This window comes from Apodemus sylvaticus, chromosome 21, assembly GCF_947179515.1.
Source record: "Apodemus sylvaticus chromosome 21, mApoSyl1.1, whole genome shotgun sequence".
NCBI lineage: Eukaryota > Metazoa > Chordata > Mammalia > Rodentia > Muridae > Apodemus > Apodemus sylvaticus.
In genome coordinates, this window is record NC_067492.1 from 34,036,510 (window position 1) to 34,108,598 (window position 72,089).

Here is a 72,089-nt window from a genome sequence, read left to right on the forward strand (position 1 = left end):
TCTTCCTATCCTATTTGTAACCCTTTGGTCTTCTTCAATTGCCTTATTGGTTTAGCTAAGACTTCAAGTACTATTATATTGAATAGTTGTGGAAAGAGTGGATAACCTTGTCTTTTTCCTATTTTAGTGGAATTGCTTTGAGTGTCTCTCCATTTGACTTAATGTTGGCTATTAGCATGCTGTAAACTGTAAATCTTTATTATGTTGAGGTGTGTCCCTTTGTCCCTTATCTCTCTAGGACTTTTATCATGAAGAGGTGTTGATTTTTATCAAAGGCCTTTTCTGCATCTAATGACATAATCAAGTAGTTTTTGTCTTTCAGTTTATTTACATGGTAGATTACACTGACTGATTTTCATACATTGAACCATCCCTGCAGCTCTGAGATGAAATTGACTTGATCTTGGTAGACGATCATTTTGATGTGTTCTTAGATTCAGTTTGCTAGTACTTTAGTGAGAATTGTTACATCTGTGTTCATAAGGGAAATAGGTCTATAATTCTCTGTCTTTATTGGGCCTTTATTTGCATTGTATATCCAGGGTAACTGTGGCCTTGGAAAATTAATAGAGCAATGTTCCTTCTGTTTCTATTTTGTGAAGTAATTTGAGGAGTATTAGCATTAAATCATCTTTGAAAATCAGATAGAAATCTGTGCTAAAGTTTATCAGTTCCTGGGCTTTGGGGGTAGGGGTTGGGAGAATTTTAATGGCTGCTTCTATTTCCTTAGGGGGTCACAGGTCTCTTTAAATTGCTTATCTGATCTTGATTTAACTTTACTAAATGGTATCTATCAAGAAAATTATCCATTTCTTTTAGATTCCCCAATATGGTCGAATACAGTTTTTAAAGTACACCCTTACAAAGCTCTGAATTCCCCTCCTGTCTGTTGTTATCATTATTTTCATTTCTAGTTTTGTTAATTTGGATCTGCTATCTCTGCCTTTTAGTTAATTTGTATAAGGATTTGTCAGTCTTACTGATTTCTTGAAGAACTAACTCTTTGTTTCATTGATTCTTTGTACTGTGTTTTTGATTTGCTTTATTATTAATATTATTTTATTTCTATTATTTCTATTACTTCTATTTTATTAATTTTAATGCTGAGTTTGATCTAGTCTCTTGGGTATGATTTCTTCTTTTTCCTCTAGAGCTCAGGTGTGTTGTTAAGTTTCTAGTAAGAGAACTCTCCACCTTTTAATGTGGGCACTTAATGCTATGAGCTTGCCTCTTAGAACAGCTTTTGTTGTGTGGCATAAGTCTGGGTATGCTGTGTATCCATTTTCATTAGACTCTAGAAAGCCCTTAATTTCTTTAATTTTTCTTTCCCCATTTTCATTCAATTGAGAGTTGTTCAGTTTCCATGAGTTTGTAAGCTTTCTGTGTTTCTGTTGTTGTTGAAGGCTAGCTTTAATCCATGGGTAGTCAGGTGAGATGTTATCTCAATTTTCTTCTATCTTCTGATATATTCTTTATGTCACAGTATTTTGTCAATTTTGGAGAAGGTTCTATGAGGTACTGAAAAAAAAGTGTGTGTGTGTGTGTGTGTGTGTGTGTGTAGGGGGAACACTTAGATGAAATGTTCTGTAAATATTTGATAGGTCCACTTGGTTTATAATGTCCATTATCTCTAGCATTTTGTGTTTAGTTTTTGTCTGGATAATTTGTATATTGTCAAGAATGAGGTATTAAAGTCTCCCACTATCAGTATGTGAAGGTCAATATGTGAATTCAAAGTACTATAGTGTCTCTTTTATGAACTCGGGTGCTCTTCTTTTGGATTCAAAGGTCTCAACAATTGCAATGCCTTCTTGATGGATTTTTCCTATGAGTATGTAGTGTCCTTCCTTGTCTCTTCTGACTAGTTTTGGTTTGAAGAGTATTTTATCAATTCAATATCTGACAAAATTTTAGTAAATGGCCACACCAGCATCCTTCTTAGATCCATTTGTTTTCTATCCTTTTACCCCGAAATGATGTTTGTCCTTAATGCTATGGTAGTTTTTTGGATACAGCAGAAGAACCCTGATTTCATTTCTATTCTGTTCATTTATGTCTTTTAATTGGAGCATTGAGACCATATCAAAAGAGGTATTTGTAATTCCTGTTATTTTGTTCTTCTTGTTGTTGTTGAGATGGTAGTGGTGGTGGTGGTGGTGGTGGTGGTGGTGGTGTGTGTGTATGTGTGTGTGTGTGTGTGTGTGTGTTTCCCTGTTTTTTTATTCACTGGCATCTATAGCACCAAGGAATTTGTGAAGCCATAGATTCATAGCACTACCTAGAATATGTATACCAGTGTGGAAAGTTCAGGATCCTGTATTTTCCACAAAATTTGGAAATAATTTTGATGTAATTAAAATAGGAAAAGCAGAGGTTAGGTACATGTCTTAGTCAGGGTTTCTATTCCTGCACAAACATCATGACCAAGAAGCAAGTTGGGGAGGAAAGGGTTTATTGAGCTTACACTTCCACATTGCAGTTCATCACTAAAGGAAGTCAGGACTGGAACTCAAGCAGGTCAGGAAGCAGGAGCTGATGCAGAGGCCACGGAGGGATGTTTCTTATTGGCTTGCTTCAAGATCTCCATGCCAAGATCCAGGTCAGAAACTTATATCTCTGAGCCTCCAGATTAGGATCATAGGTGAGCCTTCCAATTCTAGATTGTAGTTCATTCCAGATATAGTCAAGTTGACAACCAGGAAGAGCCACTACAGTACTCTAATGTTACTCAAATAGTGAAACCAGATGGTGGGTGTTCTGAGACATCAAGGAGCCCACCTTACACTGCCATTATCCTTCCCAGGATTTAGATAGAACAACTGTTATTTACAGTTCTCAAAGTAGAAGTTCTTCCTGTACCTTCTCTCAAGTACTTCTCACTAGAATTTAGTGTCCACCTATTAGTCAGAGAAGAGTTACCTACAATTATCCCCACACCAAGAAGAAAAAAGCTGATGTCAGAGTAAGTTTATATATTGAACGTGTGTGTGTGTGTGTGTGTGTGTGTGTGTGTGTAAACATAAAAGGTCTCGATTCCAAACTTCATCTTAAATTTAGTTACAACCAATTTGGATTAAGACAATAAATATTGCCACTGAGTAAAAGCAAAGAGGCTCAAAGTTTGTGGCATTCAATGTCTAGTCTAGGAGAAAATATCACTATTTTGGTTGAACCCTTTCAAAAATTTCTACCTAACTAATACAATTCTTAGTGGAATTTCTACATTTTTCATCTAAGAAAGCTAGAAGTTATATGCTTATCAATCTGTAAAATTGGTTTTTATTTTCATTAGACTTATTATTTTATTTTATTTTATATATATGTTTGGGCTGCACATATGTAGGTAAAACACATTTGTGCAGAGGTCAGAAGAAAGCATATCTGTAACTAGAGTCATAGATCATTGTGAACCACCATGTGCATGCTGGGAATTGAACAACTGAACTTTATGCAAGAGCAACAAGTTCTCTTAAGCACCAAAGTACCTCCCCAAGCTCAGTAGAATTATAACCCAAATGCTATGCTCCTTACGTATTTTATATGTGAGAAATAAATGTATTCTAGAAGTCACTAGGCATTACTTATAAATGCTTCAATGTGAGGAAAGGATCTGACGGTGACAGGCAAAACACAGTCAACAATGTGCTCAAGTGGCCCAACCAGAAAATAGAAAAAAATGGTGAGTCTAGGAGAAATTAGTACAAGGAATTGTTTGGGTGAGTAATGAAGGGGCTGAAACCCGATAGGAGATGGTAAACCAAGCTAGATATCAACAACAGTAGGAACCTGCCTGGAAATAAAGGATCAGAGAGCCAAAGTCCCCAGATTGAAACTGTAGATACAGCATCACAATCAACAGAAATTTAACCACAAAACTAATGTACCTGGTAGCAAAGACAAGTCCCAAATCAAAGAGAAAGGAAGCACAATCATTTAGCTCCTCCCTCTTTCTAGCTTCTAGCTCTGCACCCACACCTCCATTTGTAAATCATGTCCAGAAGCCAGAATCAAAAAGAATCATGAGAAACTGAAGAGTGCACAGTAGGGAAGACCAGGCCATAAAATCAATCTATAACAAGCAGAAAAACGGCCAGTACACTGCAACTCAGAAACAAGGTACCAAGAACCCAACACACAGCTCCTCTCCTCAACTTCGCTACCAGACAGCCCTTTTTACACATCTCTGTCTCCTTCAATGAATTCTTTGGTGACTACAATTTAGAGATTTCTGCTTCAAAGGAAACATTTAAGAGAAATCTACATAACCATCTCAACTCTATATCCCACATCTCTGGGTAATACAGAAAATTAAGGACATCTTCTGTACAGCCAATTAATTATTTAAAATTTGTAAAGAGACTGGAGTTCCAACTGCTCTTCCAGAGGACCTGGGGTCAATCCCCAGTGCCTACAGGGTGGTGTATAATCAGTGACTCCAATCCCTGGGGATACAGTGTCCCCTTTTGGCTTCTGGGGACACTGCACACACATGGTGCATAAACATATATGCAGGCAAAACAATCATTCCAATAATAATAATAATAAAAAAATAATAATATAAGCTACAATTTTAATTTTAAAAATAAAATCAAATTTGTGAAGGCCAGACACAAACCTCATTCTGCAAACTTTGCCTCTTTTCGTTTTATTGCCAAATTTAAAAAAAAAAAAAAAGAATTTCTCTTGTTGGCTAGCAAGATCAAGTATTTGAACTGTCACCAGGATAAGGAAACACCAAAAGCCTGAGTCCTTGCAAATAATAAGCTGTCCAACACAGAGGGTAGTCAAGCCCAGGGAAGCCTTCAGTGGCACCACAAATCAGATAACTGAGAAAATCCTCAAACGAGCTCTTATTTCTCCTACGTTGTATCTGTCTATTTTCAAAGATCATTTGTGAACTGAGCCAATGTTGGAAAATAAACTTTGTTCTAAAGAAGGCTGTAGTGACCCTGTAGCATGAAAAAGGAAAAAAAAGAAGTACAAAACACCAAACATGGTTCTGGAAGGAACACACGTGGCTTCTGTGTTTCTATCCTTGTAAATAAGGATTGGGGAAAATGTCAAAAGGACCACAAGGGACACAGGAAGACACAGACAAAAGTGGGCACATTGTGATGGCAGAGACGGGCATGAATCCCTCCCACCATTCTGAAGTGTGTTTTTCTGTGGTATGGAACATCACAGAAGAGTAAAGGGAACCACTCTCTCCAGATGTTTCTGCAAACACCAGTGTGTAAGGGCACTCAGTTAGGAAACAATTTTCAGAATGCAGATTCTGGAGAAAGAAGAGACTGAGCAGTTAGTGGAACTATGCTCTTACTAGTGGGATTTGTTTGTGTTTTTTGTTTTATTCAATTGCATTCACATTTGGAATTCATATTTGATCTAAACAAGGAACTATGCAGTGTCTGTGATTTAAAAGCATGTGTATATTTGCAATGTGATGACCTGTATGCATGTGTATATATGTACATGTATATATTTGATTTCAATATCATTGTGATAGATATTTGAGTCACAAATAAAAGTCTTCATTTCTTTTCTAAAAGCATTTTAATGTATTTGTTATTGTTGTGCACATGTGCATGTGAATACAGTGAGTATGTCATGGTACAGAATGTGGAAGTCAGAAAGTAACTTCCATTCTATCCTTCCACCTTTATGTGGGTTCTGGTGCTCAAACTCAGGTTGCAGGATGGTGTGGCAAGCACCTTTTCCTGATGAGCCATCTTACAGGGCCAATTTTTATTAAGGAATTATGTCTTCTCAAAATTGAAAAATATGCAGGCTGTTCTATGGATTTTTTAGCCCACTTCATTTCTGTTTTTCCCCCCTCACTTCTAATTCTCTACTTGCTTACCTGAAAGCTTAGAGCATTGTCTGACACAATAGGATTAAACAAAAAGCAAAGGGGCTCCTCCACAGACTTCCCTGTGTTCTCTCACCTTAACTTTTAATTAAAATGCTGTCGGTTGGGGATAAGCAGAAAATACAAAGACAATTATATACATGAAACAAAAAAAAAAACATATTTCACCAAAGATTAAGTTATTAGTCTTTCTTGGCTCTCTGATTATTTGAGATAAAATCACATGTGAGCCTCAGTGAGGTGCCAGCCCCCAGTTCTACAGAGAGAAGGAGAATAGCCTTATGAGTCAACAAAACCAGAGTAAGGAAAGGTGTCGATCTGCCCATACTGAAGCCACAGATGCCTGCATGTCACCCTCAGGGATGTCAATGGCCCCGTTCATCACAGCTCCTCTCAAGGTGCATGGAACATATAAGAGTTCTTGGGAGAACAAAAGCCCTGATTTTCACCAATAAGTCAAAAAAGAAATTGACTTTACAGAATGAGTCTGCTGGTCATAGTCAAGCTACAACTTGAGTTGACAAGTTCACATGGATCAAGAGTAAATGATACTGTCCACTGCGCAGTCCCTGCTGCTTATAAAAGAATGTTAGCACTCTTTGGAATGTTTTTAAAATAACTGGTCTTAGACATAACTGTTAAGAGGGTTTCACTCTTTCCCCAATGTGCATGACAGATTATACTTTCTATTAGTCCTAACAAGACTCTGCAAATGAGTAACAGATTCTAATTGGATGGAAAGATTTCCACCAACTAAACTATTGGTCTGTATGACCTTGACTCCCTGGTTTGATTGATTTATAGTGTTATATCAGATACATAGGATTGAAGAGGTTGAAGCAATAAAGAAGCAGTAATTGATCATTTCAAACACCTCATGTATGAGAATATTTTAATTATATAGCCTTTTCTTCATCTATATGAGGGTGATGTCAATCACTCATGTGAACTCAGGGTCATGCTGACTTATCTAAGTCTCAACAATTGAATAAAATGGGTTTGAAAGAATATGCAAGCATACATACACCATAGCACTCAAACATACACCATAGCACTCGAACATACACACACACAAACACACACACACACACACACATGTGCTCGAAACCTTATTTACCCACCAGTGATGATCCACAAGTTTTCTTAGAAGACAGCATCACTTTCATTAGATCTTTTCATCTACACGCATCAAATTCCAATAATCATTTCAAAAATTATATGATTTTGAGTTCTTGATTAAATATAGGCTTGGTCTAAAGAGCACTTAATTCCTATGATTCTCAGTTGCAAGAAAAATGGACCTGCCCAGTATGGCCCCAAAATGAGTTTATTAGAATATTTTTTGGATTGTTGGGACACAACAAAGCGTGAAAACATGCACAACTGGACAGGAAGAACTGTAATGATCATGGTAATATTGGTTAAATGGTAAACAAAAAGGCAAAGGCAACAGAATAGAGAGATTAGAACATGGCTACCATGCATGGACCAGAAGACCACAGGAATTCCACAGGAGGAAAAGCAGTGAGTATGGTCATTCTCATATGAAAATAATTGCATATTGACTCACATTTCATACAAAAGGCAGTATTAACTTGAAGAAGTTGCAGGCATAAGTGTGAAATATGAAGTGATAAAACTTCTAGAGTAAAATGGAATATGGAGAATTAATAACTCTTTGAATAGGCAAAAATGTTTGAAGTAAAGAAGAAAAAATGAAATTCCTCTAAGTTCAGTAAACTGAACCTCATTAAAGAAACCGCCGGTGAGGCTGGCTCATCAAATCAAAAACATTTAGAACTATTAGGTTCTCTTAAAGAGTTATTCATTTATTTTATATATATATGAGTGCTCTGTTTTCATGCACACCAGAAGAGGAAATCAGATTCTATTACATATGGTTGTAAGTCACCATGTGATTACTAGGAATTAAATTCAGAACTTCTGGAAGAGAAGCAATGCTCTTAACTGCTGGGCCATCTCTCCAGCCTCTGAACAATTAGAATTTTGGTGTTTTCAACTTTCCTGGATGTTATGGTTTAGATTTCAGATGTTCTCCCAAAAGGTCTGAGATTAAAGGCATGATGCCCTGGATAGCAGTCATTAGAAGTGGTACATTTGAGAATCTGCTAGATTGTAAGAGCTCCAACCTCATGCATGCATCACTCCATGTACAGATTTGTAGCTTCTTATTTTTTTTTTTTTTTTGGTTTTTTGGTTTTTGTTTTTTTTTCAATGCCTAATGGGAGGTGGAAAAAATTGGGGGAGCCAATTAGTTGGAGAAAGTAGGTCACTGGGGAACTGACCTTGAAAGATGTTTCCCCTCATCACTTCTTCTGGGTCCCTTCTTCCTGGCTACCATGAAACAATCAGCTTTCCTCCACCATGCACAATGCACAATGAAGTTCTGTCTTACAACAGGCCTGAAATAAATAGAGCTAGACAGCCATGACGGAAACCTCCAAAACTATGAACTAAGATAATTTCCTCTGGTGAGTGGGAATTTATCACGGTGGCGAAAGACTGCCTAACACAATAGTGGAAAGCTGCTGTGCTTACAGAGTAAAGAATTTCCAAAATGTAGCACGTGACCATGGATGCCAAACACCCCACAAGAACAAGTAAGAATCTATACCAGTCTCCCTGCATCTTCTTGCTCCTATTTGAGATTTGCAAGTGCCTTGGGGGAGAGCTCTGTCTAACTCCTTTGTTCACAATCATTAGTCATTAGGGAAATGCAAATCAAAACAACCCTGAGATTTCACCTTACACCAGTCAGAATGGCTAAGATTAAAAATTCAGGAGGCAGCAGGTGTTGGTGAGGATGTGGAGAAAGAGGAACACTCCTCCACTGCTGGTGGGGTTGCAAATTGATACAACCACTCTGGAAATCAGTCTGGCGGTTCCTCTGAAAACTGGGCACGTCACTTCCAGAAGATCCAGCTATACCACTCCTGGGCATATACCCAAAAGATTCCCCAGCATGTAATAAGGATACATGCTCCACTATGTTCATAGCAGCCCTATTTATAATTGCCAGGAGCTGGAAAGAACCCAGGTATCCCTCAACAGAAGAGTGGATGCAAAAAATGTGGTATATACACAATGGAGTACTATTCAGCCATTAGAAACAATGAATTCATGAAATTCTTAGGCAAATGGATGGAGCTAGAGAACATCATACTAAGTGAGGTAACCCAGACTCAAAAGATGAATCATGGTATGCACTCACTAATAAGTGGATATTAACCTAGAAAACTGGAATACCCAAAACATAATCCACACATCAAATGAGGCACAAGAAGAACGGAGGGGTGGCCCCTTGTTCTGGAAAGACTCAGTGAAGCAGTATAGGGCAAAACCAGAACGGGGAAGTGGGAAGGAGTGGGTGGGAGGACAGGGGGAGAGAAGGGGACTTATGGGACTTTCAGGGAGTGGGGGGGGGGCTAGAAAAGGGGAAACCATTGGAAATGTAAATAAAAAAATATATCAAAGAAAAAAAAAGAAAAAAAATAAGGCAGGCGGTGTCTGCCAGATCCTCTCTCTGGTACTACACTGGTTCATCCGGGTGCCCCAGCACTTGCTCAGCTGTAGGAAAAGTATTACGGGTTAGCTTGCGGTGGACTGGAAAGAAAGGGTCTCTTCGTTTGTTTTATTTGTTCATTTGTTTTGCTCACTGACCAACGAGAATAGGAAACTACGAAAATAGGAAACTGACTTGCTCATACAGCTAACCCAGGGAACATTTTCCAAGGTCAAATCCAAGACGTTTAGCTCTGGACTGTATTCTCAATCCTATCTGCTGGGTTTTAGTGCCTTCATTCAGCTATAAACACAATGACAATTCCAGTGCAGGGTGACATCAGCTTAGTACAATTGTTTGTTCATCCACATAGCACTGGGTGATTTTTTTTTTAAAGCAGACATTTTCTGTCCTAGTTTTTGATGTACTCAGTGTCATACAAAGTTGTACCAGGGAGAGGAAGAGCAGAAAGGATAGAGAGTGAGCCTACCCTTGAGGAACTTTTGGTGAAATTAGAAATTTGAAATAAATTAACTTAATTCAGTATTTTTTTTAATTACCAGTTATCACATGACAAAAATGTGAGGTGTAAGGCCACACACACATTCAGAGAGCCCAAAAATGATGGAGAAATTAATTAGCCTGGGAGGGTTCCATTCAAGAGGTAGAATGAAGATTATTCCTTGCAGAGTAGGTCAAATAAGGATTGGCAGATGGCAACATTCAGAGCCTGCTGTTCTTCGGTCCAGTAAGCTCTCCTAATTGCATGCAGCAGGAATCAATTCTAAATTACACATTCAGAACTTCTTGGAAGGATAGAATACACATCACAGAATCATCAGGAAGAACACAGCTGAGAAAAAGGACAGGATCTAACAGAAGCCCCATTATCAGCCAAGATCATTTGACAAAGGTACCTTGGGCTAGAGAGGTGGTTCAGGGGGTAAGAATACTGGCTGCTTTTTGAGACATCCCAACAACCGTGTGGTAAATTAAAACCATCTAGAAGGGGATGACCTAGTAAAACCTTCACCAGTGACCTGTAACCAGAATAGTCATCAGGCAGCTATGTCACCACGGGTGACTCAATATCTCTACTTACAGTTAGTTATTCAAGTTATTCAACCTCTAAGTTATTCAACACTGTTAGAAAAGCTTCCTCATAAAATGTAGAACACGTAGTTGTCTACAAGCAGAAGGACACTACACCATTGTTTTCAAGATTGATATCAACTAACTCCAATAGATTAAAGATTTAAATATAAGACCAAAAAAGCGAAACTACTGTAGTAAAACAAATGAAAGGGTGCCCAGTGACTTGAATCTTTGCAATGGTTTTGTTTGGGAGCATTTGTTTTGTTTTGGAGGGATGCTCTTTGGTTGTGTACAAAAGGGCCTAAGCAACAAAAATAGATATATGAGATTATATCAAATATAAAATCTGCACATCCAAAGAAATGATCAAACAAGAGATGACCTACATGACAGGAGAAAACAGTCCTGTCAAATAAAGGCTTAATATACAAAATAAATCTTTAAAAAACTCAAACAACACCAGGCAATTGTGGCGCACGCCTTCAATCCGAGCACTTGGGAGGCAGAGGCAGGTGGATTTCTGAGTTCGAGGCCAGCCTGGTCTACAGAGTGAGTTCCAGTACAGCCAGGGCTATACAGAGAAAAACCCTGTCTCGAAAACAAAACAAAACAAAACAAAACAAAACAAAACAAAACAAAAAAATCCTCGAACAAAACTCAATAGCAAATCTGACTTTTTTTTTTAAGGTACACAAATAGGCAACAGGTTCTGGTAAAAATGTCTAAAATCATTAATTATTAAAGAAATGAAAATCAAAATGACTAGGATACATTGCCTTGAGCCAGTGAAAGTGGCAATTGTCATAAAACACAAAGGATAATGAATGCACGTGAAATGGAGAGAGAATAGAATGTTTGCATGCCATTGATGGAAGTGAAAGAAGACAGTGCTGAGGTTTCTTCAGATCATGTTCATGTTCCAGCATTTCCACTGCTAAATGGATGCTAAGTGTATGCCTAAGAAATGAACAGAAACAAGCCCAGGCTTCACTTCCCAGCTTATTTATTACAGCATTATTCACTGTCATAATAGCAAGACCTGGTACCAACCAATGGATAAAGAAGATTCGGCATAGGCACGCGATGGGATATTACTAAAACATTTGTACAAAAGCGAAATCTAGCCATGTCAATATGGATGAGCCCAGGGAAAACAATACATTGAGTGAGACAGTTAGATAAGCCAAGTGTAGAAAGACAAATCTCACACGATCTCACTTAAGGATATATGGAATCTTGACAGCTTGAACTCATGGAAAGAGAGAACAGAATGGTGTCCAGAGAGAAAGTAGGTATGCTGAAGAGATGTCAGTCAAAGAAAACAACATTTCAGGCGACCAGGAGTTGTGACCAAGAGAAGCAATATTTTGTCAATTTAAAAAAAAATAAGTATAGACAGAATAAGAAAAATGAGAAAAGAAAGAAAAAGAAGGGAGAAGAGGAGGAGGGAGAGGAAGGGAAGAAGGTGAAGACAGAGATGTAGAACAATGAACACAACACAATATCAAGGCTCACCACTCCCTCAATAAGAGACTGCATGCGTGATGTTTAGTTATTAGGAAAGAGAATGATAAATCCTTGCAGAGTCCTTTCCCACACACCCTTGATTTCCCAGAAGCAGGCCTACACTATGTACAAGAACTTGCTCCAAATGGAATATTATAATTCTGAGTGGCTCCGGTTTTTTAATTCAACCCATGAAACCAAAATGCCTCAAACAAGTATTCATCTTATTGTTTGCTAAGAATAATGTTTAGTTAAACAATCCCTTTTAAAGGCTACCTACAGAGTGAAAGTTCTCTTATTTGATCTCAGTAGTGGATGTGCTCTGTATAGATCATGATTCACACATATTTGAATGCTGGAGAAGCAAGGAGAATCCCATATCTGGGCTCACCTGATAGCACTCTCATCTTTTCCAAGGACTCCCTCCCTTTAAGGACTGCCTCCATGGAATCTATGCACATGAAGTGAGAGAAAACCTTGAGGTCTTAAGAAGGCAGTTCCTCACCCTTAGCCATCAGAGAAATGCAAGTGAAGATGAATTATGCTGGAGAGGATATGGAGTAAGATGAACACTCATACATTGCTGATGGTGGTGAAAATACACACAACCACTATGAAATCAGTCAGTAGTCCCTCAGAAAAATGGGAATCTATTATCTCAAGATCCGACTAGTCTTGGGCATATTCCCAAGGGATGCTTCGTCACAGAGACTCATGCTCAACTATGTTTATTGATGGACTATCGATGGATATGTACATGTACATATACATATACATATACACACATATATATATACACACATAAACATATATGTGTGTCTGTGTATATATATACAGTATTTTATGTTACCTCTTTAAGCCTCTACTTATCAGCAAGACTGGGACAAACACAAAAACAACAGCCGATTTTGGAAACTGAAAGCAAGGGATCGTGGTGATGACAGTTAGGTTCCATGGCTCCGCCCCCATCTGAGCTCTCTAAACATTCAGGACACTGTTCTGTTCTTTGCTTTCCTCTCCTCTGAGAATCCCAAGCTCGACGCACACTCTTAAATGAATCTCTGCTGGCTCTGAGACTCAGATCCACTCTGTAAAAGATAAATTGAAGTTTCTTCCTGAAGGAACGCTGGAAGCTGCCGAGGGAGAAGAAAGGACACGGAGACGTCACTCATCCGCCCCTCCCTCCTGCACCTGTGGCTGAGAAGAATGTTTTCTTTAATACAATTTGATATTTGAAAAAGAAATGACAAAATGAGCTCCCTTCTGTCATACGCATTGTGCCATTGGAGTGCGAATTGGATCTAAGACATTTTGATTTATACCAACTGGGAGACTTTGCCCATGGTGGGAACAGTCTCCTTTATTCCTAGGAAAGCCCAGTTATACACATGCACAATCCCCCTTGAGGGACTGCTAACCGCATTAGAATTAAGGCTTGAACACATAAGTCTAGCTTTATACACTATGCTATAGTATTTCAGAATTCCTGAATGTTAGTGATGAGAAACAATTTCATTATTGCCTTCAGCAGTCCAAGTTCCCCTAGACTTTTTAGGGGCCTCAGCACAGGACTCACTAAGCAACACAAATTTTATTTGGCAGGATTTTTTTTCCTTTTTTGACGGGGATGCAAGGGTGGGAGGGTGAACCTGGGAGAGATGGAAAGCAAGTGTGAAGGGATGCATTGTACAAAATTCCCAAATAATTAATTAAAAGATTACATTGTGGGGGGTGGGAAGAAGTTTATTAGGAAACCTTATTTTCTCCTTCCTCTCTTTTGTTGAGAGAGATATACAGGAGGAAACTCCACAGATACTTTAAAATGGGATCATAATCTGACAAGGGAAAACCTCAGGCACCAGGGTTTAGCTTATGGCTTTCACATAAATGGAGTTTCTGGTGAGATTCCTAGAGAACTGCAGGTCCATGGCCGTGAAGGGAGAAAAAAATCTCAAGCCACAATTAATTAGGCTGGGATTCTCACTCAGTGCTAGCAACATCCCCAACTGGATCCCTGAGTGAGGGGGTCCTCTCTCTCTCCCTCTCTCTCTCTCTCTCTCTCCCTCTCTCTCTCTCTCTCTCTCTCTCTCTCTCTCTCTCTTCTCATGTCCCCCAAGTTTTCCCTGCCTTTCTATTCTGCCTCAACACCACCCTAATCAAAGTCAAAGCCTCCAGCATCTTTTATTTGACCTGTGGTAATACATCTGGATGTTTCCTTGTCTCTAGTCTCCTTCAATCTATTCTTCAAAAGATAAAGAGGAGTGTTTATGAGTGTGCGTGTATGCGTGTGTGTGTGTGTGTGTGTAGGTGTGTGTATAGAAACACTTATATACATATATTTGGGTTTGTGTGTGCTAGATCAGGCAACTCCTGTGCTCAAAAATACCCAGCTGTTCCCACCATATTAACAATGATATCTACAATCTTTAATCAGGTTTAAACTGCAGGCCTGGCCCATCCTCCTAATTGCATCTTCTATACTTTCCCCCTGACTTACACCTCCCACACACACGCTGCTTTTGTCCTTTGCACACTCTAGGAACACACCTGTCTGGGGGGATTCCGTTTGCGGGACCTCATGCTCTCGCGGGACCTCATGCTCTCGCGGAGCCTTTCCCTAGACCACGTGATCCAGTCCCTGCTTTCCTTCTGAGCTCCCTTTCACAGCCTCAGATACCGTCACCAGCATCCTACAATAAACAACACCCTAACTCCTTTCTCCTTTCTGGACCTTTCTGGACCTCAGAAAACCATATTCCTTTCTGTCAAGTGCTTTGATCTCTGTGACCTTGTGATTTGTCTATAGATGATCAATACCTGTCTTTCCATTACAACTGGGCCATGAGAACTGAGACCAGCCTACTCCCCATACTCATCTCTATTATAAATGTCTCCCCCACAGCAGGTGTTGGAGAGGGTGTGGAGAAAGAGGAACACTCCTCCACTGCTGGTGGGGTTGCAAATTGGTACAACCACTCTGGAAATCAGTCTGGCGGTTCCTCAGAAAACTGGGCACCTCACTTCCAGAAGATCCTGCTATACCACTCCTGGGCATATACCCAGAAGACTCCCCACCATGTAATAAGGATACATGTTCTACTATGTTCATAGCAGCCCTATTTATAATTGCCAGATGCTGGAAAGAACCCAGGTATCCCTCAACAGAAGAGTGGATGCAAAAAATGTGGTATATCTACACAATGGAGTACTATTCAGCCATTAGAAACAATGAATTCATGAAATTCTTAGGCAAATGGATGGAGCTAGAGAACATCATACTAAGTGAGGTAACCCAGACTCAAAAGGTGAATCATGGTATGCACTCACTAATAAGTGGATATTAACCTAGAAAACTGGAATACCCAAAACATAATCCACACATCAAATGAGGTACAAGAAGAAAGGAGGAGTGGCCCCTGGTTCTGGAAAGACTCAGTGAAACAGTATTCAGCAAAACCAGAACGGGGAAGTGGGAAGGGGTGGATGGGAGGACAGGGGAAGAGAAGGGGGCTTACGGGACTTTCGGGGAGTGGGGGGGCTAGAAAAGGGGAAATCATTTGAAATGTAAATAAATTATATCGAATAAATAAATAAATAAATAAATAAATGTCTCCCCCAAATCTTTGACGTATACAAAATTTACAGCTTATAAATAATGAAATGAATGTGTGCATTGGTAATCAAGCATGAGGTAATAACTGGGCCATGGTCAACACCTAACCCTCCCCACCCACAACCTGACAAAGCACAGAAGCTTCCTCACAAAGCATTTTTCTGTCCAGCTGGACAGAAAAAGACTGGCATTTAGACAACTCTGAATAAGAGACCTGATACCTTGTCCCAATAATTTATATGTAACTCTCAGAACTCCCATATGTAAAAGAAAAATAGAAAGGCCTCAGCTTAAAGCTAGGTAGATAAAAGAACTGTCCATATGTGTAATCTAAGAATAAACCATGGCTTCTGTGGCCCGCTCCTGTATAGACCACCTATCAAACTAAACTTGGAAATGTTAAAGAAATGTATTCTCTGTATGCTTTTTTTAATGTGTATTTTATATAGTTATTTATTATTATGTGTTTTCATATATTTAATATATATATATACATATATAGATGGGGAATCAAGGGCATAATTCATAATTGCCTCTCAAATTCCCCACCACTACTTCCTATTTTGAAACCATTCCTGACCTTCGATTGGGTTTTTCTTAACTTTCTGGTCCCTGTCTTTTTTTTCTCCCTCTTCTTTTCCTTCTCTTTTGTCTCCTTATTGCCTCACTATATTTGTGTGTGTCGACTTGACTGAAGCTACAGTTATCTTGGGGTGGGGGGAGATGGGAAACCCTTCATCATCTGAGAAAATGCCTCAATCCAGATTGCTTATAGGTGAGCCTCTGGGGCATTTTTCTTGATTACCGGTTTAAGTGAGAGTGCCTAGCCTGCTATGGCGGTACCGCCCCCTTGACAGGTAGTTCTAGGATATATATAAGAAAACAAACCCAGAAAGCGGAGGCGAGCAAGCCAGCCTCTACTTCCGTTCTTGCTCGTGTCCCTGTCCTGATTTCTCTCAGCAAGACTATTACCGAGTATAAGATGAAATAAATCCTTTTCTCCCCAAGTGGCTTTTGGTCATGCAATAGAAACCCTAACTAGGACACAGGCTCTCTATTTTCCCTTTCCAGGGTTCTCCTCTTCTCACCCTCCTCTCTCAAATCCCTCCCATTTACTAAAGTAGTTCAACTATCAAAAACGAAATTAGACAAGCAAAGAAAAAAAGGTATAGTTTACGAAAACGGAAGTATAGTAAACACTGAAAGAGGCAGTCAATCTCATCCTCCCAGAGAAGGGAGGTACCTGCTTAAATTACTTTGCTAATATGCAAACAGTGGAGCTCAGATTGAGACTCGAGTCTGAGAACACACTGTGCCTTGCTAGGAGAGTCTAAAACCCAAATCCGCCTAAGAATGGGGCAATCTAAGTTCGCACCCCAGTGAAGCAGGAAGGAGAAAGCTTAAGCCTCTTATGTCCTTCCTGCTCCTTTTTGGAGGGCTCTAAGTAGGGAAACACAAGGCATGTTCACATGCATATTTATAGTTCCGCTTTCCGGCCAGCAGCCTCCTGAAGGGCGCTCGACGGGAGGGCGTGATTTAGCAGCAATCAGCTTGTTGCCATGTTAACTCTGTTTTAAAAAGGGCAAGCAACGTCTGTGTGCTTCGGCCGGTTGCACGGAGTGCCGATTTGGTGAGGTTTATCATCTGTCTCTAATAGCAGAAAGTTCCAGAAATGGCACAGAACAATTTTCTGCTTTCATTTCCTCAGCACTTGAGAAAAATCTGGGGGCCATCTTTTCATCTGAGGCAATATTTCTTAATGCTATTACGCCTTGGAATTGCTACTTAATTCTCCTCTCCGCTCACTTTCAAAGCCGAGGGCAGAGTTGGCTGCTCTGCAGCTGGGTTCGTACCTGGAGGAAGACGGGCAACTCAAGGGGCTGAGCAAGGAACTCTGCAGAGGAACTAGGGGAGCAGATCCACTCCACCACAGGGCAACTTCTCGCTGAAGACTGGTTCTGCTTTTTCTCAGAATCATTTCTTTAGCTAATGTGAGGTCAGTGCCTCTCTCTCTCTCTCTCTCTCTCTCTCTCTCTCTTTCTCTCTCTCTCTCTCTCCTTTGTCCTGAGTGCAAACATCTCCCCTCCCTCTTTACAAGGCTGGAGTTTCATAGTGAAAATGTAGCAACCAACCTTTTTTTTTTTTTCAAGCTCTCAACTTTTAGAGATGATCCCTCCTAACTCGTCATCACCTAGTTTCACGGATAGACACATTTAGAATTGACACAGAAGCCGGGCGGTGGTGGCCCACGCCTGTAATCCCAGCACTTGGGAGGCAGAGGCAGGCGGATTTCTGAGTTCGAGGCCAGCCTGGTCTACAGAGTGAGTTCCAGGACATCCAGGGCTACACAGAGAAACCCTGTCTCCAAAAAACCAAATCCAAAAAAAAAAAAAATTAGAATTGACACAGAAATAACACTCTGAAGGTAAAGAGATCGAGAAGAACCTTAGGAAAGAGAATGACTGTTAGAAAGACAACTCATTCTTTGTACTCTTTCACCTCTTTTGCTCTCTTTTCCTCTCACCTCAAAATAAATTTGGGGTCCCTCTAAAAACATCCTCCCAGTATGAATCATGCTGGATGCATGGCTTTTAAAGCCAACCTTCCTAAATTCATTCCAAAAAATAAATAAATAAAATAACAAACTGGCCTGGTGAGAGGCTTCAGCAGGCAAAAAGCATTTCCCAGTGAAACTTGATGGCCTAAGGCCTGAGTTCTATCCCAGAACCCTGGCAGAAGGGAGAACTAACTCCAAAAGTTGTTATCTAATTAACACATGTACACAGTGGTACACAAACACCTACACACACTCTCTCTCTCTCACTCTCTCTCTCCTTCCTCTCACACACACAAACATACAACATCATAACTAATTTTTTTTAATTTAAACTCACATTTATGAGGGACCTCTTAGCACTGAGCAGAAACCCTCTCTGCACATCATATATATTAAAGCCATGATAATATTCTGGAAGCAGGCACTTGTTCCGCTGTGACTGAAGTCCTGCCTTCTCACTGAACACACTAAAAGCAAAATTACAGATGTTTCTGCCTCAACGTGACAATAATGCTGTACATTGTGGGCGATCTATTATTGAAACAAGTCCTGAAGATGCATTTACAGAAGAAACAAAGTCTTCTAAAATAAAAGGTGTTTTAGGCAAACTGGAAAGCCACCTGTGTGCGAGCAGTTTGGCACAGGGAATCAGAAGTTTGGCAGAGAAAATCTGGCTTGCGATGTACCCATAACTCAAGAGCTAGACCCAAAGACAGACAAGGGTGGAGGCAGGGAAAGGAGTCGCAGGAATGTATCAAGGAAAAGACACCTCTATTACACTTTGACTGCGAGCGATCTATTTATAGCATGCAAATGTGTCATTTCTTCTTAACTATTTTACATTACCATTTAGGAAAGGGTGGGGGTCGGAGAGCAGAAAGGAGTGATTGCAAATAGTCTGATTATCTTGACAACCACCGTACAGCCTCTTCAGTGAGACACTCCTGCAAACCTCTTTAACAGCCCCATGAAATTCAGAACATTGCTTGGTTCCACTACCTACAGGGAAATACAGGAGTTACCCGCGGCTGACGCAGCTGACAAATGTTATCTAATCAAGTCTATAAGCATCTCAGACAGGTGTGCCTCTCCCCCGGCCTAGGAAATCACCCTGAATAATTCATTATCTAATATGTTTCTCTAAGCCCGTCTAACCTGTGGTTTTTTTAAAAATAAATAAATTCACGTTGTGCCACTTTTCGTGTGGAAAGCATGGAGAAGCTTTCAGCTTCTCATTAGCGATGCCACATCATTCCTTTCTTTTTCTGATATTAACATTTTTATGTTAGGATCGTATAGATTTTGCCACTCTATAACCGATTTCATTGCTGAGTTTTATATCATACACTTGATCTTTCCTGAACCTAAGAATAATCCTTCCCATAAATTCCATCCCGTTTCTAAATCCTCTACTGAATTCAGCCTAGCCTTGGGCATGAATGTACTGACTCTGAAGCTCCTGTAGACAAATGACATTCTGGTCCTAGACAAGAGAGAATGGGGGAGTTCCAGTTCAGCTTCTGTTTCTACCCACATTCTAACGTCCCTCGGTGACAGCATGACAGCTGGAATGTTGGTTAGCTTAACCATCTGGAGCTCAGAAGAGTATGATCGGATAAGTACGTCCTTATCTTTCTAGGCCTCACACCCAAGGCTGTTCCCTTTTATCTGTGATCTGCAAGCATTAGTGTGTACCTAGAGGGTTTGCTAAAATATAGATGCTGAACTCTTACCCTAGACTCTCTGATTTAGCATCCTTGAAGGAGGCCCAAACAGATGTGTTTGTACCAAGTATCAAGGTGATACTGAGGCTAATCTCATGACCTAAAACCAAACTTTTAAGAAATTCCAGATCCTGCTGGGTGGTGGTGGCACACACCATTAATCACAGCACTTGGGAGGCAGAGCCAGGCAGATCTCTTGAGTTTGAGGCCAGCCTGGTCTACAGAGTTCCAGGACAGCCAGGGCCACACAGAGAAACTCTATCATGAAAAACAAAAGCAAAAACAAACCCCAAGTCCTATTGTTTCCTACCTGAAAATGCCTAAGGGGCAACAAAGCCCGAGATTCTCTTCCCCACGGATTACACCCAGTGAGTCACACATGAAAGCTTTTTGGCTGTGTTTACATAAGTAGGCATGTTGAAATTTGGAGCTCTTCAAGAGCAAAGTACCTGCTTCCGTGGCTTTAATGTAGTTAAGCACTATAAGATTGTTGGTAGAGGTGCAGAATATTCACTACAGGAGATACCGGAGTTCTCAGAATGGTTATTTATGGATTTGGCTATTCAGAAGGAACTGAACAAAATTGGGGGGAGGGTGTTGGGTAGAGGGAGGGAGAAGGGAGAGGAGGGGGAGGGGAAGGGAGAGGGAGGGGAGAGGAAAAGGGAAAGGGAAGGGGAAGAGGGAAGTCAGCCCTGGGTGCTATTACTTTGATTTTCGAGACAGAATCTCTCTCTCATTGGGACCTAGGACTTAGCATCGGGCTAGAATGGCCAGCCCAACATCCCAAATATCCCACAACTACAATGGTGCCACTGGCTAGAAGCCAAGAGTTCAAATACATGAGCCTGTAGAAACATTTCACACTGAAGTCATAACCCTCTTCCTAACCAAATCTTAGTTATGCTCCTTTGAGCCCTCCTCTCAGCTAGCCCGGACCATGCCTTTAGTAAGAATCCCACTAAGTCAGTTTAGAGAGAACTCTCCACCATGTTATTTAATGACATTTCTTGTCCTGTACTCTTGATATCTAAGTCTTAGCCCTTTCACAAGAACACTGCACTGCCAGGCCTATCTAGCAAGAGTCTTTTCTTCCTTGAAGTTTCTTCCTATTAGTTTTCCAAACATCTACTTCCTTGCTGTGCCCAACAGCTATAAAGCGTGACTTGTCCTGGTGTTTAAAGTTAAGCTTATTTTCTCTTCCCTTAATATAATAGTCTTGAATAAAGTCGTCCTTATTGTTTAGTGTCAGAGTTGAAGAATAGTTTTTATTTAACAAAAGGAAAGATAGGAGAGAGAAAAAAATGCTATAGTGTTTTGTAGAAACTTCCATTAAGTCTTTTTTATTTTGTTATTGTATTTTGTCAGTATAAAAAATAATGGGTTTCATTATGACATGTTCATACATATATTGTTGTTTCGCTCATACTTGCTCTCAATAACCCATTTTCCACAAGACATGGGTCATAGGACCAGAGAGCCACAATGCCTTCAGTGACTCTGGCTTTCCACTCAAGTGCATTCTATAGAGAGATTAAATTATACTCTTCAAATAGTAGGAGTTTAAAGTTAGAGGACTTGCAAAAAGTCTTGTCTTTATTCCTGCTATGATGTGCTCATTGCGAACCCAAACTGCAGCTGGTGCTAGAATCACAAAGAATTGGTTTAGTGCATAAACCCAGGTCAAATTTGATAGTGGTTCTTGTTTAATTGGGCTGGGGAAGTGTGGTGGTTCATACTGTCGACTTCACAGGATCTAGAATCACCTAGAAAACTAGGTCTGCATGCCTGTGAGAGAGCTCTGGACTGAGCTGGTTGAGTTGGAAGACATATCCTAAAGCTGGACGGCACCATTCCTGAACACAATGAAGAAGCTAGGCTGAGCATTCGTCTCAGCTTCCTAACTATAGACACAGTATGAACAGCTGCCTCACACTGCTGCTGCCATGGCTTCTCTACCACAAAACCTTCAAACTCAGAGCCAAAGTCATCCCTCTTTCCTGAAATTGCTTCTGCTGGGTATTTCATTACAGCAGCAAGACAGCTAATACAGGTCGGATATAAACACTGGTGATCTTAGAATTCTAGGTGAAACCTGGAGGTAAGGATCGTCATGGGATTAAAATTATCATCTCTAGTTATGTCCATGCAGAAAACAACAGTCAGTGACCAAATCTTGAACTTAGCCATACCGTATGACCTGCACCGTCTGAAATCGTACGATATCCATCACCTGAAATCCAAAGTACAGAATCCAAAACATTCTGAGTACCAAAGTAAGGCCACATGAAACTTAATTTCAAGCACAAAGGGATTTCAAATAGTGTAATCATTGTGATCATAGTGTAGTGGTATACTGCAGTTGGGTCTTTGAATATCCTCCAAAGTTCCAAGTGCTAAAGGCTTGTCTCTATTGGGAGATGCTAGAACCTTTAAAGGAAGAGGCTTAGTGAGAAGTCTCTAAGGAATCTCAAGACCCCAAACCCATCCTGTATTTGCTTCCTGGCCTCCATCAATGTGTTCCAGCAATGACATGATACCACACCAAAGCAACAAGGCCAATTGAGCATGGATTACAATCTCTAAAACTATGACTCAAAATCAAAGTTTTCTCTTTCTAAGTTTGGGGTATTTTGTTCCAACGGTAGAAAGCTGCTTAACACGGGTACACATGAAATTGAATAATTTTGATTAGACTTGGTTCCAATCCCAAAACATGTCACTATGTGTATATGCCAATTCCAAACTGTAGGAAAGAAACAAAATCTGAAATAGTGCTTGTCTTAGTCAGGGTTTCTATTCCTGTACAAGCATCATGACCAAGAAGCACGTTGGGGAGGAAAGGGTTTATTCCACTTACATTTCCATACAGCTGTTCATCACCAAAAGAAGTCAGAACTGGAACTCAAGCATGTCAGGAAGCAGGAGCTGATGCAGAAGCCATGGGGGGATATTATTTACTGACTTGCTTCCCCTGGCTTGCTCAGCCTGCTCTCTTATAGAACCCAAGAATACTCCCTTAATCGCTAATTGAGAAAATGCCCCACAGCTGGATCTCATGGAGGCACTTCCCCAACTGAAGCTCCTTTCTCTGTGATAACTCCAGCCTGTGTCAAGTTGACACACAAAACCAGCCAGTACAATTGACCCCTTGTCAACTTGACACACAAACACATCACTATTAAGCTTCAACCCTTACTTTCTTATTCATCCCCAAGATCTAAATTACTTTAAAAATCCCACAGTCTTTACATATTAAAAGTTCAATCCCTTTAAAATGTATAATATCTTTTAAAATTCAAAGTCTTGGCCAGGCATTGGTGGCACATGCCTTTAATCCCAGCACTTGGGAGGCAGAGGCAGACGGATTTCTGAGTTCGAGCCAGCCAGGTCTACAGTGTGAGTTCACAGAGAAACCCTGTCTGGGGGGGGGGTTCAAAGTCTTTTTAATATCTTCAATAATTTTTAAAAAAGATATTTTTTTTAAATATCTTTTAAAATTCAGTCTCTTAACTATAGGCTCCACTAAGATATTCAAAGTCTTTTTAATATCTTTAATAATTTTTAAAAAAGATATTTTTAAAAAATATCTTAAAAATTCAGTCTCTTAACTGTAGGCTCCACTAAAATACTTTCTTCCTTCAAGAGGGAAAATTATCAAGGCACAGTCACAATCAAAAGCAAAACTCAAACTCCAATGGTTCAATGTCTGGGATCCAACTCATGATCTTCCGGGCTCCTCCAAGGGCTTGGGTCACTTCTCCAGCTCTGCCCTTTGGAGCACACAACTGGGCTTCTAGGCTCCAGGTGCCTGTACTCCACTGCTGCTGCTGTTCTTGGTGGTCATTTCATGGCACTGGCATCTCCAAAACACTGTTGTCTTCCACTGTAACTAGGCTTCACCAATAGCCTCTCATAGGCTCTCTTCATGGTGCCAAGTCTCAGCACCTTGCATGAACTTTTCAGTCCTGGGCCATCAATTGCAACTGAGGCTGCACCTTCACCAATGGCCTTCCATAGTCTCTCACAGGGCCAGAGCCTCAGCTGCTCTTTATGACCCCTTCATGCCTTCAAAACCAGTACCATCTGGGTGATTCTTACACAGTACCAAGTCCTGCTACAGCACAAGGTACAACCTTGGCTATCTCTGGAACATAGCCTCTGTGCTCTCAGAAAACACTTCCCAGTAGACATCACCTCAGTGATACTGGTTTCTTCTTAATCACCACTAATTTCTTAGCTCCAGCTAACCAGCATCAATAGTCCCAGTAACACAAAGGTTTGCTTTAGTGCTTCTGGTATCTTGTTAATCACAGCTGATTCTTCAGCTCCAGCTAACCAAAATCACAGAATCTTCATAATAGAAACATGGCCCCGAAAAGAGCCTTTAATCTTCCCTCTGAAATTTCACCAGCCAGGCCTCCATCTTCTGCACTGTTCTCAACATTATCTTCCAAGCTCCTATACAACATCCCACAGAGATGGGTTCCATTCTCAACACTGAATGGACCAAAGTTCCAAAGTCCTTCCACAGTCCTCCCCAAAACACTGCTTGTCTCAAGAACTATGGGCATAGGAACCTCAACCTTTAATGGTGTATATTGAGAAAATCATTCAGCCTTTCTAATTTGTTTCACCATACATAGATGAAAATAAAATACTTAGTACCCTCAGTAATTGATGAATAACTGATGTCAGAGAATTCATGGAGTCAGCCCTTACTCTTTCATTCATTATGCATTCATTATGTCATTAACTCACGTGACAAATATTTATTGATCACTTACTACATGGCAAGCACCATTATAGACAATGTAATGAATGAGAAAATCTTGATCAAAGAAATAATCAAGGTAGCATAACTCATCCTTGCCCTCAAAGCACTTGGCCAAGTCTGGAAACACAGCTGTGTTTAATAAATGCTTACAACTACTGGTATCAAAATGGGAGATAATGGTGGTTAATTGTGCAACATGAAAAGGTAGGACAGAAGACAATGTGTTTTATTACGTCAAAAGTGCTCAGCTGCCTTGTCTGGCCTCAGTGGGTGAGGAGGTGCCTGGTCCTGCAGTGACTTGATGTGCCAGGGTGTGCCAGGGCAGAGTGATACCCAGGAGGAAACCCCACTTTCTCAGAGGGAGAAGGGAGGGGCTGTGTGAGGGGAGGACCAGGAGGAGGGCTACAATCAGCCTGTAAAGTGAATTAATTAATTAATTATGTTACATATGTTAAAGAAGAGTGTTCAGATTAGTACTTAGTTCTATAGTTATGATAAATATATCAATACAACTTATATAAATTTAAAGATTCAAATACATTTTTCCTCTTATCATAAGCCAAAGGATTATTTACCTGTGGAAACAGGACTTTGAAAGTGATCTTGTTTTTTCAATGGTGAGTTCTCTATAGTGCTTGATCCATGCCTAAAGTGTTTGCAGACTTAAGACAACGAATAAAACCTGCATAAATAAAAGTCAACAATAATCTCTTCTCAAGGACTGAGCTTTGAATATCAGATAACCAAATAGGCAGCTCCTCAATATGGTATTTAAAAGCATGACCAAAAGTCTATAATTATCTCTCTCCTCTCAAATAACACCATACATAAGCATCGTAAAGGATTAAATAAATTTTATAACAAATAAGTCTCTTTTCACTGTAAATTAATAAATTTCCTTTTCACATTATTTTAGCTATCTGGGTCCTTAGCCTTTACTTAATGACGATGCACTTGATTAAATAAAATGAAAGAAAAATGAAAGTTCTTTCAGACATTAAAATGAATAATGAGTTTAGACTTAATCCAAAAGCAATTTGACTTTAAACATTCATATGAAATTAAATGAGCCATTGAATTTGCTATATAAGCAAGCATTAATCTTATCAAGCTATGAAAACTAGAAAGCTATACAGTGACCCATTAATTTCAGAGCCTAATACAAGGTCTGTTTAATGCCTATACTCCATTAAAAAGTCTTATTCCACAATATAAGTGCTTTTTCATAAAAGTTTAAACCCCCATTCATTTTTTCACTGCTCCAATCATGTGATAATCTTCTCTGACAAGATTATGGCTGCAAACCCGAGAACAGTATGTAATGTCATGTGAAACAAATTTTGCTCAGGGAGAGCTTCCATCAGAAAAAAAAAAAAAAAGGACATTTATATCATTGGCAGAAGCATGTGCATAAATCACATGGCCCACTCCTCCTCCACTCAAGGGTGCTTCCCTTAAAGAAGACAATCTACAATTCTCCCATTAAGTAGAGAAATACCAGTGTCGCTCAGGAGCAGAATCCTTTCACAGAATCACACAAGCCAAAAGCACATTCCAGGACAAATGAACCATATTCTGGAAGCAGACACACAGTTCAATGTTGAAATCAAATCACATGATCATTTAATACATTTAAAATATTCACATATTTTAAAAAATGAAGTTTTAAATTCAATAGAATTGTTACAGCCACAGTTTGTAGTTCTGTATGTTACCATCCCATTTTGCAGTTGAAACCATAGTTGAGTATGAAAGTAATGGTGTTTTGTAAGTCAGCGTATAAATACACATATAATGTTTAAGTGTAATGCTTCCATATGTGCTGACAATGCTCCTTCCAAGACCCAAAGACTACCTAACAAAAACCTAACACGAGGCGTGAGAAGTCCTCTTTTGAGTTGTTCAGGTTTGTCCAAGAGACTCCCAAAACAAGTGGACTACTGCTATTGCCTTTGGTTGACCACTAGAGGTGGAAGGTAAGCAGCAACCACCCTACCCAGCTGATACTATGAACCACAACAATGACCAGCATGTCACGGTAGCCCTACAATACAGTAATGGCATTGCATACCTTGGTAGTAACCAACAGCTCTTTGATTAGACTTAAGATCTGATCAACAAGAGGAAAACCATTCCTGGTACTGTAAACAGAGTCAGCTCCTGGGGCTAGTGAAGTCATGGATCTTGGAGGAGAACCTACAGCCACCACTTTACTAAACCAGCATGATGACTAACTACATTGTAAATATTTGTTCTTATTTAGAGTGTCCTTAGTTTGAGTTGGTCCTCACTCCTCATCAAGGAAACTTCTCTTTGCAACAGATGGAGACCATTACACAAAACCACAACCAATCTAAATGCAGAGTTGTGGCGCCAAATTAACAGCTACATCTACAATACAGCTCCCAAAGCTAAGGCTCAGGAATCATTCTGGAAGATTATGGATGGAAAGATTATGACAGACAAAAAATCAGGGAATTTACCATGAGATTGTGTCTCCTAGAAATATGAGAAGCTTACCAGCTTACCAAAGTAAAGTCTTAACAAATTGAGTAGGAGAAAGTCTTCCCAGGGAAAATCACACCAATTAGTCATCCAATAACAAATGACCAGCCCTGAAAACATATATACAGGTGACATTGTACAAAATGGGCAGGTTGTATTTACGTGTATATGCATATATGTGTTATATGTGCATATGTGTGTATGCATATACATACACATACACACACACACACACACATATATATAAAACTGTCCCGACCCGCAGGACAATCAACAGGGTTCCTTTAAGCCACCTAGAGGAAAGGCGATGGGGCGACAAGACAAAAGAGAGAGGCAGGACAGCCTGTCTAGTTCTGATCAAGCTGTCAAACTTTATTTTCCAGACAAGTCAATATAAAGGGAAGCATACAAGGTTTGGGAGGGGTAAAGGGGGGAACAATCTCAGGGGGTTGGCATCATTTCTAAGAAACAGTTTCTCATAATTTCTGGTAAAGCTAGTTATTGCTATTGGAATGTTGGCATGATAAAAGGGGGGTCATGAAGCGGTGAAGTGGAAAGGGGTTGCTATAGTAATGTACCTACAGATGGACTTCAAAGGGAGGGGTTTTGAGATTTATGTAGGAACAGTTCTTGGCATCTACAGATGAATTTCAAAGGGAGGGGGTTTTGAGATTTATGTAGGAACAGTTCTTGGCATGGGGGTCTAAGTGAGAATGACTCCTGGTATCGAAGTCTCCTGGCATTGAGAGCCAGGTGGGGATGGCTCCTGGTATGGAAAGTTCTTGGCATTGAGTTCTGAGGATGGCTCCCGGCAATTCCCCCTTCTCTGTATAGAGAGCAGAGGTCAGACAGCCATTGATTGCAAGCAGATAAGGCATCAAAATAATGGGACAGCGCCTGTCTTAGGAATCGACCCGGTCATCCAACATCCCGTTCCCGTTTGGTCATCCCTGCCAGCCTCCAGAGATACCTGTCTTAGGTGGGAGTGGCCCTGGGAAGTTGCCCGTCATTGGCTAACTGCCCAGCAAGTTAATTGTTATTGATGCCTTTAGCTTGTGGGGCTCCTTCTGGAGTCCCGGCTGGAATGGCTGTGACAAGGATGCTCTTTCTGTTAAGGCACTAGAGTGTGGTGTTTGGGCTGTTTTGCCCTGGGGGTTTAGGTAGCCATCTCTCAGTCCTCCATAGCCAAACGATGGTAATGTACCTGAATAGGTTTGGCTGCCAGGTCATCTATCCGCTTCTTAATTAGGGCTGTGAGGCGTTTAAAAGCCCATGGTCCAAAAGAAAATAACAATAACAGACCTACAAAGGGTCCTAGGACACTGGGTAAAAGTGTAGTGAGTGTAGAGGTGGAAAACCAATTTTCATACCAACTTTCTTTCTGTTCTCTTTCTCTCTTACGTTTTTCTAGGCCTTGTCTGACTATTTTCATGCTGTCTTTTACAACTCCTGTCTTACTAACATAAAAACAACACTCTTCTTTTAAAGCTGCACAAAGTCCACCCTGTTGGAGGAACAGGAGATCAAGTCCTCTCCTATTTTGGAGGACAATCTCAGCTAGGGAGTCAACGGAGTCGGAGAGATCAATTATCCCCTGCTGAAGGCATTGGACGTCTTGATCGATGGTAGCACTTAGCTCCGTGTACCTAGAGTTGGAAAGAACAAGGGAAGAAATACCTGTCCCTGCTCCTACAGCTCCAAGGCCAAGTAGGACAGAGAGAGTAACAGCAGAGATAGATTCTCTGCGAGGGCGGCTCAAAGAAGTGGAGCCTCCAGTAGATGTGGATTGATCCCACAAGTGAAAAAATTCTTCAGAGCGATAATAAACTAAACGAGGGAACATCTTAATAAGAATGCAAAACTCAGGTTTCTCCCCCTTCTTTCGATTTTGAAAAACTGAGGCAGAGAGGCAAGGTGTAAGGCCGTCAAGGCATGCCCACCAAGTTCCTTCTGGGCGGAGAATAAAATAATTGCCAGGAGGGGGAAAATAGGTTTCATTACACAAGTGAGCATAAAGTGAGGGGACATTTGTTCCACTAGAGATCACACAAAGTCCCAGGCCAGATATCTGGGTTAATGAAAGACCTGGCCAAGCGCCCTTTTGCCAACAGCAGTGCCTTGGATCGTCCGCATGGGGGAGGGATCACCAAGAACAGCAATTCCTTCATAAAAGGGTGGTTGGGAATGGTAGCACAGCCAACAATCTTCAACAAGTTCAGGGGAAGTTTCATTTAAGGTGAGAAAAGTCTGATTAACTAAAGAAAGTACAAGATTTTTAGTGGGAGCTGGCTGTACAGGCAGTGTAGTAGCTGATGGCTTAGCTGGTGGCTGGAGGGGAAATACAGAAGGTAGGGAAGTGTCTTTAATAGAAGGAGTACGGGTGGTGTCCTGATCAATTCCTTTAGGAGGAACAGGATGAGGTATCAACACAGAATTAGGTCCCATTGGGACTGGATGAGCATGATATAAAGGCTCTTTAAGGAGCTTAATGGAGAAAATAATACCTGCATCAAACCCAAGTACATAGAGGCGAATGTCCCATTCATAGCCCATCTGCCAATGTGGATTGGGAGATTTTGCATAGGTGGTAAACTTAATTTGTAAAAGTGTGCACCATCCCCTTGTAGGAGGATTAGAGGCCTTGTGGACTCATCATCTGTTAGAAAACTAGCTGAGGGTGTAACATTGTGTTTTACTTAGATCTAACCCCACAGGAGAAGTCCAGAGGCTCTCCCAAAGGCCCCAAACAACCAAAGTAAATCTTGAAGATGTCTTAAAATAAATGGCAGGCCACGTTCTATTTGGTCTGCACTTGAAATCTGTAAAATTTAAATATATAGCCTTTTGACACCTTAAAGGGGGGCAATCAGCAGTACCCAATATCTCCCCTTTAATCTGTTTATAATTTGTCCAATTTTTTAGCTAAATAAATTTGCCATACAAAGAGGGATGTTGAGTCCGTAGATGTCCGTGGTGTCAGCACTAGCAAGAGGCATCCAAAGGTGTTGAGGACTGTGGCCATTTTCAATGATTATAATCAGCATCATTCTTTGTCTCAGCATTAGCATACTTTGGCAGCTAGCAAGTTCCTTCGGCATCCTGCAGAAAAAACACAAACATGCCTCTCTCTACACTCAGAGAGTTCCCTGGTATATAGAGATGTGATTTTTCCCCTCTTTTGTTTATAAAAATATTGTTTTAAAGTTCTATGGGCCTGTTTCATAATATCTTGTCTTTGAGAATTATGAGGAATCTCAGTAATATGACCAACATCAAATTGTTAAAACATCTCAAATGATTGACTATAATAGTCAGTTATAATATTTGTCTTAATCTGATTTGGAACATCCAATATAGAAAAGTAACATATGTGATGATTAATTTTATTTGTTGTTGTTGTTTCTTTTGTTAAAACATTTATAACTAGAAAGCTTGAGAAGCTGTTAATAATCATACGCATATTTTTAATTAATTCTTTTGAATTGTATTTGTATAGATAATTGTAAAGGTTAAGAGTTGGTAGCATTAAAAAGGAAACAATTTCAAGCAATTGTAAGGCATGATATATATATATATATATATATATATATATATATATATATATATATATTATTAATATAAAAATTAAAAGTTTGACTTTTAACATTTTAAAAAGAGGAGCTACAGCACCTAATTCAATTATCTGTGCTGAAGCAAGGGGACACTCAAAAGAATAAACATGTGATTTAATTATATGAGCTTTACTCCCACAGTAGATGCATTTTTATAGGATGCATGTATAAATCTATAAAAATATAAAATTATGTATGGAGGCAAATTTTTTAACAATATATCTTTTGAATAACAATTATTAATTTTGTCAAAAAAGGCTTGCCATGTAATACATTGACTATCACTAATAATTAATTTGATTGCTGTTTAAAATAAGGAACAAACATTTTATCATGCTCTTAAAACATTCTTTGTAAAAATATTTCTATGATTTTATTTTGCAACACTTTATTATTACACCAAATCTTCATTGGAGGATGTCAAAACCTTATTTGGAGAGATTTACATTAATGTTCTCTTTGTCAAGGAATGGAAATAAACATATATCATAAACTGTTAACAAATACTTATGGTAGCTTTCTCCAAGTTATGTCTCTCAATATTTATTTTGCATTTACCTTGAGAACATCAGAGGCTTAAATCCTCTTATCGTAAACTTAAAGCAGTGTCTTAGCCAAATAATTTATCTTAACATTTTTTAAATTATTTACTTAAAAAATTCAAAAGCCCATTGTTAAGAGCAAGCCATTTCTTGAGGAAGAACTTTCTAATGAAATATTTTTTACTGTTTTTTTTTTAAGTTAGCTTATGTTTAACCTTTCACAGATATAAGTTTGAACTTTATTTTGAACCACATCTATATGAATCTGTTAAAAATGTTCTTTTGGCCAGAACTCTCTAGGTGAGGCCTGCAAGATAAGGCTAGACCTACACCCATCAGTCTTATAAGGTGTAGCCCATTGTATGAAGGTCAAATAACAAAAGAAACTTGTAATATCAAAGCATAACTACAATTTTTTGAAAGCAAAACCCAGTTTTAAGCAATCTTTTCTCCTTAAAAATAATGGCAAACACATTACTTTCATATTGCAAAGTTTGTCTATCAGCTTGTGTGTTTGAGTGTATGACAGTGTAACTTATTGAAGAGACATTATTTTAAATCTTATTTTTTATAAGTCTGAGTTCTAGGATAAGAATCACATAAAACATTATGTCAATTTAGAAATATCTTAGAGGCCTGTTTTTCTTGGATTGTGTCATGCCACGTGTTGCTTAAGATAGCTTTAACCCTAAATTAATCAGTTTTAAACTTACCTTTTGTTACCATCATTATATTTTTTAAATCATGTCCAATAACTTTTGAGCCAATACTCTATAGTCAAGGCATGTAAAACATTTATACCTTTAAGACCAATTAGAAATAAAGGTGAAGCAATTACACAAATCTCATTAATTTAAACCAAACATTTTTTTCCAGGTGTAATTTCAGGGGAATAAAGCATTTTGAACCCAGTCATCACCATGGTAGAAATTTCTCTAGGAGAATTAACCATTGAGGTTGAGGCTGCTGGCCCCTTAAGAAGTAGCTTTTTCTCCAGCTGTGTTTAACTCGTAGTTAAGAATGTGAGGCACCTTTAATCATCTTCCTCTGTGTAAATTGCAGACTGGCAGGACTACCAGTAGATAACGCATTTTTTTTTTTTTACCATTTTTTTTCTTTTCAACATATAACATAAACACAACAATCATTCAGCCAATCAAAACAATAGACAAACAAATTGACACACATATGGACAGGTTTTGGTGCACCAAAGACAGACAACAGACAGAGATGGAACTTGATGTCCCAAAGAGATCCACATATCTTAACCAGAACTAAGGATATCTCTAGTAGGATTCAGAGAGGAAATAGGATGTCTCCCTTTTTTTTTTTTTTTTCAGGAGAGTTTTGAAATAGTTTTTAACCAATTTTTTTTGATACCATGCCCTGCACATGGAAAGACTGCTTTTCTAAAACCTGCTTTTCCTCTTGTTTAAGAGTTAACTCCTTATCTTCTTTTTCTTCTGGGAATTCTGCCAGAGAAGGGCGGGGGGGGGGGGGAGACACAGTGGCAACCACTGATAGTTACTCCATAGTGCCCTGCTTTTGTAACCCCTATTGCGTTCATAAAAAGAGAAAGAGGTTTAGAGAATGTGATATATGGCAGGGTAGAAAAGGGCGGTGCCTAGGCGAAAACACACAGACCTGGTATAGAATAAAGTTTATTCAGGATGGAGGATGAGAGTTAATGGGGTAGTGGAGACAGAGAGAGGCAGAGAGAGTGTGTAGATAAGTACAAACTGGCCATGACCATGTAGAAAGAGGTAGGAGGGGAGGAGAGCCCAGGAATTTCTTTACAGTCTAGGACTTACATTCTGCCCTGTGAGTAGTTTTTATTTTCGATTTCTCTGGCCGTTTTAGCTGCCTCTGACTTCCAAAGAATAAATTCTCCCCCAGAGAACTCAGCTTGGGTAAACTGCATAAATTCCTCAGGTGTGAGCCAGTCCTCCGTGCCAAAGTGAAGGGAGCAGTCCGTCCATAGGCTGTGACTGCGGACCTTAATTTTTCTAAAATTTTAAAGTCAAGGGGCTTGTTTTGGCTCTGGCTTTTTCTAGCTATTTGTCTTTGAAATAAGTCTTGAAGTTAGGTTTGTCCCTCTGAGTCTCGTAGCTCCTTTAAGAGGACTACTTGCTCCTTGTGGCTATCATTTGGTGGAGAGAAGAAATTTTTTCAGTGGCTCTCCTGCTGGCAGCTTCTCTTCTAAGTTGTCTTCCTCCCTGGGAGATAGTGTCAGCACCTGGACTATGACTAGATTTCAGAGTTTGTAAAGAAGGATAGACTTTGGTCTTTTTGAGAAATTAGGGAAAAGAGCAGACATAGACAGAAACCATTTTAAATGTCCCTCCTCCATATCTATCAGAAGCGGGAGGTTTAAGAGAGCACAGAGACAGTGTCCGGACAAGCGCTTTTTCAGAGAAGTAGATCTTGGAAACAGGAAGAATTCTGAATAATGTTATTAATCAGAGACCAGTAGTTAAAGGCAGTAACCGGAACTTTTTTTTTTTTCCTTTTCTTGACCAAAAGTTGCATAGTAATCTCGTACTCTAGCCCATGTTTTCTTACCTATGGTTCCTTTCTCTGGGAACCAGGGACAATTTGTCCGATCTCCTTTTTTTAACCCAGCCCCGTGTCTTGCGAGATTCCTGAATCCCTGAAATGAGCAGGGATTGTTAAGTAAAAGCTTGCCCCATGGGGTCTCACCTTCTGAGACGAAGTTGTCGTGGAGACTTTCCCCTGGCCAAGCGCACCGGCGGGTCAACCGTGCTTCGACCAAATCCAGTTCTCTCAGGGAGCTGCTCCTCTCGGGGAGCCGAACGTGGAGGGCCCTCCTCCTTGATCCACGACCTCCTTTCTCTAGATCACTCCATAGGTACCACACTGTTGGGCGCCAAAGTGTCCCGACCCGCAGGACAATCAACAGGGTTCCTTTAAGCCACCTAGAGGAAAGGCGATGGGGCGACAAGACAAAAGAGAGAGGCAGGACAGCCTGTCTAGTTCTGATCAAGCTGTCAAACTTTATTTTCCAGACAAGTCAATATAAAGGGAAGCATACAAGGTTTGGGAGGGGTAAAGGGGGGAACAATCTCAGGGGGTTGGCATCATTTCTAAGAAACAGTTTCTCATAATTTCTGGTAAAGCTAGTTATTGCTATTGGAATGTTGGCATGATAAAAGGGGGGTCATGAAGCGGTGAAGTGGAAAGGGGTTGCTATAGTAATGTACCTACAGATGGACTTCAAAGGGAGGGGTTTTGAGATTTATGTAGGAACAGTTCTTGGCATCTACAGATGAATTTCAAAGGGAGGGGGTTTTGAGATTTATGTAGGAACAGTTCTTGGCATGGGGGTCTAAGTGAGAATGACTCCTGGTATCGAAGTCTCCTGGCATTGAGAGCCAGGTGGGGATGGCTCCTGGTATGGAAAGTTCTTGGCATTGAGTTCTGAGGATGGCTCCCGGCATAAAACAACAATTAAAGAAATAGAGGTCATGAATTTGAAGGAGAGCAATGGGGAACATATGGGAAAGTTTGGAGGAGAGAAAGGGAAGAGGGATGAAATAATATATTAATCTCAAAAAATAAAAGACAATTTTTGAAGGCATAGTCGTGTTGTACTTATTGTCTTGGAACATATTCAGCTAGGTGGCAAACTTCAGATTGAATTTCTTATTGAATGTCATTTACTCTTCATGGCATCAGTGTTCAAAGTACAAAAGTTGGCAAACCATCAGGGCCACCTTCACTTTTATCATATGCCATATGGCAAACTGGAGAGGGAAGCAGAGAAGTAATATTTATCAGGATGTGGTAGAAGTAGAGCCAAGTATCGCTACGATACATGTCCAGAATCCCAGCATGTGGGAGGTGAGAGGAGAAGGAACAGGAGTTCAAGGCCATCTTTAGCTACATAGTAAGTTCAAGGCCAGCCTGAGCTATGTGAGACCACATCTCATAAAAAACAAGAAAGCGTACTTTGGAAGTGGCATAGACTTAAAGTACTTCTTATTGTATGTAGATTAGACTGAGAAATTACATGCTTCACCTATCTTAAATCCCTGTCAATAAATATTTGGTATTATAATTTAGAGACTAGCTAACAATTCATTAGCAACTTAATATTTGATATTTGAAATTTACAGCAGTAAATTTAAATAATGAAGTCTATTATTAATGAGAAAGATTTTGTGGTGTCAGAAGCAAACCATCGTGGAAATTTCTTGATAAAGCACAGCTCCCAATATAAACCTATCCACGCCAGGTTGCCACTCAAAGTTTCCGTGATCTGTCTCTGAGGTGTGGGATATGGTCTTGAAATTATTTTCTGACTCCATCTCTTTGTTTACTTTCTTTCCCTGCATAGTGTCAAATTTGGAAGCCACGCAAGGCCTGCCGCCACTGCCAGAGTGACTGGCCCAAGTACCACTTTGCCAGCACAATACAAGTCTCCAGAGAGGTATGTCAGGAGGCTTTTATATCTTTGAACTCGCCATAAAATGTAAAGCTATGGGCCTGGAGAGATGACTCAGTGAGTAAGAGCACCAGGACTGCTCTTCTGAAGGTCCTGAGTTCAATTCCCAGAAACCACATGGTGGCTCACAACCATCCGTAAAGAGATCTGACGCCCTCTTCTGGTGCATCTCAAGATAGCTAAAGTATACTCACATATAATAATAAACAAATCTATTTTTAAAAATGTAAAGCTAGTTTTCACAACTTGGCATTGTTTATAGACACTTAGTTGTGGGTCCTTGCTATTTGGTATCCTCCTCAAGAGGGAGAGAAGACTCTCCATTTTGAAATGGAATGAACAGAGTTTAAGAGTCAAAGTCTTAAATGTATGGAAGAGTTGAACATGACATACACTTTTGGCTGTGGTATCCACACATGTTACCATGGCATTAAGTCCCTTTTTAACATGAGAACTGAGCCCCGTGGTGTTTTGGGGAAGCCCTTCCTTTGTGTGTCTCAATGGGATAGCCAGATACTCATTATCCTATGGAAGTGTTGCCATAGCTCCCAACCTACATTTTCTTAGGCATTGTAGGATCTTCTATCTAGTTGAACCTCTGTTAATCATCAATCCCCTTATTTGTGAGCTAGAGATGATTTCATTTCCCCTCAGAGTAACATATATAATTCATATATAACATATATAATTAAATTTCACAAAGCATGTAGATACTTCTTATGAATTCTAACATAGTATATCATGGTTGTCATCAACTTAATGTTTACTGAGATGTATCTACAGGAGAAGCCATGGCATATATGCACGCACGCGCACACACACACACACACACACACACACACACTCATTCACTCACAAACACATACAAACACATTGATATTCATTCACTAAAAATTTACAATCTGAAAACAATGCTAATGTAACTATATTGCTAATATACATACAGGCAAGAACTCACTCACTATTAACCATGTTTTGTGCAGGAAGTCACTAAACCAGCACCCACTCCCATCATCCCATAGGTCTGTCTGTAAAATAATTCACTGGAAGGGCAATGGATGTAGTTTAGTTGGCCGAGTTCTTGTCTGGCATGCACTAAGCCCTGGGTTTGATGCACAGAGCCTGATAAACTAAATATGATGGTACATGCTGGTAATCATAGCACTTGGGAGGTAGAATAAGACTTTCTTCATCTACTTAGGCTTGTACATCATCCCAAATAAAGACAACCAAAGGAAGGTACTACCTTTGCCAAATGGTATCAATCAAACTAGCTCTGGGCCCACACAAGACAGACTCTATCATTCATTAGGTAAGGAAGGAGAAGGGGGCTCATGAGGTCCTACCATTTACTACTAGCGATTGATAGAACCTGGAGTAGAAAGAACCACTACCTTTAGCTGGGTAGCCATGGCTGAAGACAACAAGCTCTAGAAAACAGCTCTAAACTCATTGTAACATAGTCTGCTCTAGTTGATCTCAGTGAGTCACAGAACACAATTAATAGGCAGGAATGTAAGACAGGTGGGGGCTGTCGAGGTGGTAGAGATGTGGAAGATGAGAGTGGTCAGTATGCATCACTGAGTATGCATAATATGTGTAAATCCTAATAAAATGGAAATGTGTGCATACATGTGTATGTGACAGAGAGAGAGATGAGATGCGAGAGATTTGCTAACAGATAGATTGACCATGCCTTGTAACTTTGACCTAATGAATCTCAGCTATGATATGATAAAAAAAAAAAAATTCCATTCTTCAGCATACACTAGATAAGTGACTTCTTAAAAAAGCATGGGCTCTGGGGAAAATGTACTTTCAATCAATAAAGCTTAAACAGGACAATCCTTGAAGGAAACTCATTAAACTTAACAGTTTAAGGTAAAGCAGCTTCCTTACACCTGGGGAAAATGAAAGCCAAAAAATAGGGCAAAACCACAAGGAAAATTAGACATTTTTTCCATTAATCTTTCTTAAGGGCATCATAAATTATGTATTTTTAAATAAAATTGTTAAAATTGCTTTTTTTTGCCAGTCCTTCTTAAATGCTCAGGTTAAAGGTATTCTACACGGAAACCATCATAAATTACAGTTAGATTAGAATAAAAGTCCTGGTATGTTACTGCACAGTAGACTGACGACAGATAATGTATTTCAAAATGTGGGAAGTGATTTTCAGTGTTTTCACCACACAGGCTTGGAAACTGTTGTGAAATTAGTTAAATGTGTTTAACCTGGTTTATACATTATACAGTGTATACAAGTATTGAAACATTGTATGCTGATACATGACTATCATCATTATGTCATTAATCACCCAAGTGATAACTTTGATTTTGTGGTTTTTAGTATTTTTTTTAATTCACTTTACATCCTGATTGCTGCCTCCCTCCTTCTGGTGCTCCCTCACACAGTTCCCCCTCCCATCCCCCCACCTCTTCTCTAAGAGGGTGGAACCTCCCCCATAGGTATCCTATCTCCCCCCCCCCCCCCCCCCGACCAGGCACACCAAGTCTCCATAAGGCTAGGCACATCCTCTCCCACTGAGGTGAGACAAGGCAGCCCAATCAGGAGAACATATTCCACAGACAGGCAATAGCTTTAGGAATAATTCACGCCTCGGTTGTTGGAAGACCCACATGATGATATGTATGTGTAGATCTGCTACATATGTGCTGGGGAATAGATCCAGCCAATGTATGCTCTTTGGTTGGTGGTTCATTCTCTGAGAGCCCCAAGGGTCCAGGTTAGTTGATTCTCTTGGTCTTTCTGTGGAGTCCCTATCCCCTTTGGGGCACTCAATTCTTCCCCCAATCTTCCATAAGACTACCTGAATTCCGTCCAATGTTTGGCTGTGGGTCTCTGCATCTGTTTCAGTCAGCTGCTGGGTGGAGCTGATGTTTAATTTTTAATATAAAATGAACTACTTATAATCAAGCAGTTTATATCTGTTCAAAATAAATTTTACTTATATGAAAAAGAAAGCGTTAATCTAAGACTAGACATTCAAGGATGCTATGAGGAAGAACACCTAAGTGAGAGAAAATGAGAAGGAGCCTGAAAATGATGAGGGCTAAAAGTCGGGTCCCAAATGGCGAGTGGGAGGGATGCCATCTTCAAATGACATAGACTGCATGAAACCCTACGAAGACGGAGCAGAGCTAAAAATAAGTTCACAAGCCAAAGATACCTCAGAGAGGCCCCTTCCCCGCGGAACAGTTTTTTTTTTTTTTTAATCTTCGTAATCCTGCCTCACTCACTCGCTGTCTGGAAGAGGCTGATGGGAAATATCGGAAGAGGCTGATGGGAAATATCGGAAGAGGCTGATGGGAAATATCGACTGGACACACAGTGGCCACAGACCTGAGAGAGAGAGCAGCAGGCGCCCTAGACCAGTTACATCAGGAGATCTGCAAACTGCACACCATGGCTGCTACAGGGACAGAATATAAGCTCCCAGTTCTTAAAGAGAAGTTTCCTTGTTATTGAGATAATTAATGTAAAAAGTCATCGCACAATAATTAATAAGTCTTCCATGGAGGAAAAAGATGTTCTTTTGCTCATGTTTCCAAGTCCTGTACTTGATAAGATCTGTTCATGTTCCAAGTCCTGTACTTTGAAACAATAGTGATTCAGTGAAATAGATTCTTCCCCAGCTCCTTTGCAAGGAGAAAGGCTATTAAAGCATTTTGTCAGTGTCCAAGAAACAAATTGGTGTTCTGTGTTTATTCATAGGCAAGACGACTGTTGGATTAAACAGTAGCTCACACGGATGAGACTGACCCTCTTCTCTCAGTGTGACTGTATCGGGAACTTAGCTAATTCAGGGTTCATTTGTGTGTGTGCATGTGTTCATTTAATGCAAGTAAATCTATAAAGAGTGGATTTCATTATATCATTTTCATACAGACTTAAGAGGTACTTTGGTCATATCCATGATCACCCTCCAGAAGTCACACTTCTCTGCCCCATGCCTTCATCGCTGCTATCCTTTATTTGAGTGAAAACATGAGGTGTTTGTCTTTCTGAGTCAGGCTGATTTTATATAATGTAATGATATCCAGCTTAATCCATTTTGTTTGGCTTATTGGCTATTTACGACCCCATTGTCCGTCTACGCCACCCTTTCCTTATCTATTCCTCTGCTCCTGGAATTAGGTTGATTCTACAGCTTGTCTGTCCCGTAGTGCTGCAGCTGACACACATGTGCAGGCATCACTGTGATAGCCTGACTTAGATTCCTCTGGTCTATCCCAGGAATGGTATAGCTAGATCACATGGTAGTTCTGCATTAAATTTTTCTGAATATCCATGCTGCTTTCAATAGTGTCTAATTTATATACCAATGGTGTGCAAGGGATCCTTTTTGTCCCCTGCATCCTTACCAGCATTGATCTGTTCTATCCTCTTGGTGACAGCCATTCTGACTGGGGTGGAACCTACCTCATCATGATTCATCCCCTGTGCTGCACAAAGAGGTCGTGGTCTAAACTTGGATTTAGGGAAACACATTCTCACTTAATCCTTACAGGCAAGACCGATGCTACAGATCTGTGTTTCCATTTAATAGTATTCAATATGAATACTTTCATAGGAACCTGGTGGAGATTTCTGGGCACATAATTCCATCCTGTAATACTAATCAAACTAGAACAATGGAAGTACCCCAATCTATGTTAAATACTTAAATATTTTATGTGTGAGGCTATATGAGACCCAGGTCAGTTTGCACACACATGTATTACTATAGTTTGAGAATGAATGAGATATTTGAGAATTAATTATATAACTGATTTTAACTTGGGTTCTACTTTAGAAATTATGATTTAAAATATCTGTATCTAATCAGTCCAACTTTCAAAACCAATCAGAGTAAAAGGTTGATATTTAAATATGTTTATCCTCCAAGGCAGGTGTTCTCATTGACATACTATACCCTGATTCACAAATGTAAGATCAATACAAAATTACAGGTCTTGAGAAAAGAGAAAGTTTTGCAAGAGCAATGTACATGATTAAATAGAAATACCAATGAACATATTAAGTCATGGTCCTGTTTTATAAAATACTCTGGCTGTGTGGTAATATTGTACAAGAGTCTTGTGAATTTTTACAAATGCACACACACACACACACACACATACAATTTATTTATAGTGTCATCCTTAAGAGAAACTGAGTTCTCTTTTATGACAAGGCTGCAAAACCTCTGGTTCTTATGATTCTAATAAACCTATACCTCTAAGTGATATCATATGACTAATCAAAGATTATATATACCACTTCCAGGTCTAGACACCCAGACTAAAATTGGTTCTTACAGGAAGGCACAAGCAAAAGAATTCCTTGTCTGCTGCATTTGCCAATTCCTTATGTATAAATATGCTTGCTTGTCTTCTGATTTTGACGTACCAATCATAATCACAAAACATGGAGTTGAGATGTGATAGGCAGTATTTCTAATGAATTTAGAAATACCTTTAAAAATAAAGATAGCAGTAAAAAGAAGCAACATAAATAAGGATTGATGTTTTGCTTATATAATTTTGTTAATCTAACTTTCATAATCTACTTTTCATTTCCTAACCAACTCACAAGACTTCTAAAAATTTACCACGGGACACTCACAGACCATGTTCCTGACTGCCAGGTTTAATCCACACTGTTTTTCTAGATTCTGTTGAAATGTAGTAAACAGAACCACAGAAAGTCTAGGTCGACGATAAATTTCATAGAACAGAGACTCCTCTCACCTGAGTCTTCTACCCTACACTGGATAGAAAGTAAGAAATAAAATGTTGGATTGTAAGCTGAGTGGTGGTGGTGACACACAACTTTAATTCCAGCACTCAGGAGGCAGAGGTCAACATGGTCTACAGAATGAGTTCTGGGACAGCCAGGGAGATACAGAGAAATCCCATCTCAAAAACAAAACAAAACTTTGGAGTATAGGGCTATTTGACTGCAAGGTTATTTGTTATCACAGCTGCGGCTGAAAAACAAATGAACTCACTCATTCATTGATCTGTACATTTGTTGAATCAAACCCAGCTGAAATGTCTGCGAAAGGCAGGTTTCTGGATGCCTGCTGATGGAGAAGCTCCGAGATTTTGAGTTTTCAAAGTTTCCACTACTGATAGCCAAGTCTGGGGACTAATGATCAAACTGATTCCGTTTACTCTTGTAGCTGAACCAGAAATTTGACAAGAGGAGAGTGGGTACCAGAGGAGGTACCCAGGTGTTTGAACAGAGCCTGTAAATGGGTATTGTATGTTTAAAATCAATGAGACCCTGAGTGAAGAGATATAGGATGATGGAGAGAGATGAGACAATTCAGTGGTCTGTCTCTGTGTAGCATCTGAGCATCTCCTAAGAACAGAAGAGCAGGGTAGTGAAGGGAATGTAGATAAGTAACTCTAAAGACTATTGAAAATGCCATGTAGAAATCTACTACTTTAAGAACGTTCTAAAATATATGCATATATTTTACAGGCTTCTGCCATTGCTCGTGGTTATCTCCTAGAACTTGATGGTAAGATCCCATGGCTAAAGACACCACATGCTTGAGCCATAAGACATGAAGAAATCAAGCTCATATCTACCAGGAAACGTCATCCCTCCTGGAGTACTGGCTAGCTTTCATACTCCTGGAAGTTGTATCCATGCGACCAGGAGAGAAAAGCCATCAACAGTCTTACCCAGTTTTCAACCTTGCAAGCTACGGTAACAGCCGGCCTGACAAGGTTCCTTAGTTAGGGTTTCATTGCTGTGAAGAGACAACACAACCAAAGCAATTCTGATACAGGAAAACATTTCATTGGGGATGGCTTACAGTTTCAAGAGGTTTAGGCCATTATCATCAGGGTGGGAAGCATGGCAGTGTGCAGGCAGACACGGTGCTGGACAAGGAGCTGTGAGTTCTCCATCCAAAGGCAGCAGAAGGGGACTGGATTCCACACTGGGCTGAGCTCGAACGTGGGGGCCCTCAAAGCCCACACCCACAGTGACACACTTCCTCCAACAAGGCCACAGTTTCTAATATTACCACTCCCGATAAGTCAGGCTTTCAAGCACATAAGTCTTTGGTAGTCGTACCTATTTTAATCACCATACAAGGTATGCCTACTGGTGCAATGGTGGCACAAATATTATGGAAATAACCAATCAATTTCTGCTTGGATTGTTAAAACCCATTCCACAAGATGAAACCCATGCCTAGTACTTTTAATTAGAACAGAAATCTTTGACTGGCGAGGTCCCGGGCCCTAAGTGAAACCTAGTACTATTATTTGCTAAGTGGACAAAGTATATTGTTAAACTGCCCCCTATGTCCTTATCTTTATATCCATAAACTATGGCATCTCTTACTCCTCATCAGAGAAGCTTCTATTTACAATAGATGACACTAACTCTGAGACCCATGACTCTGCTCATGTCCAATGTGCAGAGGATAAAAACCATGATGCTTAGTTCTAAATGTGATGTCTGTACCATACATATTATACCCTCACCTCTCAAGGCTCAGAGATAATCACAGGAGGGAGACTAAAAACACTGTAAAAGCTGAAGGTGATTATTTACTGGACATAACAGGACCATTGTATGAATGAGTTCACAATGGCTGTGACGGCATGCATAGGATTCGTACAAGAAAAAGCCAACCCAAACCCAATGTGAACAGAGGAGCTCATGAAGGCCTGCCCCTGTCTAAGAAGCTATTTGCAGCTGGTGGCTGCTGGCCCCGAGAGGCTAACCACGCTCCAACACATAGTCCCACATGCATGCACACATGCAGCACTTTAATACTCTCTGGGTATTAAAAAGAAAGACACATGAAGTTTGGAGCAGGGGTGGGGGAGAATGTATGGGGCCATAGGGGAGGAATTAAAATGGAAAGAGTGGAGGTAAATTTGATCAAAACACATTACATGCATGAACTGATATTAAATAAAATGACTTCTTAGAAATTTCTAGGTTCCACCTCAGACTTGCTGGGTCAGAATTGGCATTTTAACTAAAGACCCATGCAATTAGCATGTTGCATTAAAGTTTCAAAGTAGATACATCACAGACAAACTGTACAAACTCAAGGAGAACCTGACATTATAAACACAAACAAAACCTGTTAGTAATGTGTTGTAGCGAAACCTACAACCTTTCCGTTTCTCACTGTTTCCATCTTTATTACATAGAAGCTATGCACCATAATGCTTTAATTGTTTTCAGTCTCTGCCATTTTTGATATTTTAGCTGGTAAGGCATGAGAAATTATGAAGTCTAAGGAAAAGGGATTAAATCTGAATTATAGGACCCACCCTAGGATGCATGTGTAGACTATCAGAGGAGAGACCGTGCTTCTAAAATACTATTCATATTTTTAGTTTCCTTGTATTAATAATTGATTTCAAATATTGGATGTTTTCAAGTGCTTCCTCATCATATTGTAAATTACATATTTCTCCTTGAACAAACCTAAGCTATTTCTGTTCGTTTGGGTTTTTTTAATAGATTCCTGCTAAGCTGTCTCTTCTTGTATCATAAATAGAACCACCCAACGGGTTTTTTTCCCTCTGAATGCACCCAGGGTTATAGTTCTATTTCTCATTATAAATTCAAATAGGCTGTTTAATAGCATAAAGATGTCATTAAATGCATCTATCTCTGGCCCATGGGGAGACACTGGCTAGGGTTACATGAGAATTCTGTGTCTGGTGAGCATGCTTTTCCTTTTGTGGTTTTCTAGTCTCTCGAGTATTAAAAATAGTGTAGGTCTCCTTATGTCAAAATAGCTACAAATCCATCCTCGCTTATACAGATTAGGGCAAAAAGACAAGACAGGGAAATTTTTGAGCAAGGTCAGACACATGAGGCTCTTACTCACTGTGTCTTTTGGGGAGCGCTCTTTCCTCATTCTCAGTCCCAGTAGTTTGGGGGACACTCCCTCACCTGCCATGCCAATAAATGGAATTGGTGAAGAGATGAGGTGCAGCTATCTTGTAAAGCACTCTGAATAAGAAGCATGGAGCAACGTGTTTCTGGTCTCTAAACCTTCCTTTCTTTCTTTCCTTCCTCCTTCTCTAAGTCCAATATTTTCTCTCCTTCAGCAAAAACACACAGTCTTAGCTACCAGAGATGAGAGCTCTTGGGTCTGGCCCTCAAATACCTCAGGGTCTGATGGAAGAGGCTGTGTACAGCATTGTGGGTCTGATGGAAGAGGCTGTGTACAGCATTGTGGGTCTGATAAAAGGGGCTGCATCCTGCATTGTAAGTTTAAGTTGACTTACCATATGTCTGAATATTAAAGAACAAAACACCTCAAAGACAAGAGATTCCATCTCCACCTCCAATGTGGGCAAGGAAGATTCACAGAAAGGGACCACCCCTACCCCCTGTAGCTGATCACTGTGGGTATGGTGATGCTGTGGCAAGCAGCCTTCTTAAAGAGATTAATGAGAACATTTCACAAAGATCCCCTCCCTGCGGAGGCATGAAGCATTTCACAGTGGGCCAAGTACAAAGCTGTGGGCAGAACAGACCCTCAAATTAACATGACACATTATTCATGAGAAAATACATTTAAGCTGGCTTCGGCATTCTAAAAGGATCCCTAATTGCTGCCAAGTCTCTAATTCTCCTTGAAAATTATGAAAGTTGGGAGTTGTGAGTCAATAAAAGGCTAAAATGGGAATCTAGTGATTCTGTTATTAGAGAGCAAAAAATAAAGTCAGAAGGCAGAGGAAAGGGTGTGATTAACATGGAACAATAAGATCTTAGGAGCGTGTTGATTTCCAAGAGTGAGTCTCAGCATGCTCCCAGATCAATGTGGGAGATCTCCCCAAAGCCTCACACCCAAGACACCCTGACATAATGTGATTCCATATAGCTGAATCCTGAATCCAAATGTTGTTGTTCATAAGAACCATTCTGAGTTGTAGAATCTTTAAAGCTCCACAGCTGAAATATACAAATCTAGTAGGTAAAGGGGAGGGTGAAGACACAGCATGTATAGCCAAACTCACAGCTCCTCGTGTCAATCATAAGTAAGCACACAGGGTAAAAACACACGCATAACACAAAATACAGGAATGCTATTACAAACACACACACATACACACAATAGATAAACAGATAGATAGATAGATAGATAGATAGATAGATAGATAGATAGATAGATAGAGATTTAGGTAAGACATACCATCTGCAATTGCATATTCATCCCTCCAATCCCTACTCATTCCCACCCTCCAATGACACAACCCACATGGATGCTAGACAAGATATATCACACCAAAAATATATCTGGCCGATATACCTAGATATCATCCAAATGCATTTTAAGGTGTGTACATGATAAAACCATACTCCAAGTTTTACAGACCACATTCTTTTTCCCTTTTATAAAATATGCATTTCATTTTTTTAACTATAGTAAAACAGTACAGTTTAAAAGAAAACCACAGCTGGGCTGTGGTGGTAGGTACCTTTAATAATAGCACTTGGAAGGCAGAGGATCTCTGAGTTCAAGGCCAGCCTGGTTTACAGAGCAAGTTCCAGACAGCCAACGCTACATTCTATCTTGAAAAAACAAAAATAAAGAAACAAAGAGGACAGGACAGTAAATAGTTCAAATTTTTTAAAAAAAAAATCCCCTGAGTAGGGCATAGCAATAATCCCAGAATTCCAAGGCCAAAATACAAAAATCTTAAGTCTAACGCCAGCCTTGAGAGGCTATACAGAAAGACCATATCTTAAAATGGAAAAAAGAAAAAGAAGTCATCAAAGAGGCTCAGGCCATCAAAATGTGACCTTTTTTTGTACAAACAAACTGAAGGTGCCCTGGGAAATGTGTATCATTTACCCGTTCTTTATTCAAGGGTGAAGCTTAAGAGTCTGCTAAGAGAGCTGCCTGTGACTCCTGCCCTCCTGAGGTGGAGCTGGTGTGGAAACAGCAGTGAGGAAGCTGTTGGCCTTCATCCATCTCCATGTCTTTCCCAGGAATGGGCAGCGCCTGGCTGAGCTGACAAGGCTCAGAGCCCCACAACAAAGCAAAGTCCACTGATGTGTGAAGACATTCACTTCTCGCCTTGAGAGTGACAGGGGAACTACCACACTATAAAGGTGTCCCCAGCCATCTATGCTGTGACGGTATGCTGTAGAGAAGGACAGACAAGCTCCAGTGCATAACTATCATGCAGTAACCCTAGGATCAGTGCCCCAACAGCGTGATCTCATTCGCATTAAAGATTCATGGACACTGACCTATTCTAGTTCTCTGCATAGGTTGAGTATCTTGTCCAACCCAACCATTTGCATCTGTTCTGAAATCATTTCTCCAACTTAGCTAGCCAGGCTCCTCCAACTTGCAATAGGCATCTGTCCTGTGACTGAGATCATCATTTTCATGTCCATACAGAAAGAATCAGGGCAAAATCATGGGATATTCCTATGAGACCCAGAAAACAAACAATATCTCTTGATTCATGAGAGACAAAACATAGCTTCTACTCATTAAGTTATTGGAGGTAGGTGATTGCTTCATCACGAGACTGTAATACTTTTGTCAAGGGAGTTGGCCGATGTGGAAATAACCATTTCTGGGAGCGAAGCACATGTATCATATTAAAATAAAAGCCATAAAGCATCCACCTCCCTGCTCACATGATCACCTTCTTCTCCATACTTGTCACTTGTCCTTTGTGATGGACACTCAGCAGGCCTGTGATGCAAGGATTACTGGATGGTAGGAGGAATGAAAACAATGCACCATTGTATCTGAATCAATGGAAATGCTTGGACCCCAACGTCGAGCAGCAAGGTCATTTTTGTGAAACAGCACATCTGGAGTATGGGAAGGAATACAGGCAAGGCTGGCAACACTGAATCAGCATGCTAAAGCTCAACCCCTCTCGCGTCAGAACATATTCATATCAGCATGCCTACTGATCCCTCTCTATTTCTTTTCTGATGTCTTAGTTAGGGTTTATATTGCTGTGAAGACACACTGTGACCATGGCAACCCTTATAAAGGAAAACATTTAACTGGAGCTTGGGGGTGACTTACAGCTCAGGGGGTTAGTTCAATGTCATCGTGGCAGGCATGCAGGCAGACATGATACTGGAGAAGTAGCTGAGAGTTCTACGTCCAGATCCAAAAGCAGCAGGAAGACAGAGTGAAACTGGGCCTGGCTTGAATATCTGAAATCTCAAAGCCCTCCCCCCAATGACACACTTCCTCCAAAAAGGCCACACCTGTTCCAACAAGGCCACACCTCCTAATCATGCCACTCTCTGAGCCTATGGTGGTTTATTTACAATCAAACCACATAAGGTATCTAAGCATGATCTGGGTCCTCCACATTATAATTGTACATGTTTTTATAAATTTTCTTCATACACATAGCACAGTAATTATCAAGAGTTTTGGAAAGCTGGCTCGGTGGTTAAGTAACCCTTGCTGCTATGCCAGAGAACCCAGTTTCTATTCCCAGTACCAACATGGCAGCTCACAACTGTCTGTACATTCAGTTCCAAGGGACCCCATGATTCCTGGCTTCCACAGGCACTAAACATACATTGTGCCCAGACACATATGTGATCGAACACACATACTCATAAAAAATAAGTAAATAAAATATTAAAATAATAATAAAAATTAGTGTGGTGGTTTGAATATGATTGGCCCAGGGAGTGGCACTACTAGGAGGTATGGGCCTTGTTGGAGGAAGTGTATCCCTGTGGGGGTGGGCTATGAGACTCTCCTCTAGCTACCTGAAAGTCAGTCTTCTCCTAGTTGCCTTCAGGTCAAGATGTAGAACTCTCAGCTACTCCTGCACATACCTGCCTGGACATTACCATACTTCCTGCCATGATATTAATAGACTAAACTTCTGACATGTAAAGCCAGAGCCCATTAAATGCTATCCTTTATAAGAATGGCTTTGGTCATGGTGTCTCTTCACAGCGATGGAAACCCTAAAAAAGACAATTAGCAAGAACATAACAATTTGATTTAGATTTCTTTTTTTTTTGATAAATGTACACTAGATTTCTTACATGGTGGAAAAATCTGATTTTTTTTTCTCTAACCATTTGCCATTGAATGAAGTTACAGTTGAATTAATGAATTTAAAGTATAAGAGAAAGTAATAAAAGAGTTCAGGAGAAAGAATAGTAGATAAATAATGAAATGAACAATTGAATGTTAATTATAAAATGCAAAGAACTCGGCTTTATATATTTATATATGCATGACCCCATTTAATCTGAAACATAGCTATGAGTAGTATGCCTATGTGTATGATGGACAAACTAAGATTCGAATAAATTTCTCTTCATACAGTCAGTGGAGTATGAAGCTGGTAAGGGATACTGGAACCTTTTAGAGCATCTACAAGGTTTCAGATCCTCATGATCGAGTAATGCAATGAAGCAGAGAAGTCAAACCACATCAACCAGGAAGCAGAGAGTGAATGCCTGTATGAGCTGCTTTAGCCTTCTTCCTCCTTTATACCTTCTGGGCCCCAAGCCTAGGGAATGGTGCCACGGATCTTCAGAGCTCTTCTTTCCTCACTGAGTTATCTCTGGAAATGTCCCTCTGACACACATCGATATATGCTTTACTAATCTGCTAGGCATGCCTCGATCTAATGGAGCTGACAATCAAGATTAAACACCACAAGTCAACATGACACCCAAGTGCATGTCTGTAAGCCACAACATTCCATTCCACTCTGCACCGAAAAGGATCACGTCTGTCTCATAAGGCAAAACACATTCAATCCACCCCCAAAGGTCTCTATGGTCTTAACAGTTTCAACACTGTTCAAGAACCCAAGTGCAGACCGGGCATGGTGGCTCATGCCTGTGATCCCAGCACTTGGGAGGCAGAGGCAGGTGGATTTCTGAGTTCAAGGACAACCTGGTCTACAGAGTGAGTGTCTCAAAAAAACCAAAAAAAAGAAAAAAGAAAAAAGAAAAAAGAAAAAAAACCCAAGTTCGGGGCTGGAGAGATAGCTCAGCGGTTAAGAGCACTAAATGGTCTTCCAAAGAGCCTGAGTTCGATTCCCAGCAACCACATGGTGGCTCACAACCATCTGTAATGGGATCTGATGCCCTCTTCTGGTGTGTCTGAAGAATCCAAGTCCAAAGTCTCCTCTAAAACTCAAGATCAAAATCATAGCTATGAGGCCCTCTGTACAAATACAGAGAATAATGTCCTAAAGTACACATTCCTATTTCAAAGGAAATGAATTGGATACCAATGAACGATTAGTTCAAAGTCAGACTGACATCAGCAGTGACAGTTAAATCCTGCAGCCCATAATTGGCTGCCAAGGTACACAAACTGGGGCGGTCTGACCCGTATAACCTTGTCATTTGTAGTCCATGTCACCTCTCTCTTGGAATGGCTCCACTGTTGCCCACAGAATTCCTTAGCAGGCGTTCCTGTCATCTCCAACACCCTGAGGCCTCTATTGCAGTTTAGGCCTCACAGCTCACCCAATCACCCTCCTGAGGGAATCTTCACCCTGTCACGTACTGTCTAGCCTCCCGGGATTTCCTTTGAAACATAATGGGTGGAAGGCTTCCGAGACCCCACGATTAGCAATTTACATCTTGTATAACTCACAAATTCATATCATGTGGTCCACGACAAGGTTTGCCATGACCCCTTGGGCTGCTGCCATCTGAACTCCGGAGTTGTTAAGCATAGTGGGCAACACTGAGGAAACAGCAGCCAGTGCAGCTCTGTGTGGCGAGGGCACCTCAGAGGCACTCTCAGGAAAATCTCAAAAAAAAATTTACATTTTCATACCTCTGAGTTGGCAACACATGGAGTCTGGCCAATTCCTCAAAAGTTCTCAAAACATCTATCTTACAGCCCAATTCAAAACCTGGCTTCTGTTTAATGGTGCTAATCTTTCCAGACACCATTGTCTGCCTTAGTCTCCACTTTACACAGGCTTTGCAAGCTCCTCAAGTCTCTCTCCTCTTCTTTTGACTCTGGGTGCTCGTCATAAAGCTGTCCAAATGTAGCCAGTAAAGCACACCATAGTCTGGACACTAGAATGCCTTGTGATTTCCTATACCAGCCTAATTAATCTGTCACTGCTAAACTCATCCTTCCACAAAGTCTCAAGACTTACAAAAAGTTGACAAATGTTTTACCAGACTGTAATGGATGGTCTCTAGCTCAGTTCCCAATAAAGTTCTTGTTCCCATCAGAACCCTCCTAGACACAGGCTTTACTACCCCATATTTTCTATTGGCAATCCTATCTCTCAGCTCCCACCAGAATCACGCACTATGCTCACAGGGATTCTCTGCTTTGTGTCTCCAAGTGCATCCAAATTCCTCCTAAAAATTCAGCTTCCAACAGCTTCCGAACCACATATCAGGAAGTCCCAGTGATGACCTGACTTGTCTGGTACCAGTTTCCGCATTAGAATTTCTCATTGCTCTGAGCTAATAGCTAAAACATTTAAAAGAAGAAAGATAATGGTTTTCTTTATGGTTTTAGTGGTTTCTGTCCATCGAGGCAGGTAGAGTATCGCAGAGCAATCTAGCTCATATCATGGTGTCCAGGAAAGAGAGGAAGGGGGAGAAGGAGAGGGACAGGGAGGGGGGCAGAGATAGGGGAGAGAGAGAGAGAGAGAGAGAGAGAGAGAGAGAGAGAGAGAGAGAGAGAGAGAGAGAGCGCTTTCATTTGGCATTGGGATGTTGAATCCCATTTCATATTGTCCATCCATGGATCTTGAGTTTTCTCTTTATAGGAGATACAATTTAAAGTTTTACTTGTTTGATTTTTATTTTGTTTTTATTTTGGGTTTCTTTTACATTGTTATCGATTTGTTTTATGTCTGAGTATGTCTGTGCCATGACACACACGTAGAGTTCAAAGGACAAATTTCAGGGGTCTTTCCACCATGTGGGTCCCAGAGATTTAGCTCGGTTTTGCCACGCTTGGTGGCAGACACCACTGAGCCATTTTGCTGGCTCTTAATTTTGCTTGAGGCAGGAAATGGAGGAAGGATTTAGGAACATTCATTTCCCTAAACTTACATAGAGACTGAGAGAGTTACATAAACCCTAACAGTGTCCTGCCTACCATAGCAATCTGGACAAGGGATGTAGAATTCCTACATGATGAGAAACTGGCTGAAGAAACTATCAGGTATGCAGCAAAGTTCATACAGACCAAGAGAGAATGAAAATAGGAAAAAGAAACGATTTTAGATTCTAGGAAAGTCCTGGCATAAGGGCAAATTCTGAGGCATCCTAAAACACGTGTCTGCCTACTAGCCGCCTAGGTTACAGATAAGGAAAACAGAATCATTAAACTAAATTCCACTGCTGTGTATCACAGAGCCCAGATGACAGGCCAAAGTGACAATTTCATTGTATAGCTATTTTCAGCATGTGATACAATGTTGATAAGTGTAGGGTCTGGTTTGTTTTTTTTAAGTGACCCCAGGACTTTCAGCACAGAAAGTGGTACCCAGACTTGAAAAGACAGTTTCCTGTGTTTGGCAATGACACCAGACAAGAAGAAGAAACCGAGAATTTAGAAAGTGATGGTCATTCAAAGAAATAAGAGCTTAATTTCTATAGTGTGACTTTACCTCACACTTTGGTTCCTTTTTTGTGGTCAGGACCAGCACAGTCTACCCAGAAGCCTCTGCCTGGTCGAAAGCAATTGCTCTCTTCCCACAGAGAGCTTATTAAAGCCATTTGGGGCTGTGGCCTGTTACGGTAACTGCCTCCCTGTGGCCTCCAGGTATATGTTAATTCCACTTTGGAATGAAAGAAAAAAATACATTAGGAGAATGATTTAAACAAAGGTTAGAGGCAGGAATGTCCCACTCTGCCACTTGAGCAAAGGCTCCGCGTGTCATTTTTATTAATGCCATCAGACAAAAAGAAAAGGAGTTTACTGGTCATGAGCAGGGAGCTTAAGGGCCTTTTCTGGAGTCGCTGCCTGAGCTCTGGGAAACTGTGTTTGCTCTCTGGGGCTCCTACATTGATGGAATGTATTCATTTCCTCCTGGAACCAAAGTAAATAATTCTGGAAGGAAATAGAAAAGTTCAGACTTCCAGGACCGCCCTTGTTTATTCTCTTGATGTCTAGAGACTCCATCAGGTTGGAAATTGGCCAGTTGTGCAGGATATGACTATTTTTTTTCAATACTAATGACTATTTGGCTTTAACCTATGACACTGTCACATAACGCATATAACCGTCGGGACTACCGCGTGAGATAACAGAGGAGAGACTATTGCAACCTGGATCAGGTCCAGGTAAATTCCACTGTCTCCTCTTAATCTTCTCAGACGATGTTTTGCTCTAAAGAAGAAAAGGGGCAGCGAATATATTTGTGTTGTATGTTTGGGCCTAAGTGACTCGGTAGCCAAAGAGGGTTTTCATTCAGTGCCTTTAGGTCACATATCTTGCCTCCCCTGCTTCTCAAGAATCTCGTCTTAAACGATACAAGTACTTCATGCGCCATTTGTGTGGAAAATCTGACCTACAGGCCATTCGTGCCACTTCATTAATTTTCCTCTGCTGGCCAGGCAGCTGTCATAGAAATGGAAGATGCTCTCATTTTAGGCCTAAATTAGGTGGGGAAGGGTTCTTCAAATTAGAATTCAAAAGATCACTCAGAGCTGGCCCCTAAAGGAGGCCAAAAATCACATAAGGCTGGAAAATGAGCCCATCTCCTCCTCAATCTGTAAGACTACTCCAACACAACCCTATGTGGTAAAATGTGTGTGAGAACCGATCGGTCTCCTTTGCCTATCAGAAAGTCCCCCTTCCCATTCATTCATTCCTGCACTCTCCCAGCCTGTCACTCATCCATTGCCCCACCCACCCTAAAGTTTATTCATCAGCTTAGTCACCAGACTTGTGTTTTTCTGCTACATGCAATACATGTATGCTACATGCATACATTCTGATGAGCTCGGTCCACAAAATATCCGTGAGTCTTTTGTGTGCTTTATTTCCAAAGCAAGATGGTTTATGGTTGATACCATGTCCGTCTTCCTCAGTACCACTTGACCTCTATGAGGACAGAAACCAAGGTGTCCCCTGTTCCCCTCCCACCCTGGGCCCTTGCCTTTTGTCTCTTCTTGAATGTCCTCCTGTTTCCCCTTCCTTCATCTCTTTTATGATTCAGCTCACCTGTCACCAGGGATGGCTACAACAGGCTCTCCCTATCCTCCTGGTCAGCAGAAGTGCCTCGATCCCACCCCACTTCTCACTCCATCTCCGCATTTTTGTAAAGCCCTTTATTTTCCTGTCTTTGTCTCTCTCCCCATTGGCAGCTAGTTCCACCAGGCATGCACTGCTTGTAAATTGCGAGCGCCTCGGATGCTTGCACCAAGTTCTTACTCAGTAAATATTGTTAATGATCAAACAGACGAGGATAAGTTTTATCTTTGTGTCTCCAGATAACAGTTAAGGATTCCACACTCAGCATGCCGCAGTGCAGCAAAGGCTGGCTGTTCAAGAGAAAATAGAATCAAGCAGATGCGTGCTATGCAACTCAAAATATCCAGAAAGGAACACATTTCTACTTCTTTGACTTTTCCATTTCTCCTTCCCCTATTTTTCCCTGCCTCCCTTTCTCTCCCCTCCTCTCAATTTCACCCTCCCTTGTTTTGTTGTCTGAGAGGATTGAGAACCATTTGGAGCTCTAAATACACTCTCACTCAATCTGTGCACCATAGATAGTGTTTCAACAAAGTGGAGGCCATGACAGTACAGCCTGCTCAACTTTTGTTCACTTCGCAATAATGTTCACATTCCAAATGTAGGCAAGGATGGCTGGAATGAAAAACATTAGTTTGGTGTCCTTCATCCATTCACTTGTTATATATTGATATATTGATATATTGATATATTGCCTCAATAGAGCTGAGAAGAAAATGTTGACAAGAGAGGTTGTTATAAAGTTATGCGTGACAGAGCAGAGCTGGGAGTTTAAGACTCAAATGCACACAGTAGACTCTTTACCATGCTCCCGTCTCTACTGCCTGTTAAAATAATATGTCCTCTGTATGCTACCAACCTAAGCTAGGCAGAAAACCTACTCATCTTCAGAAGTAGAGTGTTAGCATGGATCAAAGACATCTGAGGAACATGGAGACTTCAAATGGAACTATTAGTGAAGAGAAGAGCATATGACAGGGACTGATTATGATCGACGTCATGTGCTTGTATGAAAATGTCACAATGATGCAATACACTCATAGAAAAGGTCTGTAAAAAAAAAAAGGTGTTTCAGAACGATATCAACAGTATTTTCTTGCATGCCCTTCCACAATATCCTGTGTCTTTGGGGTTCAGAACAGAACCAATACAGGAGATGACTGTTCAACACATTTCATCTCTTAAGAACAAGGTTTTATCAGAACAAGCCAAAGAAAAAAAGAGCAACCAAGATGCCATCGTGTGTATGGACATGTGTGAGTGGAAAGACCAAACTGTGGTCTGCCAGTAAGATGAAGCACCAGGCAGCAATCACAAAGAGCTCTCCAGAGCCTGAACACGAAGAGTGAACTTGAGAAACATTACCCTAAAATGGAAGCCATACACAAGAGGCCACGTGCCATAGGAGGTCGTTTATACAAAGTGTCCAGACAAGAAAAGCCTACCGAGAAAGTGGCTGCCCGTGTCTGGGGTTTCATTACAAGTAAGCATGCAGGAATTTTCTAGAAGAATGCAAGTAATATAAAACTTATTTAAGGTGATGGTTGTCCTAACCAGTAATGTTACTAAAAATCATTGAATTGTACTCTTGAAATAGGAGACTTTTATGATACATAAAAGATACCTCAATAAAGTTGTTTTTCAAATTTAAGATTATATGTTCTCATGCAGTGGTAGCACAGGTCCAGCTTAGTACCCCTTTGATGATAATAAAACATGGTGGTTTTTTTCTTTTTTTTCTTTCTCTTTTTTCTCCTTTATATTTACTTCTATTTCTAAATGACTCTCATCTCTGAAAACAGAACTGTACCAGCTATTTTTCAGAGTATTAATTCTGAAAAATTAATTACCTCACATAAATGAGTGCACAGAAATCATCGCCTCTGAACCAAAGTTTTTCAGGGAGATTTTGCATAATAAAACTGAGAGCATTATTTTTTTTTCCTTAGAAGTGAGATCTTTTCTCCTTTCTTTTGGTTCATTTGACTCCATTTCAGAGATTCTAATTTCTTCTGGACTAATGGGAGTGGTCAGGGTTTGTACATCTTCTCGAAGGGAATTAAATTTGCAATTATTCCTAGCATACTGTAGACTTGCAAACCCGTGTTTGGGGCAGCCTTCAGATCCCTGCCGCAATTAGCATATTTTCAAGGTGAAGTGCAGATGTCAAATTAATGTGGGAAGGCACCGGGATTGCTGAAGGGCCCGGGTCAATTGGTACTGGTCTAATTGGAGGACATGAGCCTTCCCTGTGGAGGGGTCCAGGGACTGACGTCAGAAACAGGAAAGGTTTCTGTGTGCAGAAGGGGCAGCAGGGAGGGTAGGGGGAGAAGAAACTGGAAACATAGCAGACAACCTGCTCTTATGGAGAAAACCAAGGTTCCGATGAGAAAGTGAAGTCACCCCTCACAGTCGTTGTCATCGCCATCACCGCTGTCCTCACCAACGGCACTGTCTTTGTTGTTGTGACTCCTGTTTAGTTAATGTGATATACCAGCTATTCTCTATACATCATACCATTTAAGTATGACAAAAAAACACTCAGCATCTTATTATTCTTATTCCGTAGAAGAGAAAAAGCAAGGCCCAGAAAGATGAAATTATTTACAGCGAAAGATTATTGGGCACTTAAGATGCACCAAGCTTGTTACCAAATTTACATCTCACAGCAAACCATAGGTAAATGATGCGATTAACTGCATGTGGGTGGTGAGGGAAATGAGCCTGGGAGACTGAAAAGAAAAATACAACCGTTAGCAAACCTCGAGAGCGCTCTTCCTCCCTAAGAACCGGGTCTCCACTCTCACACACAACTGTTCCGCCTCACCAAAGTTGGTCCGGTCAAGGGTAAAACAAGTGACTAAGAAGAAGCGTCCTTACCCTGTTCCCTGTGATTCCAAACCCCTTCCTCCCCTTTAGGCCGGTTCATCTTTCATCAAGTTGTATTCCATGGAGACCAGGGGAAGAAAGGGCAGAACCCTTCAGCCTTAAACAGAACAGCTTGTTCACTGCTGCCTGGTCAAGGTTCCTCTGAAACTGTGTTTGAATGAAAGAAAGGGTCCCTGAAGTTAGAGTCACCGTTGAAGTCCTGATTCCGACCCATACCAGTTACTTGTGATCTGAGAAATCTGTCTTCAGTCCTCAGCTTCCTCAGCAAAGTCGGACGGTATCTGTGCGCTTTGCCAGTGTTAGGAGGATAACCATAGATCAAACAAAGTATCTATAAAACAGTCTCGAGCCAGGCATAGCCACATATGCCTGTCATCTCACCACTAGAAAGGTTGGGGCAAGCAGATCACAAGTTCAAAGCCAGCCTAGGCTACATAGTGAGACACAGGCTCAAAATAACAACAATAATACAGTAAAATAAGTCTTTCAGTAACAATGACAAATAATAGTGATTTATTGAACTAGCTGTCTGGAATTGTACCGGATAAGCCCCTTTATACGGATTACATTCCATAAACCCCACTATAAAACTAAGCAATAGGTGCCTTATTATCCCTGTTTAATAGAAAAGAAAGCTAACTAAGGCTGATGGAGGTGAAATTATGCACCCAGATGCCATAGCAGGTAAAGTGGTAGCATTTCTAGAATCAGAAACAACTTCAGCCTGTTTTTAATAGCTATTTTTTAACGTGCACTATAACATCACCTCTTTTCAGAATCTCTAAGTGAAATTGATCATTGTGACCTCTATACTCACGCAACATTTTTAACCTCTTTTGCAGAGCGTTGTTGCAATCTTTCTTGCATTTCAAAGGATGAAAGTTTCCCCCCACCTCTCACTAAGCCAAATGCCAAGGAAGTAAGGCTGTCCCTATGGCTGCTGGGGCCATCAGCATCTGGAGCAGGGGGGAGAGTTTGAGGTGAGGGGGTCCTCACCTCCATAAGGCCCTCTAGGAGCCAACATCTTCACACTCAGAACCACAAAGTTTGCCTGCCACCAGGACAACGAAGAGTGTCATTGTCCAAAACTTTACATCTGATCGTTTGGAGCTGCAGAGGTGCTTCCGGGGTTTCGAGCACCTGTTACACTTTCAGAAGAGCTGAGTTCTTCAGTTCCTAGCTCCAATCTACAAGTGGGGTTTAAATAGGGATGGCCCCCATAGACTCATGTGTTTGCGTGCTTGGTCACCAGAGAGTGGCTCTATTAGGAGGTATGACCTTGTTAGAGTAGGTACAGTGTTATTGGAGGAAGAGTGCCACTGAGAGCAGGCTTCGAGGTCTCAGGATCTCAAGCCAAGCCTAGTGGCTCTCTGCCTCTCCCCACTGCCTGAAGATCAAGATGTGGAACTCAGCTCCAGCACCGTGTCTGCCTGCAGGCCGCCATGCTTCCCATCATGATGATAATGGGCTGACCCTCTGAACTGTAAGCCAGGCCCAACTACATGTTTTCCTTTTTTAAGAGTTGCCATGGAAGTGGATATTAATTAGCCCAGAAGCTCTGAATACCCAAGGCACAATTAGCATAACAAATGGCTCCCAAGGAGTTGGGGTTTAGCTCAGTGGTAGAGCGCTTGCCTAGCAAGCACAAGGCCCTGGGTCGGTCCTCATCTCTGTTAAAAAAAAGGGGGGGGGGTGGCGGGCTGGAGCTGTAGGTCCAAGGCATACAGCAGGAAGCTGTGGGCAGAACCTCTCAACAAATGGCTCCCATGAAGAAGTAAGGAGAGGGCCCTGATCTGGGAAAGGCTTGATCTAGCATTGTAGGGGAGTACCAGGACAGAGAAAAAGGAGGGAGGTGATTGGAGAATGGGTGGAGAGAAGAAGGTTTATGGGACATATGGGGAGGGGGGAACTGGGAAAGGGGAAATCCTTTGGAATGTAAACAAAGAATATAGAAAAGAAAAAAAAAAAAACAGTTGCCATGCTCACGACATAGAAACCCTAACTAAGACACCAAGTGACCAGTTCTAGGGGAGCCTGTGTCCTCTGGCTTCCACAGGCACCAGGCATGTATGCAGTCCACTTGCATACTTGCGCATAAAGTAAAAATAAAAATAAATTTACATGAGGTTAGAGTAAAAAATGTAGAGAAACAGAAGTGGCTGAGCACTCAATGGATCTGAAGCATGTGCGTGTCTCCCATATATGACTCCACATACACCCCTGTTCTCCTACATCTTCCAAGCACACAAGCAAAATTGAGACTTAATGGCTGGACAGCCAAGAACACTGGTAGAGTCTGGTTAGAATAAAATTTGCAGCTGACTTCACAGCTTTGACTCTTAACCTACAGACTGTGCTGTACCTCTCGCCTGGATTCTCATTTCTTTAGACCCACTTAATATGCTAGCTCGTTGCTCAGAGCTCTCCTGGTTCCCTCGGCCTTTCCAACCCATCCCCAGCCTCTCTGTCACTCATTCCATCCCCACACACACTTAATTTCACTTTTTGTAATTGTCTCTTCCATCCACTAGATTAGAACAGCCCATTTCACTGCTGGCTCTCTTGCAGCGCTAACAAGATACCTCATATGGCCTTGGCACTCTGCATTAAGTTCTGAATTTTCCCTTTGCCATGTGTCCATTCATTTAAAATTCAATAGATTTGCTATAAAAGCGGCCAGCTATATGCTTTTCCCCAGCTCCCAGAGCAGCGGTTCCTGATTATGTCAAGTCGAGCTGTCTTAATTATTTGACTCATCTTTTAAGTGCTGGCTACTGAAGAGCCTTTGGAAGGGAAGTCTCCCTAGGATTTTTGACACATTATGACAGAAGGAAGGACAGGGCCCAAGGCCATGCCAAGACCTTAGAATAAGGTGGCTGAACACAGCTTCATCCCACTCCATTCCCAACAGATCACGGAAACAGTTGGCATTTCAGAAGACAGACAATTTCACAGGTTTATCTGCTTTCCACTTGCTCTTTGGATCAGAGAGGCACTCCAAAAGTGGGGTCTGCAGGGAGAACCAGGTGGTATATAAAAGAAGTGTATATCCATTGGAAGTATATATCCTGCCCCCCGAGGCTCCTGCATCCATCAACTCTGCTCTAGGTGTTGGTTGTCAGTTACAATAACTGCATCTTACAAAGTTCAAGGAATTAGCTACTATGATTCTCTGGGGTCATAGGTTACTATGACTCATCACTTCCCATTAGAAAAGTGGTTATTTCCAACCAGACCCCCACCCAGAGCTCCCAGGGACTAAACCACCAACCAAGGAGTACACATGGGGGGGACCCATAGCTCCAGCCTCATATGTAACAGAGGATGGCCTTGTTGGGCATCAATGGGAGAAGAAGCCCTTGGTCCTGTGAAGGCTCGATGCCCCAGTGCAGGGGAATTGGAGGGCAGGAGGTAGAAGTGGATTCGTAGGTAGGTGGAGGAACATTCTCATAGAAGGGGGGGATGAAATGGGGGGATTGGGTGAAATGAGAAAGGGAATAACAGTTGAAATGTAAATAAAGAAAATATCCAATTGAGAAAAGAAAAAAGTAGGGTAGGCTTCAAAAGAAAAGTGGTTGTTAGTGTGTGTGTGTGTGTGTGTGTGTGTGTGTGTGTGTGTGTCAGTATAATGACTCCTAATGATATTGTGCAATACTCATAGATCAGACCTTTATTCATCCAACACAAAAGAAGCTTCCTCCTGCAGCAGATGGAAACAGAGCCAGAGAGCAGAGAGTCAGAGAAAGAGAGAGAGAGAGAGAGAGAGAGAGAGAGAGAGAGAGAGAGAGAGAGAGAGAGAGAGAGAGAGAGAGAGAGTATGAGAGAGAGAGAGAGAGAGAGAGAGAGAGAGAGAGAGAGAGAGAGAGAGAGTATCCTGGGAACACTCAGCCCTAAACAGGATGTCTCCATCAAATCCCTCCCCTTAGAGTTCAGGGAATCCCTTGGAAGAGGCAGGAGGGGTATAAGAGCCAGTGAGGGTGGTGGACACCAAGAGAATAAGACCCTCAGAATCAACTGAACAAAGCTCCCACGAACTCACAGAGACGGCAGCAACTAGCAAAGGGCTGGCATGGTCTGCTGTACCAGGTCTCCTACACTTATATTACAGCTTCCAGATCAGTGTTTATGGGACTCCTGAGTATGCGAATAATGGGTCTCTAAATCTTGTCCCTGCTCTCAGAGCCCTTTTTCCTTATGTTAGGTTGCCTTGTCAAGCCTTGATGTGATGGCTTCTGTTTTACCTTATTATATCTTATTTCAATGTGTTTGGTTGTTATCTCTTAGAAGCCTGTTCTTTTCTAATGAAAGACAGAAAGAAAGTGTATCTGGAGGGGAGGGAAGGTGGGGAGGAAATGGGAGAAGTAGAGAGAGGGGAAACTGTAATCAAGATATATCGTATGAGAAAAGAATCTATTTTCAATAAAAGGGAAAAATGAAGAAAATGGAAAGTATTTTTTCAATATTTGAAAGTCATTAGGGACTGACTGGGAAACCTCATTCACACATTCACATATTGGATGTTTTTGTCTTCATCTGGTGGCACTGTCGTGGAAGGTTCTAGAAAGTCAGCAGATGTACCAGCTGAAGGAAGTAGGTCCCACATGAGAGCATGTCTTCTCTGTTCCCTACATGCCTTGAGGCGAAGGCCTCCCTCCTCCACACGTTCCTGCATCTGTGATGTTCTGCCCAGCATGAAGCCAAGCAACTTTCTAAGGCTGTGAGCCAAACAAATCCTTCCTGATTTATGTTCTCGTGGGCATTTTTAATCAGAGCACTGCAGACATGTTCATACCAAAGACTGGGTACTTTATGTGAAAAGAGCATACTGATGCGGATATCTGAGAAGGTCCGCACTTCACGCTCTTTAGACATTCCATGTACCACTTTTATCTTTCTGAGTACTGAACCCAGATCTAGACAGAGTGTGAAACACACTGCCCAGAACAGGCAAGATCCCTGCTGTTCTGAAACTTATTTGCAGAAAGAAGATAGAACGCCTTGTTCAATGGCACGCTGAGGGCTGGGAACTGAATGCAGACTAAGATTTCTAACACTGGCAGACATATTTAGAATTTCAGACAAATTATAATTTCCTAGGCACATTAGCATCCCCCCTTCCCTGTCCCATAGCTGATCTTCTGCTCTCCTGTTGGCCTCTACTCTAAAAGTCCCCCCCCCTCAGTTAACTGAGCCTGTACCCAAATTTTTCAATAGGAAAGAGCAATCACTACTTCCCACACTCCCCCTCATTGCCCTGGATGCTGTTTTCACGGGATGTCTTCCTAAACATTACCGTTTCGTTTCACATGCTCGGCCTTTTACAGTCCGTCTCTTTTCATCAGAATAAACTCCACAAGGGCACGGCTTTGGCATTCAGTTCCCTGCCATATTTGCAGCAATTAGCACAGTTCTTGTTCTTAGGAAGGCTCAAGAGCCTGTTAAATGGTTCTGTGAGCATTACAAATCACAGTAGCATCTACATACACTCCAGGAGGAAGAAACAGACACACAGAACTTACTCCACAGACACTGACTCACGCCGTTGTGACACAGCCTCCCGCATCAGCACCAAAGCTAACACAATAAGAGCTGCACCAGAGAAAGCTTGCCCTCGGACTGAAGGGACCTCACTTCCAGCCTTGGCTCGGCACCTGAGTGACATATGTAACCTTGCTCTCACTGTAACTGAACACAGGAAAGTGGGGGCCTCCAGGGTCTTCTGCTCACTCTGTGACTCAGTGGACCAACTCTTGCTTTTGGGATCCCTATAAAAGCCTAAGCAACTTGTTGACATAAGGGATTTGCAGGTCTCAAAACTTCTGTAGAAGCATTCAGAAAATCACTTTGGATTCTCAAAAGGTAGCAGTTGAAAAACTGCTGTTTTAGTAATTATGGTTATTCAAATTTTTCATTATTATTATGCAGAATAATAATTGTCATCACTTACTAAGCGCCCACACTTTAGGAACTCCGTTGAAAGGGGGAAAAAATCTAATTACAGGGTGCAGACATTTGCATAAATTGATGGATTTTGGTAGCAGCACAGTGCAAAGCCGGGAAGGTGAGGTTCCTCTTGATTTTTTTTTTAATTTTCCTTTGATCTCGTTAATTGTTTTAAATGGGCTAATGGAGAAGCCTGATCTTTCCTCTTTTGCTCAGCCACCTGGCTGCCTGCTTCTGCCACCAGGAGACTGTCATGTAGAGATAATGTATCGTTATGACATAATTCTGAAAGTTCTGGAAATGGAGGCAAATGTACCCAAACTCTGATTCTGCCACTCTTTGACTCTCAGACCTAAAATCAGGCCTCCTACTTCATCTTAATCTAAAACATTTATGGATTTTTTTTATTGATATAAAGCCGATCTATACAGAAACATGTGTAACACAATAAGCTAACAGTTCTAAGGCAGTGGGCAACTGTCTGTTGAACCTTGAGGGCATTATGCTAATGTCTGTCACCAAATTTTCTGAATCTCTCCCCCTTTTCATTGCTAAAATCTCAGGGATGGATTTAGGGAGAAGTACATGAATCGTATTGAAAGTCGCCCATTCTAAGAAAGAATACCCAGGTTTGGATGCCCTCTCTAATTCTTGCTTGACCCTTCTAGCAAAAGCCAGCTATGCTTCTCTCCATCCTGAAGCTTTCCCACAAAGTGAGTCTCCATAGAGAACGTTTCTTGCAAGAACGAATATACCCATTCATCCCTTTCCTCAGAAAAGCAACAGTAACTAGCTCATATATTCGATGGGCTAAAAATTGGCTCACGTGTTGATTTTCTTTGTTCTGAAGTGATTTACTTCTTATTGTTTTATTTGCAATCTTATCCTTGAAAATATCATTGCATCATTACAGAAATTGCAAATTTCTGGTTTATTCTGAAGTATCAAACCATTCATCAAAGCCAGAAATGAAACCTCACATATCTGAGCAAGCGCTTTTTCAACAAGGTTCCAAGGTGATTTGAAGGGCAAAGGAGAATCTTTCAACAAATGTCACTGATAAAACTAGAGAACCACATCAAAAAATGAAACAACAGCCTTAGTTATTTATATCTCTCCAGCCCCAGATGAATGAAATTCTAAAGGTGATAAATATATACAGTGAGAGATCGGTTTAAAAGGAAGGAAATTATGACACACACTGCAATATGAATGAACCTTGAGGGCATTATGCTAAGTAAAAGAGGAAAATTTACAAAGACAAACACTATATTAATTCATTTCTATGACTTACCAAGAGCAGTCAAATTTGTATAGAGAGGCTGCGGAGATGGCTTAGATATTAAGAACACTTGCTGCTCTTGCACAGGACCTGAGTTCAGTTCCCAGAAGGCACAGGGTGGCTCACAACCATCTGTAACTCTAGTTCCAGAGAGGATCCTATGCCCTCTTCTAGGCTCCTTAAACGCCAAGGACACATAGGTGCTCAGACATGCATGCAGGCAAAACACTTAAACACATAAAATTTTAAAGTAATTCTAAAATAGGACGATTTTAAAGAGATACAGAAAAACATTTTCAAAATTCAGAGAGAAAGTTTAAAGTGACTAGGACTGGGGGTAGAGAAAGTGGAAGAACTCATAGGTTAATGGAAGTTGACGTTTTGTTTTGTTTTGTTTTGTTTTGTTTTGTTTTTTTCAAGATAGAAAAATTTCCAGAGATTGGCTTCTTCACAGCAGTATGTATCTAATACTACTGGGCTACAGACTTAAAATTAGTTTTTATGTTTTATGTCATGAGTATTATACATGTTGTTAAAAAATTATACCTTAAAAATAAGAATTAATTCTAGCAGATGCAGGCTGATCGCTGTGAGTTCAAGGCTAGCCTTGTCTACACAGCAAATTCCAGGCCAGTCAAGTCACATGTGGGTCTTTTTCTTTTTTTAAAGTGTTTTAAAGATTTGTCAGGAATTCGTCTCTATGTGTTGTTCCACAGATGGGCAAAGCCATATCGAGTTCAACACAACCTGCATTCTCTTGCTCTCAATCTATCAAGTAGTCTTTGCATTTATTTTGTGCCCCGGACTCAAAACAAGATCCCCCAAATTCAATGTGTGGGGTGACCGTGCCGTCTTTCCAGATGTGGGGTTGCTTGTGCAGCTGTGAGCATTCACTATCTCAAGAGGCCTCCTCTGACATTCTATTTAAAATCTGAAAACAGTTTCCTTTCTCTACAATTTTTCTTCATAGTAAGCACCAAACTTTGCCCTGTTATTTATCTTGGTTATTTTCGGATTTTTTTTTCTAATTTCCTGTCAATCTCTGTCTACCTGTTGCACAAAATTCCTGAAGGGAAATGCTTGTGTCTGACTTCTCATTGCCGAATTTCCAGCAGCTAGATTAGAATCTGGTGTGTGCTTGATTTTTTGTTGTTGTTGTTCTTCTTCTTCTTTATTTTTTTGCGTTGGTTTTTGGGTTGTTGTACTCATTCGTTTCTTTGTTGAGAAAGTCTGATTTATGGTCCTGGCAGCCATGGAATGCACACTGTAGACTACGATGACCTGAGACTTACAGCAGTCCTCATTCTTGTGTCTCCCCTGCATTGGGAGTATAATGGGACAGTTCATTAAATCAGTCATTATATGTAGGGAATTCTCTGTGTCTGAGCACCTGTGTTTTGTGTGTGTATGTTCTGCAGTACTGTGCCTGACTTCCTTTTGATTTGCTTTTTGATGTAGGTAGTTACTATTTATTACTATTATTGAGTTTGTATGTAGATGATGTGTGTGTTATACAGATGTCTGAATCATGACCCACATATGGAGGTCAAAGGACAATTTTATGGAATCAGGATTTTTTTCCTTCCATTTTTAGGACATGGGTTCTATCATAGTTCAGTTCTCTATGCCATGATAAAACACTCTGACCATAAAAAAAAAAATCCATAGGGAGGAAAGGCTTTCTTCAGTTTAAAACATTCAAGTTCCACTTCATTGTTGAAGTAAATCAAGACAGGAATTCAAACAGGACAGGAACATAGAGGCAGGCGTTGATTCTGCTTGTTGGCTCTATCCTCATGGCTTGCCAGCCTGCTTTCTTACAGGACCCAGGACCACTAGCTCAGTGCTGGCCCCACTCACAGTGATCTGAACCCTCCCATATCAGTCATCAATACAGAAAATGTACCACAAGCTTGTCCACAGGCCAATCTAGTGGAGTCATTTTTTCAACTGAGGTACCCTCTTCCAAAATGACTCCAGCTTGTGTCAAGTTGGTCCCAAAGATCAAACTCTAATCAATAGGCTTTCAAAACAAGTGCCTTTACCTGCTGAGCCATCCCAAAGACCCAAGTATTGTTTGTTGTCATTGTTACTGTTGTTTAACAGAGTATTATTGAAGAATCATTGAGGAATGTATGCATCAATCTATCAGGTTTTGGTAGACAACAGCATTCTATATAGCATATATGGGGGGGGGCGGGTGTTTGTGTGTGCTGAAATCACGGGTCATAAGACATCAAACAAATGTAGACCCTGCCCATTAAATCAGTCATTATACATAGGGACCCTGTGTTTTGTGTGTGAGCTCTGCAGTGCTCCACATAAACATATTTGCCAGGACCTCGGGGAAGCTTTGAGCTTCATATTGCAGAACCGTGCTTGTATTCAGGTTAAGCAAGCTACTCCTGCCTAGGACAAGAGCAGGAGTTGACTGCATAAGGATAAAGTGAGGCCCTTGGGATTGAACGCTGGCAGTGTGAAGACTGAACTGCCCACCACAACCACTAATCAGACATGGGCCAAGGCTAACCCTTGGTCATTTGGCTCACCAGCACTATATATATCTATCCCAAATAGCAATGAAACTGACTCTACAGGACCCACTCTTGGTGCCCTTTGAAAACTGGACACAACTGTTATGATAAAGGATTAAAAACAGAAGTGTCTTGGAGACAATGCCATTTGCTATTCACCATCCATGATGCAGCTCATGGAGACAGAAGGGCTAAACCACATTCCAGTCAGAGATAGCAATGTTTGGTGTCGCATGGAAAAGGCCCTCCTTCTTGGTACTAATCCTAGGCTGTCAATAAGGGGTGGAAGAGATCTTCTAACCGGCCTGGTGTATTTGTGACGCACTGGCTCTTCAAAGTGGATTCAGGCAGGTATTTTTAATGAAACTGTGCTAAATGAAATTGTGCTAAAGTAGTAATTCTCTGATAGTGTAGACCTCTCCCTTTATTGGTTGTTACGGATTTTTAAGGAAATCTTCAAGTCCCATGAAAGTAGCTTAGCTTGGGCAGGCCTCTTGACCAGTGTGTGTGCAAATGGGCATTTGGGAGATGGCCCACTGTGCTCACAGCTGGAAAACATGCCGTGATTGTTGTCATACTTTTTGATGTTGACAAAAATCTCTGGAGAACTGTGTATATTATATCCTCTGTGTATGCTCGGAAGTCAGCGTTCCCCTCGTTAAGAGGAGCACACTCAATTTCCAAAGTAATTTATGGGCATGTTCTCTGCTTTAAGGCTACAGAAACAGATACAAAGTTTTTCTTCACTGATTTTCATTTGGATGAAGAATTATTAGTGGGTGGGAAATAGAATGACTCACTTCCTTTGTTCCTAAAAATACATCAAGAATATATACACAGGAATATATATATTGAATGAATGAAGAATATATAATAAAGCCCCACGTGATTAGACACTACCAGAAAAATCACCTGCATCTAAAAAGACAGTTTTCCCAGTGTGTCTCAATTTGGAGTGTTATCATGGCCTCACCATGAAGGCCGTCTTTTTGTGCAAGTTCCTGCTTTACAGTTAAGCAAGAGATTTTTGTAGCCCGTGCTTCCTTTAAAGAAAAACTATGAAAAATGATGCTTCATATAAGTAATGAAAACTTATATTCTGGATCCAAAAATGTTTAACATATGTGTGTGCACATGCACACACATGCTCACACACATACACACACATACACACACACACACACACACATCCTTTTAAATTTACTCTTAAAATGAATCTTCAATTGAAAGGAAATTAGCTGTGCTCACACGGCACATAATTCCAAAATGTGCTCTACTTTTAATGAAAACACTGTTTTTGTTTTGCTTTTTAACATGTGTGTGTGCCTCGCTAACAGTATATTTACATGGAATAGAAGCTGGGTATGTGAAAAACAAGAACCTATCTAAAAATAAATTCTTTTAAAATTCATATAAAAGTCATTTACTTGGGAGGGTGACACCATGGCATACACGTGGAGCTCAAATGACATCTTTTAAGAGCTGGTCCTCACACCAGTCAGAATGGCTAAGATTAAAAATTCAGGAGACAGCAGGTGTTGGAGAGGGTGTGGAGAAAGAAGAACACTCCTCCACTGCTGGTGGGGTTGCAAATTGGTACAACCACTCTGGAAATCAGTCTGGCAGTTCCTCTGAAAACTGGGCACCTCACTTCCAGAAGATCCTGCTATACCACTCCTGGGCATATACCCAGAGGATTCCCCACCATGTAATAAGGATACATGTTCTACTATGTTCTGAGCAGCCCTATTTATAATTGCCAGATGCTGGAAAGAACCCAGGTATCCCTCAACAGAAGAGTGGATGCAAAAAATGTGGTATATATACACAATGGAGTACTATTCAGCCATTAGAAACAATGAATTCATGAAATTATTAGGCAAATGGATGGAGCTAGAGAACATCATACTAAGTGAGGTAACCCAGACTCAAAAGGTGAATCATGGTATGCACTCACTAATAAGTGGATATTAACCTAGAAAACTGGAATACCCAAAACATAATCCACACATCAAATGAGGTACAAGAAGAAAGGAGAAGTGGCCCCTTGTTCTGGAAAGACTCAGTGAAGCAGTATTCGGCAAAACCAGAATGGGGAAGTGGGAAGGAGTGGGTGGGAGGACAGGGAGAGAGAAGGGGGCTTACGGGACTTTCGGGGAGTGGGGGGCTAGAAAAGGGGAAATCATTTGAAATGTAAATAAAAAATATATCGAATAAAAAAAGAAAAGAAAAAAAAAAGAGCTGGTCCTCTCCTACAGTAGACACATGCCCAGTCATAGACTAGACTCAAGCCCTAGATACAAGCCTAAATTCAGGCAGTTGTGTTTGGTGGCGAGTATTTTTACCTCTGAGCCTTCTCATGGGCTTCACTTCCCTTTTCTAATCACATCCCTGCATTTCCTAGTTGCAAGTTTTATGAGCTATATGTATATGTTTGTAGATTATATCCAAAAGATGCTCCATTTTACCACAAAGACACTTGCTCAACTATGTCCATTGATAACTTTATTCATAATAGCCAGAAACTGGAAACAACCTAGATATTCCTCAACTGAAGAATGGATAAACAAAATGTGATACATTTACACAATGGAGTATCGCTCAGCTTTTGAAAACAATGCATCATAAAATCTGCAGGCAAATGGATGGAACTAGAAAAAAAATTCATCCTGAGTGAGGTAACCCAGACCCAGAAAGACAAATATTGTATTATTCACCTATAAGTAGATATTTGCAAATGATAATCATACCACAATCCACAGATTCAGAAAGTAAACAGGAGAGTTATAGGGGGAAACATGGGTTTGCCTAGGAAGTAGACTGGAAAGACTGGGGCCAGATAGGGACAGGAGGAGGAGGGATGAGAGGTGGAGGAAGAGAATTTGGGGAGCTACCACTGGAATTGGGGAGTATAATGCAGGGCACGGTGGGTATGAAGTGCAACAGAAACTTCCTGGGATCTATGAGGGTGACTCTAGAGAGGACTTCTTTTTTTTAAATAAACCTTTTTTTTTAACGTTTTATTTATTTATTATATGTAAGTACTGTATTCAGACACTCCAGAAAAGGGCATCAGATCTCATTACAGATGGTTGTGAGCCACCATGTGGTTGCTGGGATTTGAACTCAGGACCTTCAGAAGAGCAGTCAGTGCTCTTAACCACTGAGACATCTCTCCAGCCCCAAGATGACTTCTAATAATAGAAGATATGGAATCTGAACTGGCTATCTTTTGTAGCCAAGCAAGGCTTTCCGTGGTGGGACTGGGTTTTGTTTGATTGAGTTTATGACCAAGGAGGTCCCATGGAGATCCCTAAACAATGCAGGCTGATGCTAAGACAGAATGTTGCCCTCTGAAAACCAACAACAGGAGTCCCACTGCCGAGGACAACTTCCGCAGAGATCATAGAATGTAAAAAATTTGAAATGGTGGGGACTTGGAGCCTTCACCACTACATTATAGACTCTTTGGCACAAGAAGGTACTTGGCAGACTACAGAAAAGGAAATCTGGACACCAACCCAGCCACAAAACGTTCGACCTACAATCTGTCTTACCTGCAAGATGTTCTAGGGCAACGGCGGCACAAGATTTGTGGGAGTAACCAACCAATGTCTGATTATTGGCTCCTCAAGAGGGAGCCAATGCTCAACATTGCCTGAATGTCCAGAAACTAGAGACTGGATGACCCAGAGACCTAGACAGAACCAAACATGACTGGTCTTTAAAAAAAAAAAAAAAAAAAAAAAACACGACATGAGTCCTAATGATATTCTGCCATACTCATAGATCCATGCCTTGCCCAGTTGTCATCAGAGAGGTTTCCTCCAGCAGCAGATGGGAGTGGGTACAGAGACCCAGAGCCAAACACTATGCAGAGATATCTCTCCTCTCTAAATCGGAGGTCTTTCCAGGCCCTCCCACTTGGAGATCAGGGAACCCCACAGGAAAGGGGGAGGAAAGACTGTAGGACTCGGAGGGGATGGAGGACCCCCGGAGACCATGATGCACTGAGTTAACTAAGCAGGGTTCACAAGGGCTCACAGAGACAGAAGCAGCAAGCACAGGGTCTGCATGGGCCTGCACTAGGTCCTCTGTTTTTATGTCATGGCTGTTAGCTTGATATCTTTGTGGCACTCCTGACAGTGGGAGTGGGTGTGTCTGACTCTTTCACCTGCTTTTAAGACCCTTTGCCTCTTATTGGGTTGCCTTGTCCAGCCTTGTTGTGAGGGCTTTTGCTTTGTCTTACTACAGCATGCTTTGCCTTGTTTGGCTGTAGTCTCTGGAGGCTTGCTCTTTTCCAAAGAGGAAATGGAATGTATCTGAGGAAGAAGGGAAGTGGGGAAGGGAGGAGAAGTGGAGAGGGTTGAAAGCCCTGTGGTTGGGATGTATTGTGTGAGAGAAGAATCTCTTTTCAATAAAAAAAAAAAAAGTTAAATTAAAAAATATTTTAATCTACCTAGAAGGCCATTGAATGAGCTGAGGTTCTTCTTGAAAGGTAGTAAACTTGACTAAATTACCAGATGAATTGATTCCGGTGTTAAGCTATACCAACATCACACAGTATGAGGAACCCCTCTCCCTTCCTCTTCAGTCTCCTTAGAGATTGTACTGGAAATGAGAGTATCCTGTGCTGAGCTTCTTTACAGTATCTGGCTTTGTCTTTCCACTAGACATTTCCTGAGGGCTCAGAGTAGCCAGTGTGGACAGGTAGCTTCCCAGGCCCTCGGGCAGGGACACAGTGTCCCAGCTTAGTTTAGGGCGATAGCCTTGTGTGCCACAGACGGCAGGCACTGCTTAGTCTCCTGCTAAACAGCGCAATACGGGCATGTCAACACATTTGGAACTGGATTTCTCTGAGGCTTAGGGTTCAGGCAGAAAGAAAGTCAACATATAAAGGCTTCCTGCCCCAACTTTATCCCAGCTTCAATCAGATCATCTTCGCTTTTGTTTGCTCTTCTCTGGGATTTGTCTGAGTTAAGAATTCTAAGCTCAAACAAAGAGGAGAGGTGGAACAGGAGGAAGAAGACAAGCTGGTGGAGGAGGAGAGAGAAACAGGAGGAGGAAGAAGAGCCAGAAGATGAGGCAGGTGAGCAGGTAAGCAGGGAGAGAAGGTTAAAGAACAAATAGAGGAGGAGGAAGAGGGGAGGGGAGGACGAAAAGCCCTGTGCTTGGGATTCCACAGCCTCGCCAATGGGAGAACTGAATGAATGGAATCATTGCTGTCCATTTCACCCCAATTCAAGAAATGCTTCCCCGTGTTTAAAGTACTTAAGCTCAGCCAGCGGTTGTGAAGTAAATGAGCCTCACATTCTTCCCAGAGAATACATTTGCATCATATCGTTAAACATATTAAAACGCAGTTCTTTCCTTTTTCCTATACATGTTTGATTGACAACTAGCATAACCTTAGAGAGTTGTCGGGATGGGTAGAACACAAGTAGCA